A 60948-nucleotide genomic window follows, 5' to 3' on the forward strand; every position below is an offset into this window, starting at 1 on the left:
AATGCCTATGCTAATCATCAACCGTTCGGTATGTTATCTCCGTGTATCGGGAATGTCTGAGAGGGTCTCTTCGGCAAAATAAGCCTCGACCATAAATTGGCATGCATTCCACGTCATTTGGACCAAACTGATTCGCCAATTGGCCGGCCATGCGTCTTCCGTCGCTCAACTGACCGGAGTCGTACCTCCTTGCTGAGGAGTAGAGCAGGGCAAAAGTTGCAGTTGTTGCAAAATTGTTCTTTAAATGTTGCGGTTGAATGAGAAATGAACAATATATTGGTTCTTGCTGATTTCCGTAATTGAAAATTGCTCCGAAGAAGAGTGACCCTAACGGGTTAAACCCGTACCAAAAGGAGAAAATATATTGTACATTGCAAGGCCGTATTGAAGAGGAGGGGAGCAATGGAGGGCATTTGTCCCGGCCTCTGAGGGGCCTTCCGAGGAAAATTAAAATATAAACATTACTTTCATCATACTGCTTTAAGTTCTAGAAAACTTGGAAATAAAATGGAAATAATATCACGAATAGTTTTACTCTAATATAAGTTACGGGATAAGCATTGCGGATTTTTTTCCGCATTTTATGGCTGAACGAATAAGCACAAGTTTCTAAAATACCTGGCAATATCTGGGCATTTGATCTAAAACTTTTTTAAATAAAGTCCGGACAAATCTCAGCAGAATTCTTTAGGTTGCACCCGGATTTTGAGTGCTTTCACTTTGTTTGGACCAATCAAAAGTGCATATATTCATTGGAATGGAAATTGAATCTACATTCTAAAAATGTGCAAAAATTTGAACTGTGAGATTTCCCAAAAATATGAAAATTATAAACGTAAAATTATTCCTGAATGTCTAGAACCACAAGCAGAACGCACCCAGCAGAACGTGTTTGTTTGCTCTCTGAGTCCTACGGTAAATAAAAAATCCCAAATAAACATCCCTTCCTGAAACTACCGTAAGTCACATATGGTTTACTCAAAAAAACATTGCTAGAGTTCATGAAGGCTGAAGTTAAAAGCAATACGATGGAATACAATCACTCTCTCAACAAACAGTATTCATGTTCGAAGTTTAGCTCTTTCCCCCCACAAAACCACCCATCGTTCTCAAAGAGCAAACAAACGAACAAACACACGCGTTCTGCCGACGATACTAAAAATTGTGGAATAATTTTTGCATATTTTGGTGACACATCACAGGGCCCCCTGAATAAATTGTTTTGTTTTGATGCGCCTGAAAAAAGTTACAAACCTTAAAGCTTACAATAGTGTGATATTGACACTCAAGAGCGATTAACCCTAATCCTTATCTATCATAAAATTCTTGTAATCCAGAGAACTTTGGGTGTCAAAAGAGTTATTAAATAAATTGTAAATTGAATTTTGTATTCAATAGCTCTTATCAGTATATTCATATTCAATTAGTTGATAAATTCTTCCACAATGTTTGCACGTAATGGATTAACAATTATTGTTTGAAGATAACAAAGAAAATTGTTTTTTGGAGTTAACAAAAAGAACTCTTTACAGTTTCTTTGTATGTTTAAAATATCATGTTTTCTCTGGAACAGCATATGACAAAAAATTGATTCATGGGGGCCCCGTGGAAAATTGCCCCGGACTCCTCGATGGCTGAATCCGGCCTTGTTAAAACATATGGAAATCGATCTCAATACGCGCACTTTAATAAATAACACAATTTTTAACTGCCTACCAGTTCCCTGCTACACGAAGCAGGGTTTGATAGTTGCATTTAAGGTTTTTGTTCATTTAAATATAGAAAAAAAAACACAAAATTTTTCCAATTCTTCAATTGAAAAAAGAACTCAAGCATGTTGATCAACATCAACATCTATACAGTGAATCCCCGATTTTGTCATCCCTATGATGCATTTAAGGTGACAATTTGGGGACAGAGACAAAATCGGGTAACTTTTAAGAAGCACTGTTTTTATCCAATTTGTTGAAATTAATCAGAAAATATAATAACTGCGTCATTCCAAAAAGTGTAGGGTGTTTTTGCGTGTGCTAGGCATTAGTAAAGAAATGATGAATTATGTCTCTTTTTCATCAAAATATCATAAATTTTGCTGCTATGTTCCTTAAAGTACTCTTTTTCAACCGGTATTATCAAGTATTTCGATTTTATCACCGCGATTGTGTATACTTCGAAGTTATTGACGTTTTTCAGTTTTTCGACGTTTCTCAAGAAGAATGAATGATTCCCGTGATTAAAATCTCAATGATTAAATAAAAAAAAACAAGGTAAAAAATAAGATTTAAAAATGTATCATTCCAAACAACTTCCAAGGTAGTAGGCGATGACCGGATGACATCGCACGAGATTTTTTTGCGCGTCCCGGAAAAATAAATAAAAATTAATGTTTTATTCGTGAAATTGTTAATTTAAGTTGATAAGTGATACCAATATTAACCCGGGAAGAATGATTGTGATCTGTGCAATATTTTGATTCAGTGCTACGAATTATTCCCCATGCGTGGGTAAGCTGTTGGTTTTGGTCAATATGAGCCATCGTGGCTAGTGATTTACTCCCAGTTTCGTCACTGATTCTTTCTAAAAGTCCGCCGATAGTTGGCCAAAAAGAAAATTGGTTGAAAAAGGTATGGGAAAGTGCAGGAGTTCAAACAGGAAGGACATAGTACTAAGATTAGAAAGTGTAGTCGAGAATTGATTTTATGGTGAAATTGGAAGTGTTTTTTTCGTTTTCTACCCACCCAAAGTTATTTCCCCCGATTGTATTCGCTTGCCAACGACATTTGTTTTCTGGATTGCTATGATGTTTCCACGTATTTTAACGTTACTTGGTGTTTAGAGCTTATTTAAGGGAATGGTAAAATTAACTGTATTTTAAGCAGTTCCATTTATCAAGCCAACCGGAGTACCTCGATAAGTGTAATGCATGTGTCCGAGACAAACATTTCGTTTACAAGACCTTACGTATTCGAACAACCAACGCTTAATAGAGACAAGCTGCGCAACGATAAGTATCCTTCATATTTTTACTCGTGCAATGAGGTGTTTTTTTCATAAAAGGGATTTAAAATAATCCGTTATGCTTATATTTTTAATAAGTTCAATCTTGCAAACTATTTTTTGCCAAATCATATCTTTCAATTCGGGATCGAGTTTTTAATACGATCAATGCGCCAACGTCAGCTTCTCAAAGTTTGACAGCTCCATTAGGTCTCAGCAAAAATATAATTATGTTTTTCTTATTTCTCTAAAACAAAATATCCTTTAGATAACTTTGTAGCACCAAAATGTAGGTCTACGAACGGAACTCTTTACCCATCTCCTAACTCCATATGTTGACATTTGGCGCATTCACCTTTTTCGAAATACAATAACGATTTGCTTTTGGAATAAATTTAATAAAAATCGAATCTATATTAAATGCATGAGGGAAGCCATACATTGCAGATTACGATGTTTTTTGTTAAACATTTGAATTAAATGTAATTTAATTAAGAACTGAAAAATTATGGCTTGTGTAAAGCTTTCGGGGTTATTCAATAAGTAAAATTCTATTCTACGATTAGGATAAATTTTTTGAAATAAAAAACTTTTCAAGCTCTAAACAGACCTAGAAGGGTTTTGTTCTACTAATATTTTCCGTTTCTCTTTTTTTTATTTTCAAGAGCGAGTGAAGGCGCTTTATCCTTGGTCAATGACCAGAAATGATTGTATTCTGAAATCCAAAACAGTTAAAAAATAAACCTAAGATTTTAAAAAATCCTTATGTTTATCAAATTCTTCAAAATGAATCTATTCTAAAGTTTTGTGATTTCGGTGTACCAAATAAATCATTTCCAGCCGCTGAAGAATTGTCCTAGTGATTGGTGAAGATACTTCACATCTCCCATAGTTTGTTCATCAAAGAGCATTTTTCTTAGCATGCTTCCAACGATACTGCCCATTTGAAACGTATGGTACTGGTGGTCCACGTTTCTTCTGTTCCTTTGTTCCAGATGTCTCTGCGTTCTCTGCTCCAGAGTGGGCCCGGCCATTTTATGTTTTCTATTATTTCAATGTTTTTATGTTAACATAATAGAAAACATGAATAAAGACAAAAAGAATGATAATAATCTTTTATTACTCTCCGGGATCGGACATAAGTGTAGGGAATAAAGGCAGGTATAAATAAATAAAATATAATAATAAAACATAAAATTAGAAATAGGAGATTATGCAGATTTTGAATAAAATATAATGGTCACAGTGTCTTGGTTTAAGAAAATATAAAAATCCTTCAGCAATTACTATTGTAAGGCCCCCCGGAACGACTAAAAAGAGCGTTCCGGTTATTGGTATGAAGGGAGAGAGAATAATGATATCCTCTCGCCCTATTGAATGGGGAAGGAGAATTTGTAGGTATTGTGTAGAGTATGTGTGTAGAGTTTCTCTTGAGCGAGAAAAAAACGGCCAGGCAGGAAATAAGGCAGGAAAAAGCAATTCAGTTTACAGACGAAGTTCTTAGAGTGAGTGAGAAACTCTACACATAGATGTCCTGCGTCCTCCGATTCCATTTTCGAAGAAGTTGCACAGCACCGCGGAGAGGTTAGTTTTAGTTTCACTTTCTGTTGGAGGCTCTTGTGATTCATGCAGTGTTCGTTTGTTGTTATTGCCGAATATTAGTTTGACATCGCCAAGTAGGCAATCTAGTTGACGATGGTCACGTCCGAGGGGGAGAAAAATCACCGGGAAATTGGCCTTCACGTCAGAATGGCCCCAGTCTTTCCATTAAGAGAGTCCTCATTGAGCACTCGATTATCCTCTGATCCGTAGGAATTCTGCAGCCAAACCTGTATTGCAAAATGTTGCGGCATGGTGAATACGAAAACTATATTCTGGATCGACGAGCAAAATCGGCAAATGCCAACATCAACGGAACACCAGTCGATGCATCGGTATAAACTGTTTCCGCGGCTCTACAAAATTAAAAAAAAAATATATATTACTCGTTATAACCAAATTTCCACAAAAAAAAGCATAACTCACCGATAGGAGACGGAAATGGCAAGCGGCTAGGCTCAGTTGATCCGATGCGCGAGGCTCGCAATATTTCGTACACATCATGTCCAGTAAATACTTTACACCCGCCCAGCGGATAGATGAATGTGAAATTGTGCGTGTGGGAGTCCAGCCCGATCTTTCGCATCTGGAAGGAACAGCGGAGCGTAGAGAATGCCCTTCCGGTGGGTTCCCATTCTCGGTTCAGCTCGGCAGCATACGTCTTTGTCAGCGTTACCGTTACCGATCTGAGCGCCGAGAAAACCAGTCCGGGAGCTGAGTTTTTTTTTCGAAAACACCTACCAATGTTTAAAATTATTGTATGCAGATGCGAGAAGCATGTTGTTACCGAAAATTGGTTTGACGCCGTAAAGTTGGTTGAAGAGGGTCGCCTCCGAAGATGAAATGTGGTCGTCAGGGCTTTTGCAGGAACTGGCCCGGCCGAGCGAAACAGAAACGGCTATCAGAGCAACGAGGGGCATGGCGAGTTTTTGTGAAATGAGGAACTAACAATTCATTTGCACTTTGCGATTAGAAGTAAATTTCGGGATTTTCGCCACTTGGTTGCCACTTTTTCAAACCTCAGCGGTGCAAGTCACGTTGCAGTAACGTAACGTGTAGCGGTGACAGTGACAGATAAAGCCGAAAGGGAAAATGAAAGCGGCCACATGTTCAGCAACTGTCAGCAAAGGGAAAGCAGAAGGAACAAATAGACGGGCTGCCAGAAGAACATTTTGGGATTAAAGAACAGGTTAATCTATGGATGAATTCATGCTTTTTCTTGCACTAAAAAAAAAAAATTATTATTATTATCCGTTTCAAAATGTCTTTTAAATAACCTTGTTCCGAAGCTAATGCGAAAAACCGATTCACATTCCCCAATAATTAAAATTATGATATCGAAAGAAATATATTGATGATTATTTTTGGTTCGCTAAAACTCATTTCCGTTCATTGCCGTGAGATTAGCAAAATGATAACTATTATAACCTGATATTTATATTAACTGTGAATGCAAAGGCTAAATATTGAAAATCATGTGGTAGGATAGAGGTGGAGGCGAATGTAGGGAATAAAGGCAGGTATAAATAAATAAAATATAATAATAAAACATAAAATTAGAAATAGGAGATTATGCAGATTTTGAATAAAATATAATGGTCACAGTGTCTTGGTTTAAGAAAATATAAAAATCCTTCAGCAATTACTATTGTAAGGCCCCCCGGAACGACTAAAAAGAGCGTTCCGGTTATTGGTATGAAGGGAGAGAGAATAATGATATCCTCTCGCCCTATTGAATGGGGAAGGAGAATTTGTAGGTATTGTGTAGAGTATGTGTGTAGAGTTTCTCTTGAGCGAGAAAAAAACGGCCAGGCAGGAAATAAGGCAGGAAAAAGCAATTCAGTTTACAGACGAAGTTCTTAGAGTGAGTGTCGGGCGTTATACTTTAAAAAAAAAAAAGAAGTGAAGTGTAGTGTTGAAAGAAAGATGGCGGAAAAAGCGGTCAATCTCGACAATAAGTTCTGGCTGTGGAAGTATGATTAGTGGTTAGTGATTAGTATCATTCCAAACAACTTCCAATAAAAAAAAATATCCATACTGGCAACTGAGGGAACATTCCTTCTGCTGATTTCAAATAAAGCTGTACGGATATAGGACAATATAGTGGGTTAGACTGATGTTTTAGATATCTCGATAAAAGACGTCATCTTCTTGCGACGGATTAGGGAAATTTCTTGAAGAACAATCAAATGAGGCTCTCAGAGCCAAAGGGGTATTCTAGCAAAAAGGATCAATTTAAAGAATATAATGCCAGCCGATTTTTCATTTTTCAAACTTTTTTTTTTGGTGATTTTTCAGATTGTTAGAATTTTTTCACATACTTTTGCGTTCGAAAGAAACAAACAAGTTTTCGATAAATATATGGAAATTGGAATTACAAAACCACTTGAAAGCGTGTTTTCTCGAAATAAGCTATTACGCACTTATAACCCTTTGGATCCAAGGTATAAGACCAAGCGTTTTTTATCATATTAATGACTTGTTGTGTCGTTGTATTTATTATCCTTTCTTTGTGTCATTCATAAGTGTTGATACTTACGGTTTCGGTTGCCTGCAGAAGAACCGCTTTTCCGGATCGGGCCGATCCATTCTTATTTAACCGCGCGGCACAGAATCACATTTCTGTTACGAGCAGAACCAAAACATAGTTTATTTTGGTTCCTCTTGCTATTTCCAATTCGCAATCGAGAACAATAGATCAATGATTGCTGATGACACGTGATGATGATAAACGCGGCACAAATGTTTACATCATCACACGGTTAGGCGGGAATTCTCGAGTTGGGTTTATGGTGACACAACAGTGTTGCCAGATATTCTGGGTAAGAATACCAAAGTACTCATTGAGAAATGAGTACTTTCCCGGTTAGGGAATATATGAAGTGGAAAGTGACAATTAGCTATCGCTAATTAATATAGTTGTATTCTAATAACCTAACAGACGAAACATGAATCAAGATAACTCTATTCCACCACTGAAACCTGCGTTTTTCATCAATAAGCCCCTATCGATGTTATCATGTTGTATATAAATGTTGTCAATTGACGCGATATCAATTAATAATAATCCCGAAAGGAGAAGGTTTTAATCTGAGTATTTTTACATTAAACAAAAAAATAGTGACAAAATCTGGTCAAAAAAGGTGACAAAGTTGGGGGTAAATAAAGTCGGGGCAGACATAATCGGTGCGTGACAATATCGGGGATTCAATGTATATATAAAAATGAATTTCTGTCTGTCTGTCTGTCTGTCTGTTCCCTATAAACTCGGAAACTACTGAACCGATTTGAGGCCGGGGAAGGTTCCTACAATAGTTTGAGACCCCTCTCACTCTCTGGAAGGGTGAGGGGGCCTCTTAAACAAAAGAAACATGTTTGAATAACTCGAGAACCGATCATGCAAATGGAAACAAACTTTTTTTTTTTTAATATATCTTTATTCGTACCAATTCATCATTACATTTATATTACATTAATACATTAAATTAGGTGTTCAGTTCAATAATGAACTTTCAGAGCCCTATAGTTAAATAATCACTAACATTTATTTATTTGACTTAAATTTGCTGAGCGCAATCAAGCATTTTTATAAAGGAGAACATCCTGTCGTGTAAAAAATATTTTAAACTTAAAACTAAAAACTAAAGCTTTCCTAAAATTAAACTAATTGTAGAGAGAGCGAATCTCTGCGATGGAAGACTGCATCGATTTGCCTCTGAAGTTGGAGATTATTTTGTTGGCCATTTCTTCGATAGTTTCAATGCCTGCAATCCGATGAAGATCTTCGGTGCTGTGCCAAGGTGGAAGCCGCAAAATCATTTTCAGAACCTTGTTCTGAATCCTCTGGATGGCCTTCTTCCTCGTCGCGCAGCAGCTAGACCAAATCGGAACTGCATACATTATCGCTGGTCGGAAGACTTGCTTGTAAATGAGCATCTTATTCTTCAGGCACAGTCGGGATTTCCTGTTGATGAGAGAATAAAGAGATTTAGTGTATTTATTACATTTTGATTGAATATCTTCAATGTGATTTTTAAAAGTAAGATTCCGATCAAGTGTAAGTCCCAAGTACTTCACGTTATCAGACCATTCTAATGAAACCCCATTAAAAGTTATGGAATGATTTTCATTAGGTTTTAAAAAATTTGCTCTTGGCTTATGGGGAAATAAAATAAGTTGAGTTTTGGAAGCGTTAGGAGAAATTTTCCACATTTTCAAGTAATTCAAAAAGGAATTTAAATTTTGTTGCAATCTACTGCGTACCACCCGTAAATTTCGACCTTTGGCTGAAAGCAAAGTATCATCAGCAAATAGTCTTCTACCTTTTCCTTCTGGTACATCAGGAAGATCAGAAGTAAAAATATTGTATAAAATTGGCCCAAGTATACTGCCCTGAGGGACACCAGCTCTAATGGGTGTCCTTTCAGAGCATGCATTTTGATAGCTTACTTGTAAGGTTCGGCTAGTCAAATAAGTTTGAATTATTTTGGTGAGATATACAGGAAAATCAAATCGAGCTAATTTAGCTACTAAACCTTTGTGCCAAACACTGTCAAAAGCTTTTTCAATATCAAGAAGAGCAACACCAGTTGAATAACCTTCAGATTTGCTAGCGTTAATCATATTAGTTACACTCAAAAGTTGATGTGTAGTAGAATGTCCATGACGAAAACCAAATTGTTCATCAGGGAAAATAGAATTCTGATTAATGTGAATCATCATTCTATTCAAAATAACTCTCTCAAATAGTTTATTTAAAGAAGGAAGCAAACTAATTGGTCGATAACTTGAAGGCTCTGAAGCACTTTTTCCAGGTTTCAAAATTGGAGTTACTTTGGCATTTTTCCATTTATTGGGAAAATAAGCCAAATGAAAACATTTATTGAAGATTTTAACTAAAAAATTTAAAGTGCTTTCAGGCAACTTTTTAATAAGAATATAGAAAATCCCATCTTCCCCTGGAGCTTTCATATTTTTAAATTTTTTGAAAATCAATTTAAGTTCATCAATATTTGTCTCACAAGAACTTTCAAATACATTTTGTTTAGAAAGAATATCATCAAATTCAAGGGAAATTTGAGCATCAATTGGACTTACAACGTTTAAATTAAAATCATGAGCAGACTCAAATTGTTGGGCTAATTTTCGAGCTTTTTCTGCATTAGTTAAAAGAAGTCTATCCCCATCTTTCAAAGTAGGAATTGGCTTCTGGGGCTTTTTCAGAATTTTAGTTAATTTCCAAAATGGCTTTGAGTAGGGTTTTATGTCCTCTACTGCTTTAGCAAAATTTTCATTACGAATGAAATTTAAACGACGTTTGATCTCTTTTTGAAGGTCGCAATAAATTAATTTCAAATAAGGATCCCTAGTACGTTGATATTGGCGTCGACGAATGTTTTTCGGTCGTATCAAAAACTGAAGATCATCATCAATTAAAGGTTGATTAAATTTATGTTTAACTTTAGGTATTGAAGCGGCTTTAGCATTGACTATTGAAGTTGTCAAATTTTCTACAGCCAAATCAATATCTTCTATTGAATTCAGTGGAACGTTTACATCTAAATTACGTTCAATAAAATTCATATATCGCTCCCAGTTAGCCTTTTGAAAATTAAAAGTTGATTTTAAAGGGTTTTCAATGGGACTTTGGGATAAAGAAAATGTTACTGGAAGGTGGTCTGAATCGAGGTCCGCATGAGTAGCTAATTCACTACAATGCTCGCCTAAATCCGTTAGAACCAAATCAATTGTGGAGGGATTTCTAATTGAAGAAAAACAAGTATGCCCATTAGGATATTCAACAGTATAATAACCTGCAGAGCAGTCGTTAAATAAAATATTCCCATTTGAATTTGATGAAATATTATTCCAAGATCGGTGTTTTGCATTAAAGTCACCAATAATAAAAAATTTAGATTTATTTCTGGTGAGTTTTTGTAAATCTCCCTTCAAAAAATTTTTCTGTTCACCGCTGCATTGGAAAGGCAAATATGCGGCAACAATTATAATTTTCCCCATAGAAGTTTCTAATTCAATTCCAATTGTTTCTAAGACTTTTGTATTGAAAGAAGGAAGAAGTCTAAATTTGAGACGACTATTGATGACAATAGCTACACCCCCACCTTGTCGATCTAGATATCATTTCGTAAAATTTTAAAGAAAGCATTGCTTTTCAAGTTATTGTCTGGCTTTAAAAAAGTTTCAGTGATGGCAGCAATATGTATGTTTTGAGTTTTCAAAAATAAAAAGAATTCATCTTGGTTAGCCAGCAAAGATCTAGCGTTCCAATTCATAATATTTAAACATCTATTTGGATCCATGAGGGAATCGCAAAGTCATAATAATTTTGTTAGCATAATTAAAAGAAGTTTGGAAAGCTTCAAACATTGAATTTACTTTCATCATAAGTTGCATCATTTCCATTAAATTTTGATGCAAAAATTTTAATTTTTCCTCAGTAATCTCACCCAAATCAACAAAATTGTTAGGATCAGAAAAGGAAGGAGAAGAGAAAGTATTTGAATTTCGGGGATTTTCCCAAGCCTTCGCATGAACGTTGAGACTTGGTTTTTTCCCATTTTTATTAGTTAAACCTGAAGAAGGCAACCCATTTTCAACCACCTCTGAGAACGATAAACAACGAGTCTGGGGCGCAGAATCAGCCCAGGTAACATTAAAATCACTTCGGGTATTACCCAGCCGTGATTCCAATGTAGGCCGAGGCTGACCGCGAACAGGCAGGTTGTTTGCCGGTCTGACGTGTGAAGACGAAAAAGAGGAAGGAGGAGAAGAAACTTTTCTGGAAACTTTGGGATTTTTCCTAGATGCAACAATTTTTGCCCTAACGGGACAGTCTAGAGAATTCGAGGAATGATTACCTGCGCAATTCGCACACTTAAAAAAATCTGTTTTTGGCTTATCACCACCAAAAAGGCATTTAGATTTTTCATGATCGAATGAGCCGCAAAACATGCATCTGGCATTCATTCTACAATTTTTAGTGCCATGACAAAAAGCTTGACAACGACGACATTGCGTAATATTTTGTAAAAAATTGGTATGGGATTTACGAAAAGGTTCAAATTTTATTCGACAATGAAACATAAGACGAGCCTTTTCAAGAATTTGCAAATTATTAACCTGATCCTTTTTAAAATGGATCAAATAAAGTTCAGGAGCAAAACCAACACTACTGGTATAATTCGTGTTGGTTCTTTTCCTCATTTGAATTACTTGAATTGGAGAAAAACCTAACAAAGAATTTAATTCAGCTGTGATCTCATCCGGTGTCTGATCGCCAGTGAGACCACGAAGTACAACTTTAAATGGACGATCACTTCTAGTGTCGTACGTAAAAAATTGGTGTTTTTTATTATTCAAATAATTTAAAACCTTTTGAAAATCATTAAAAGATTCCGCCAATATACGAGCAGTTCCTCTTCGACCGATCTGAAAAGAAATCTTCACATCCTTGACGGAAGTGACGATTTCTTTTCGAAAGGCATTGAAGTCAGGAATCGTGACCGTTATTGGTGGAATCTTTTCGTTTTTAAGAGTATAAGAAGAAGAAGGTTTCTTAGTACTCTTATCAGAATTAAATATGAATATTTCCTCATCACCGATGTTATGAAGGACATCGAATGAATTGGAAATTTCAACTTTTTTGGGCGATGGACCTGAATTAGGTTCGGCAATCCGTTTTCTCCCGGCCCTTGAGCCGGCCGATGACTTCCCCATGCTGGAAAGAAAAGAGAAAATATGAATAAAAGAAAATGAAAATAATTTAATTTTAGCACTGAAAAGTGCTGTTTGAAAAACAGGTAAGGAAAAAATAAATAATGAAAAATGTTCCTGCAGGTACACAGCAACGATACGATGCTCCGGCGTACGTGCTGACGGCTCAACGGTACAGATGGAAGTGATGGAAACAAACTTGATATGGGAGTGTGTTTGGTTACGAGAAACGTTCCTAAAATAGGTTGGTACCCCTCCCTTCTTCCAATGGGGAATAAGGAAGCGGGGAGAGAAGCTCTCATACAATTTATCGCACAATTCGCGAACTAATCAAGCAAACGGAACCGAAGGTAAATGGGTAGGGAAAATATTTGAAGGATGGTTTGAGACTCTTCCCTCCTTCCTGTGCGGAGATAGAAAAGGGAGAGGGGCCTCTCATACAATTTTTTGCAATATTCGAGGACTAATCAAGCAAATGGAACCAAATTTCACATGGGGTGTTATTTGGGTACGAAAAACGTTGCTATGGTTATTTTGGACTCCACTCTCTCCGATTGATGAGATACAAAGGGGGAGGGGGTCTCCCATACAAATCTGAATTTTTCGATTGCTTATCATGCAAATGAATCAAAATTTCACATAGAAAGGTATAAGGCTACGAGTCAAATTTCTACGCTGGTTGAGACTAGAGTGTCCATTTCCCGGCCATTTTAGCGTTCCCGGGAATCGGGAAATCTGACGATCCTTTTCCCGGGAATTCCCGGGATCCCGGGAAAATTGAAAATGAACATGGAGATCTTAATCCTCTACTGCGTATGAATCCTTATTAATTTGGTATTACAGACCTCGTTCGATTTGAGCAACATTCGATTTTGGCAACATAAAATTTACGGGCGGGTTGCCAAAACGAACGGGGTCTGTATTAATTTTAAAGTAGTACCTAGTATTGCAAAATATTAAAAACTTTTTTAATGCGTCAAAAATTCAATAAGCAAACCAAAGACCCAAAAACAAAGTACTTAAGCCCAAAACCGGTCTGATTCTAGTTGCAAAAATTTGGAATAATTGAGAAAGATTTCTCACTATCCGTAGAAGTTAGTAAGCTAGACTGTTATTCATCGAACATCGTAAATTTTCAGATAACTATCCATTTGTTAAACAATATGTCATTTCTTTGCTGATGATTTTGCTACTGTAAACAAGAGATTTCATTATTGGTTTTATAGATTCTTTGGTGTTTTTCACTATTACACAAGTTTTCGATAGAAAAAACATGTTTTTATCAAATTTCTTGTGTTAACCAGATTAAGAAAAAAAAATTAAGACTGACATGACTGACACTGACATGACACTTAAAGCACAAATTTAACCATTTTCAGGCTATTTTATTTTGTCAAAGTTTGTAGGTTTGCAAAACCGACGAAAAAATTAACCAGTTTAGCCCGATTTTATCGTAGAAATTGCCTTTTTTTGAAAGTTGGATGGCACTTTCTAACTGGGATAGCATTTCTCAAATCGATCGATGCGCACTCTGGAATCGATATTGCGTACTGTTGGAAAAATTATCTAACCAACGAAATCGAGTGTTAAAGTCAGTCAGTATGGTCAGTGGTAGAACTCTCATTTTTCTTGCTCATGTGATTCATTTTTCCAATTTAGATCGCGTAAATTTGTAGTAATCTAGAACATTTTACTGGCTTCGGGAATTCCCGGGATATTTGAGGCGTTTCCCGGGATTCGGGAATTGCCGAATTTTTCAAATTCCCGGGAATACCCGACCGGGAAATCCCGGGTAGGACACTCTAGTTGAGACCCATCTGTCCTTCAACTGGGGTATAAGAAAGGGGGAGGGGGTCTCCCTTTTATGCATAACTGGAGAAAAATCGAACAAAAAAACCAAATTTATCATGGAAGTATATTCGATTGTTTTTTTAATGTTTCGAGACACCTCCCTCTCTCCAACAGGAAGGTTTTTAGGCAATATTTTTGAATCACTCGAGAACTTATTATTCATATAAAATAGCAGAGGGTATTTGAATAGAATTTTTTTGAATGATTGTTTAAGGCTTCTTCCTCCTTTCACTGGAAGGAAGGAAAGAAGAAAGAAGAGCTCCTATACATTTTTTAACAACACAAGTGCTAATCTGGCAGATGGTAACAAATTGGGAGAAGTATTCAAACAGATGATTTGTTTCCCCTCACGGGATAGGAAAGGGAAGAGAGGTGCCATGGTTTGTTTTGATAAATTCAATAGCTCATCAAATAAATCAAACCAAATTTTACAGGGGAGAGTATGAAGGTACGAGAAATGATTCAATGGTCATTCTTTAAATCCTTTTCACCTTCCAGTGGGGTACAAGAAAGGGGAAAAGGAGTTTCGCACAATTTTTGTATAACTTGAGAATTTATCCATCAAATGGAACCAAATTTGAAAAAAATGTATTCAAGTACCTACGAAAAAAAATTTAGGGAGAGAATCCATACAGTGAAGAATCGAGAATGGGAAAGGTTTTATCGCAAAGTTTTTAAAACTTTTCAAGCTAAAGAAACCGTATTTTACATAAGAGGTTTTTTTAAGATTCAAGACTTCTTCTTCTTTCAGAGGAGAAACGGAAAGAAGGAAAGTATGTATAGCTCGAAAACTTATCAAGCAAATGGAGCCATATGTGAAATGTGATGTTATTTGGTTACGAAAAATGTTTTTATGACAGTTCGTGGACTTAAAACGAGTTCTTAATATCAAATTAAAAATCATTATTGAAAAACAATTTCAGATCAAGTTTTATAAAACATTTCACAGAATCTAATCTTCTATGTATTCCAATAAAAATATGATGTGAAAGATCTTAAAGATTCTTGAAGATATCGAAAATTTATTTAAAATGAAATGTACACACAATTTTTTGAGATTAAGAATATGTGGCAAAGCACACTGGGTCACAAATTTTGCAACTTATGAGTAACAAAAAAAAATTACCGTTTGTGGAAGTATTAACAAAACTTACACAAGTAAATAAAAGTATTTTCAAGTTTATGGTTGACAATTGCTTTGGCATCAACCATTATAAAATTTTCATACTTTTAACATTAATTTATCAAAATATATATGCTTGACAATAAAACACAAAAAATCACTTAAAATCATGACAGTGTTATGTAGCTTTGAAATACGGTTTACTCTGTTGTGGTATGAGCCTACTTGGTTGAATGATTCGACTGAATCAAAGCAATCGAAAGATTCCTTTTAATTCAACCACGGTACCGTGGTTGAATTAAAAGGAATCTTTCGATTGCTTTGATTCAGTCAAATACGGTTTAATTTAACTTACAAAAAAAATATATCCAAATCTAAATCAAAAAATAAAAACTGTAGAAATCTCAAAAAAGACATGTTTTTTTAAACGTTAAACTTAACCAAATTTTAGATTTTGGAGAATATCTGAAGACCCTCGGCGCAAAGCGTCAGATAATAAAAAGAATCCCCAAATCGCATGTTGGAGATTTTAACTCCAACTCCGCCATTCAATTTTTATGGATTTGGTTTATTTAGATTGAGGATTTCAATAACGTTCGAAAAACTTCCAAATCCCTAAAATAAAAATAACCGAATCATATTTGGAAAGCACCTTGTGCTCACAGCAGTCTCAGGAAGAGTGAAGACGCTCTCTCTTTTCAAAAAGTTAGGCTCCTATTAAAACTTCAATATAAAATATGAAAACAGAATTCGAGGATGTTCAAGACAATACTTAATTTGGGTACACATGTAAGTTTAGAGGTAATGCGATTAGGTATTTATTGTACTGATGATTCGGTTCATTCGTAGAAAAAGTTTCGTCTATTTAAGGTGAGATTCGACCAAAAGGTTTAGTGTTAGGGTATTCAATAAACTACTTCAAAGTTATGTTATAGAACTTTTTACCCCACAGTACCCGCTGGTTACGATTACTTGCACATCAGTTACAAAAGGGGAATCAAAACTGGATCCCACCATGATGGCCCGCCAGGCAGGATTGATTCCGATTGATTGTTTTTTTTTATTCATTTCGAATTCACCAAACACAGCTTGTACTTTTCAAGTCAATTGATTTTGGCAGGTTTTTTTTCTCTCTTAGTCAACTTTACGTTTATTTCGAACAACTTAACTTTACATTTTGATACATCACTTGTTATGAATCTTTTGTTTTTCTCATGTTTTTTTTCAATTTTATTTAGGGTTATTGATAAACACATGCTTAACAATTTCTGATACAATCAATTGACATTTGAAATGAAAAAATAATATGAGAAAGTACAAACATTTATTTTACACAATAAAACTGTGTAGAAATTAAAGAAAAGAATTTTTTTTTTATGATTTTAAACTTTTCCTTTTGGCGGCAAATATGAATCACCTAAAATTTTTGACATTCAGATGGCATCCTTCCAAATTGAGGAGTATTCCTTTAAAGGTCCTGAATTGGCGAAATCGGCTAAACATCGTGCGTTGTCGTGCACTATCCCGGTGGTATTTTCGAGCAGCATTTTTTCCAGCTTTTTTGCCTGTTACCTACCTTTCCTTCGAACCAGTTTTCCGGTTTCCCAACGGCCAAACGACCTGAGAGACCAACAGAGAGACAGACCGCGATAGCGTGAGTGCTGGTTCAGAGAAGAACTTTTGTCGGTCAGTCAGCCGGCCTCCAACTGTGCGGAATTTCAGGTTGATGATAACATTAAGCCCAAACCTTACATGGCTGGGGACTACCAATTCGACCAACATTCATCTACCTACAGCATCCAGCAGCATCTTCTGGGGAGACCTCAAGTGTTTATCTCTCTTTCTGGTTGTATTTCGCTCACTTCGAACTTCAATCAGACATTAAAAAGTAACGAAAAAGGAATATCGAAATTGGTAGTTGCCTGATCAGGTTTTTCCTCCGTTCGTGGCCAGTCCTTTGAAATAAATGCTGATGCTGTGGAGTGAATAAATCGCCTGTTGATCGTCCGTCGTCTGTCTATTCGTTTCCGCAGGAATTGATTAGATTATATCGATACTGTCATTCGTTTAGCGGAGTATGTTTATTCGTAGACAGAATCATGTCAGCTTTGAAGACATAATTTGCAATGATCTGGGCTGTTAACTTAATTTGAATAATCGAGCCAGGTTTCAATGGGAATCAACGAAAAAGGAGTACCGAAGGCAATGAGATTGAGGAATTAGTAATTTTGTAACCCAAACTTAGAATTTCAAGACACTTTTTACTCAGAAATCAATAATTCAAATCCAGATTTCTTAATTTGCTACGTAAAGTTATTTATTGAGTATTGTAAAGATTGTAAATCAAGAATCCGAAGATCAAAGCATCGCATCCATAGCATGAAAATTTATATTAATAGACTTTATTCTGATATGGAAATCTGTAACCTATAAGAACTGCATTTTCAGACTTAGACAGGAACAAATATCAAATTGTTCATTTATCACCCAACTTTGATTTTCCAGAAAATTAAGAAGGGTGGAGTAAAATATGTTTTCAAAAAAGGTATTTGATTCAATAGTTAAAGCAAAACACAAACTAAGAAGATCAGCTTTTGTATTCCATAATTTTCAAATTTTCAATCTAAAAATACAAGATTTTTCGTTTTTGTACATCAACTAAAGAAAGAATTCATCTGTTTTGGCAAAGCTCAAAGCTTTTGTAATTTTTTTTTTGTTATTTTTTTTTTTAATGTCTTTTTTTTAAATAAATTTCAAACCATCAAAATTTCAATTCATCATGGGAATGACCAGAAAAAACTACTGTTAAATTTACAGTCATCAATACAAAATTTAAAAAAATGCTGAACTTCAAGGCAAAAAATTTAAATATTCAAGATTTTAATTTAAAAGCTTCAAAATATCAAAATCTTGAGTCTAAAATTTTAAGATAATTAATAGGTAAAATTTTATAAAAAATCAATTGAATTTTTACAATTTTTTTTTCTCTTTATCTCTTCGTTCTCACAAATAAATTAAAAATCTGTAAAATAATCCAAAACAAAACCTCCTTTCAACTATCCAAAAATTTTAAAAATAAATGAAACCAGGAGTTCCCAAGAGAATTCGATTCTAGAAAGTGTAATTGAAAAAAGACAATCTGAAATCTAATTAAGCACATTAATAATTAAAAATCGAAATAAGCAATTTGTGCACAGAGAATTGGTGATTAAGAATTAAGAATTGAGAACTGAGAATTGAGAATTTAGAATTGAGAATTGAGAATTGAAGATTTAGAATTGAGGATTAAGAATTGAGGATTGAGAATTGAGGAATCAAGAATTGAGAATTGAGAAATGAGAATTGAAAATTGAGATTTGAAAGTTGAGATTTGAGAATTGAGAATTAAGAATTGAGAATTGAGAATTGATGATAGAGAATTGAGGAACAAGAATTGAGAATTGAGGAACACGAATTGAGAATTGAGAATTGAGAATTGAGAATTGAGAATTGAGAATTGAGAATTGAGAATTGAGAATTGAGAATTGAGAATTGAGAATTGAAAATTGAAAATTGAAAATTGATAATTGAGAATTGAAAATTGAGAATTGAGAATTGAGAATTGAGAATTGAGAATTGAGAATTGAGAATTGAGAGTTGAGAATTGAGAATTGAGAATTGAGAAATGAGAATTGAGAATTGAGAATTGAGAATTAAGAATTGAGAATTGAGAATTGAGAATTGAGAATTGAGAATTGAGAATTGAGAATTGAGAATTGAGAATTGAGAATTGAGAATTGAGAATTGGGAATTGAGAATTGAGAATTGAGAATTGAGAATTGAGAATTGAGAATTGAGAATTGAGAATTGAGAATTGAGAATTGAGAATTGAGAATTGAGAATCGAGAATTGAGAATTGAGAATTGAGCAGTAAGAATTGAGAATTGAGAATTGAAAATTGAGAACTGGAAATTGAGATTTGGAAATTAGTAATTGAGAATTGAGAATGAAGAATTGAGAATTGAGAATGTAAAATTGAGATTTGAGAATTAAAATTTGATAATTTAGAATTGAGATTTGGGAATTGAGAACTGAGAATTGAGAATTGAGATTTGAGGATTGAGAATTGAGAATTGAGAATTGAGAATTGAGAATTGAGAATTGAGCATTGAGAATTGAGAATTGAGAATTGAGAACTGACAGTTGAGAATTGATAATTGAGAGTCTAGAATTGAGAATTGAGAATTGAGAATGGAGAATTTAGATTTGAGAATTGAGAATTGAGAATTGAGCATTGATAATTGAGAATTGAGTATTGAGAATTGAGAATTGAGAATTGAGAATTGAAAATTGAAAATTGAGAATTTAGAATTGAAAATTGACAATTGAGAACTGAGAATTGAGAATTGAGAATCGAGAGTTTAGAATTGATAATTGAGAATTGAGAATTGAGAATTGAGAATTGAGGATTGAGAATTGAGAATTGAAAATTGAGAATTGAGAATTGAGAATTGTGAATTGAGAATTGAGAATTGAGAATTGAGAATTGAGAATTGAGAATTGAGAATTGAGAACTAAGAATTGAGAACTGAGAATTGAGAATTGAGAATTGAGAATTGACAGTTGAGAATTGATAATTGAGAGTCGAGAATTGAGAATTGAGAATGGAGAATTTAGATTTGAGAATTGAGAATTGAGAATTGAACATTGATAATTGAGAATTGAGTATTGAGAATTGAAAATTGAGAATTGAGAATTGAAAATTGACAATTGAGAACTGAGAATTGAGAATTGAGAATCGAGAGTTTAGAATTGATAATTGAGAATTGAGAATTGAGAATTGAGGATTGAGAATTGAGAATTGAAGATTGAGAATTGAGAATTGAGAACTGTGAATTGAGAATTGAGAATTGAGAATTGAGAATTGAGAATTGAGAATTGAGAATTGAGAACTAAGAATTGAGAATTGAGAATTGAGAATTGAGAATTGAGAATTGAGAATTGACAGTTGAGAATTGATAATTGAGAGTCGAGAATTGAGAATTGAGAATTGAGAATGGAGAATTTAGATTTGAGAATTGAGAATTGAGAATTGAACATTGATAATTGAGAATTGAGAATTGAGAATTGAGAATTGAAAATTGAAAATTGAGAATTGGGAATTGAAAATTGACAATTGAGAACTGAGAATTGAGAATTGAGAATCGAGAGTTTAGAATTGATAATTGAGAATTGAGAATTGAGAATTGAGAATTGAGAATTGAGAATTGAGGATTGAGAATTGAGAAGTGAAAATTGAGAATTGAGAATTGAGAATTGTGAATTGAGAATTGAGAATTGAGAATTGAGAATTGAGAATTGAGAATTGAGAATCGAGAATCGAGAATTGAGAATTGAGAATTGAGAATAGAGAATTGAGATTTGAGAAATGAGAATCGAGAATTGAGATTTGAGAATCGAAAATTGAGAATTGAAAATTAAGAATTGAGAATTGGGAATTGAGAATTATGATCAGAAGATGGGAAATCAAGAATTGCAAATTGAGAATTGAAAATTAAAAATATTGATTTGAGCATTGAGAATTGAGAATCAAGAATTGAGAATTAAGAATTGAGAATTGAAAATTGAAAATTGAAAATTGAAAATTGAAAATTGAAAATTGAAAATTGAAAATTGAAAATTGAAAATTGAAAATTGAAAATTGAAAATTGAAAATTGAAAATTGAAAATTGAAAATTGAAAATTGAAAATTGAAAATTGAAAATTGAAAATTGAAAATTGAAAATTGAAAATTGAAAATTGAAAATTGAAAATTGAAAATTGAAAATTGAAAATTGAAAATTGAAAATTGAAAATTGAAAATTGAAAATTGAAAATTGAAAATTGAAAATTGAAAATTGAAAATTGAAAATTGAAAATTGAAAATTGAAAATTGAAAATTGAAAATTGAAAATTGAAAATTGAAAATTGAAAATTGAAAATTGAAAATTGAGAATTCAGAAGTGAGAATTGAAAATTGAAAATTGAGAATTGATTGAGAACTGAGAACTGAGAATTCAGAATTGGAAATTCAAAAATGAGAATTAAAATTGAGAATTGAGAATTGAGAATTGAGAATTGAGAATTAAGAATTGAGAATTGAGAATTGAGAATTGAGAATGGAGAATGGAGAATTGAGAATTGAGAATTGAGAATTGAGAATTGAGAATTGAGAATTGAGAATTGAGAATGGAGAATGGAGAATTGAGAATTGAGAATTGAGAATTGAGAATTGAGAATTGAGGATTGAGAATTGAGAATTGAGAATTCAGAATTGAGAATTGAGAATTGAGAATTGAGAATTGAGCATTGACTATTGAGAATTGAGAATTGAGAATTGAGAATTGAGCATTGAGAATTGAGAATTGAGAATTGAGAATAGAGAATTGAGAATTGAGAATCTAGAATTGAGAATTGAGAATTGAGAATTGAGAATTGAGAATTGAGAATTGAGAATTGAGAATTGAGAATTGAGAATTGAGAATTGAGAATTGAGAATTGAGAATTGAGAATTGAGAATTGAGAATTGAGAATTGAGAATTTAGAAATGAGAATTGAGAACTAAGATCTTAGAATTGGGAATGGAGAATTGAAAATTGAGAATTGAGAATTTAGAGTTGAGAATTGAGAATTGAGAATAAGGAACTGAAAGTTTAGAATTCCAGGACGAGAATTGAGATTTGAGATTAAAGGCTAGAATTGAGAATTGAAAATGTTTAAATGAGAGAGAGAATTAAAAATTGAGAACTGAGAATTGAGAATTGAGAATTGAGAATTAATAATTGACAGTTGAGAATTGATAATTTAGATTCGAGAATTGAGAATTGAGATTTGAGAATTGAGAATTGAGAATTGAGCATTGATAATTAAGAATTGAGTATTGAGTATTGAGAATTGAGAATTGAGAATTGAGAATTAAGAATTGAGAATTGAGAATTGAGAATAGAGAATTGAGAATTGAGAATTGAGAATTAAGAATTGAGAATTGAGAATTAAGAATTGAGAATTGAGAATTGAGAATTGAGAATTGAGAATTGAGAATGGAGAATTGAGAATTGAGAATTGAGAATTGAGAATTGAGAATTGAGATTTGAGAATTTAGAATTGAGAATTGAGAATTGAGAATTGAGAATTGGGAATTGAGAATTGGTAATTGAGAATTGAGAATTGAGAATTGAGAATTGAGAATTGAGAATTGAGAATTGAGAATTGAGAATTGAGGATCGAAAATTGAGAATTGTGCATTGAGAATTGAGAATTGAGAATTGAGAATTGAGAATTGGGAATTGAGAATTAAGATCAGAAGATGGGAAATCAAGAATTGCAAATTGAGTATTGAAAATTGAAAATATTGATTTGAACTTTGAGCATTGAGAATTTAGAATCAAGAATTGAGAATTGAGAATTAAGAATTGAGAATTCAGAATTGAGAATTGAAAATTGAGATTTGAAAATTGAGAATTCAGAATTGAGAATTGAGAATTGAGAATTGAGAATTGAGAATTGAGAATTGAGAATTTAGAATTGAGAATTGAGAATTGAGAATTGAGAATTGAGAATTGAGAATTGAGAATTGAGAATTGAGAATTGCGAATTGAGAATTGAGAATTGAGAATTGAGAATTGAGAATTGAGAATTGAGAATTGAGAATTGAGAATTGAGAATTGAGAATTGAGAATTGAGAATTGAGAATTGAGAATTGAGAATTGAGAATTGAGAATTGAGAATTGAGAATTGAGAATTAAGAATTGAGAATGGAGAATGGAGAATTGAGAATTAAGAATTGTGCATTGAGAATTGAGAATTGAGAATTGAGAATTGAGAATTGAGAATTGAGAATTGAGAATTTAGAATTGAGAATTGAGAATTGAGAATTGAGAATTGAGAATTGAGAATTGAGAATTGAGAATTGAGAATTGAGAATTGAGAATTGAGAATTGCGAATTGAGAATTGAGAATTGAGAATTGAGAATTGAGAATTGAGAATTGAGAATTGAGAATTGAGAATTGAGATTTGAGAATCGAGAATTGAGAATTGAGAATTGAGAATTTTGATTTAAAAATTGAGAATTTTGAGTTGAGAGTTGAGAATTGAGAATTGAGAATTGAGAATTGAGAATTGAGAATTGAGAATTGAGAATTTAGAATTGAGAATCGAGAATTGAGAATTGAGAATTGAGAATTGAGAATTGAGAATTGAGAATTGAGAATTGAGAATTGAGAATTGAGAATTGAGAATTGAGAATCGAGAATTTAGAATTGAGAATTGAGAATTGAGAATTGAAAATTGAGAATTGAGAATTGAGAATTGAGAATTGAAAATTGAGAATTTAGAATTGAGAATTGAGAATTGAGAATTGAGAATTGAGAATTGAGAATTGAGAATTGAGAATTGAGAATTGAGAATTGAGAATTGAGAATTGAGAATTGAGAATTGAGAATTGAGAATTGAGAATTGAGAATTGAGAATTGAGAATTGAGAATTGAGAATTGAGCATTGAGAATTGAGAATTGAGAATTGAGAATTGAGAATTGAGAATTGAGAATGGAGAATTGAGAATTGAGAATTGGAAATTGGGGATTGAGATTTGAGAATTGAGAATTGAGAATTGAAAATATAGAATTGAGGATAATGAATTGAGAGAAGAATTCAGAAGCTGAGAATTGAGAATGGAGATCAGAATATTGAAAATCAAGAATTGAGAATTGAGAATTTAAAACATAGATCTCAACCTTAAATTGGGAATTAGGAATTGAGAATTGAGAATTGAGAATTGAGAATTGAGAATTCAGAATAGAGAATTGAGAATTGAGATTTGAAAATTGAGTATTCCGAATTTTGAAATAAGAATTCAGAACTGAAAATTCGCTCAACTCATGAAATTAACATAGTTAGGGGGTTCACAATATTCAATGGATTTTTGATATGAGAATTTTGAAATTGATAATATTACTGACTTTCGGTGGAACAAAATTAAATGTTAAAAAAAGGTATTATTGTTCAACCATTGTTTGATATTTGATGTTTTTTTTTTTCATGTTGAATATTTCATAAATTTATTCTTCTTTAATTTCATTGTTTGAACGGTTAAGCTCAACCGTTTTAGCATCGTTAACAACATTTTTGCTTCCACCGCTTCCGAACTCGTCCTCTGTAATTCATTCCTCATAAAAAATGTAAATGTCCGAATCGCAATAAAATCATATCCATCTGGCCATTTGAATGAGAAATTTTTCCAGGCCGGTATATTCTATATTTACCCACGTGAAGCAAATACTGTGACAATGTTTTCTAGAGACCATCGATAGAGAGGAAAATAAAAGAAGATAAAAAAAACAGCCCTCGCTCCACGACGGACAAAATTGACTCGCCGGTAACAAGACATAGACAAAATAAAAACTGACCAGTGCGGTTCCGCAAAATCCATTCGTTAATTATTCATTGCAAATTGGCAAATTTTGCACCCCCGTTTCTTATTGACTAACCAACCTGTTCAAATAAATCCAACCACCGATCGGCCAGCCGGCTTGCCTGCCAACGAAAGATGGGTAGGTCAATTCAATCACATGGGACCTAAGTCGATCACAGCTTTGAAAATGTTAGCAAGTACCTATATTGCAACTAAAGCTGCGCAACATAAATGTTTACGAGGGAACATTTACTATGAATGGTTGACGGAGGAATAAAAACTAAAAGTTGCTAAAAATAAATAAATTAGAACAATGGATTTCTTCCATTTCTAAAAGAATTTTTTTTTCCAAAAACACATAGGTAGTATGTCAGTTCTCATAATGTAGCTCTTTAGCATGCAGCTGGTGCTGCGGCGTAGCATAACAAAGGTTTCACTAATGACATCTAGATGGCGTTTTCATTAATGTCACGCAACATATTTATGTTGCACGTGAACAAGCGTGTGTCACTGAAAGACATTCAAACCGACAAAGATATTTCATAGGTGATTCTCCAATCGTAGTTCTCTGCCACATCGTTTCTCCTGAATAGAGTTAACAATATTTTAGAAGTCTTTCATTTTTTTCCAAAAATTACACTGAATCAAGATAATTACAATGTTTAGTGGGGGAATAAGGATTTTAGGGAAATTTTCTGCTGCACGACAGATTTACCTTTTCATGTTTTTTTTCTCGCGGTTTTTGTGCTGATTGTTAACCAATACCTCAGGAATCCTTCATCGGCAAATAAGGTTTTAGGTCAGAGCAAAACATGTTGTGTATCGGTTTTCTTTATGAACCGCCTGTAGGACAATTTTAACACCATGAATTTAGATAATAATTAAGATTCATACAGAACTAGATAAATTACTTAAATAACTACGTTCAACTAGTAATTTAAGTAATTTCTGTCTCTATTTAATTGTTTTTCACTCAGAATTTCTGTAGTTTTGGCACTCCATGTAGATTTTCAATAATTTAACGGTAATTGAAAACACTTTAAATGTCATTAAAAAATCGAATTTGATCATATTTGATGCTCTTAGAGTCTTCCTTTTTATGGCCTTCCTTTTTAATTTTGATAATTTGAAGTTTATAATGTCCAAAAAATATTCATATTCTAAAAAATAAATTTTTATATCGTAATATCTTTAAATTGCAGTTTTCAGTTAATTAAAATCGTTTAAATAGTATTTACATATGTACCTATACAAAACAGCGTATCTTGAGTGAAAAGATCTGAAACGTTGGGCGTTTTTAAGTGCATTCTTAACCTTCAAATTGATTTTCATAAAGTGAAAATTTATCAATATCCAAGTGAGGAATAGAGCAATTAGTTAATGAAATAACCCCCATACCCCTGTGGAAAAGATAAAGGGGTATAGAGGAGCAAAACTGATCGCGTCGTTTTATCTTTTCATCTGTAAATAGGCCCTTTTAAGTGTTAAAGAACCTGTTAGTTCGTTTTATGGAATTTCAATGACCTAAAACTTCAAGTTGCTAGGACATATAATGAAAACAGTTCGTTTCAAGGTAATTAGGGACAAATAAATCTCCACTCAGAAGCCTCCTCTCAAATCCGATGGCAGATTTCAATTTCTGAGAAAATATCACGTAAGAAAAGTACCGCCAACTGGGGCATCATGCAAGACTTTTCAACTTCAATGTTTTCTCAAAACTTAATCTCCTCAGATAATCATACCGCTTGTATCGCTGGGACATCAAATCGACGAAGTAAAGAAAAATATTTGTTTCTTCAGTTATATTTAAATTTAAAAAACATGCGATTTACACCTTACTAAGAAAAAGGGTTAAAATGCAACAAACTTTGTTTTTAATGAAAAATCAATTGAAAACGTTCGAAATTTTTTGGTTTTTTATATATTTGTGGAGCCATAACGCATAAAATACCAATTGCAGTAATTTTTTATTTTGTTCGAATTAAATTTGACACTTTTTCAGTCAAAAGTCTTCTTAACGAAAAGCATAAGGGTGCTGCATACATTCAGAGGTAAAAAAATACTACAAAAAATCTACTTGCTGAAATCATCAAAATGCTTGGATGGATGAAATTTTGAAATTTACAAACGCGGGAAGCAAAACAATCATATTTCAGTATATAGAAACGAGATTTAAAAGTTTATCCTGAATTATTATAATACTTATTTTATTTTTCAGTTTATTTTTTTATTGTTTATTGTTTATTGTTTATTGTATAAAAATCAACGGATCAAATTTAGATCCTAATGATATTTAAATATTGGTAATTGTCCGAATAATATTTTAACACCCACAATGTTAATGTAGGATAATAAAGGCAATATAAAGTTTGTAGGTGATATCATTTAGCCAATTCGTCATACTGGGTAAACATTTTTAAAGGCATCTTAAAATGTGAAAATTTGTCTATTGCTCGATTTTTTTAAAATTTTCTATGCGTATCAGAAATTTTAAAAAACTATCTCACGTTGTGAGAAACTTTGTCATCATCCCTTTGTTATCATAAAATGATACCTAAAGATTTTTTTTTAAATTATGATGAAACTTTTTTTGAACCTTAAATTTTTGGATTTTGTTGAAATAGCCTATATGAGTACAATAGACAGAAAAAATCGAGCGAATTCGATCGAAACGACTAAAATACTGTATTAAAACCAACATCATGTGCTTAGCTGTGCAACTTTTGGCAAATCACCCACACAAAAAAAGCAATTTATAAATTAATTCATAGAAAGCTGTCATTTTAGAGAAATTTCAGTTGCGAAAAATTCTTGTGCATAAAACCTAGTTCAGGATGCCATTTTATGATAAAATTTCATCCGCCTGATGTTTTTTTATAAAATCAGTATTAAGTAAAATAAAGGAGCTATTTTCACTGCATAAATATGATGAGAGCTAAGATTTAATCTTTCATTGATGGAAAGCATAGTCTTAATATTAGAGGAATTCACCCTGCCTTATAAGGACATTCGAAAACGGTTTCCTATTCCGATATAAAATCATTTATAACTTTACCAAAAACTTTAGTTTGTTAAGTTTCATCTCAACTGAATTAGAAAGAAAACCCACAAACAATTTTGTTTAGAGACTGTGTAAATTTTGTTAAACCCTTTAATGCATGACTTTTTTAAAATGAGAATTTCAGCTGATGTTATCATTTTAATTCGCATAACACAACACAACTGAACATGTTTGAAGCCGTTTTTTTGAATCTTAGAAAACTTATGGCCCATCCTACCTAAGGGTCCAGCGTCGATTGACCGGCGCATAGGGCTGAGATAAAAGATCTCCACTGCTGGCGATCCGGAGCCAGCGTCTTCACTTGCTGCCAGCCGAGGTTCTCGTCAACTGTGCGGATTTCAGCGGCTAGACTTCGCCGCCACGAGCTTTTGGGCCTGCCTCTTCTTCGATGCCCTTCTGGATTCCAGTCAAGCGCCTCTCTGCAAATCTCGTTTTCATCTCTTCGCAGCGTGTGCCCAATCCATCTCCACTTACGTTCCCGAATCTCGATTTCTAGCGCCTTTTGATGACACCGGCGATGAAGTTCAACGTTTGAGATCCAGTTGCCAGGCCACCAAGCGCGGATGATGTTCCGCAGGCAGCGATTCACAAAAACTTGCAGTTTTCGCGTCGTCACTGCATATGTGCACCAAGTTTCACACCCGTACAGCAATACGGATTTGACGTTTGAGTTGAAGATTCGGATCTTAGTTCGTAGAGAGATCTGGCGTGACCGCCAGATGTTTCGGAGACTCGCAAACGCAAATCGGGCTTTTCTGATCCGGGTTTCGATGTCCTTCTTGGTACCACCATCAGGCGTAATCTGACTACCAAGATACTGGAAGCACTCCACTGTCTCAACCTGTTGTCCAGCTACCACGAAATTGGAACGATTTTCTGTATTGATTTCCATCGACTTGGTCTTTCCGACATTGATTTTGAGACCTGCTGCCTTGGAGCTTTCGGTGAGGTCGTCGAGTTTGCTCTGCATGTCTTGTTGTGTTTGAATCCCATGGCCCATCAAACTTAAAAAATATTTTTTTAAATTGTTTATTTATGTTACTTGATTTTTGGCCTTGTTGATGAAAAGTTATGTCCTTTTCAGCAAGAACATCTTAAGAATTTGAAATTTCAAAGACGAAAAAGAAGTTAGAAGAAATGAAAGACGGTGGAAATGAGCGATATGAATTTGATTTATAAAATCCTCTATAAATAAACCTGCTGCTTATGATGTAGATAAAAAGATAGGGGAGAATGAGAATACTTGATCCCTGGGGATACTTGATTCCTTATCTATATCTCGAAACTGGAATGTCTTACAAAGATCAAATGTTCTAGAAAAATGTGCCAAAATGAGCAAAATAACAATGCTTGTAGTTTAAAATATTTTAACAAAATAATTGTTTGAGTAATTGAACTTTGTTTGAAAAATTTCACAAAATGTAACTTGAAGATCTTTTTTCATCACTTTAAAATGTTCCTTACATGGGGAAATTATGAAAAAAATTTTTGTGCCAATGTATCAATCGTTCGAGCGTAAAATGAACTTCATAATGCCATATTTTCAAAGCAATGGAAAACTCTCAACTTTTTTCAGAAAAAGTATTCTAAAATGTTGATTATGGGTACAATTAATCCCCTAGAGTTGGGTACAATTGATCCCCCTTCCAAACGGCATATTCTTCTTCTGAATTGATCATTGTGATTGCTGATTACGAAATTTCTAATATTTATCCAAAAAGTTATATTTATCAAACAATTGTCTGAAGAAAAGAGCCAAAATAACCCATTTTCTCTACATATGTAAATCTTCAATGCAAATCACCACATACCAGACACCAAGTATTCAACCAACTTCTATCGTTAACGAAAAATCTCTCTAAATTTTGTCAATGTTTGCGGCAAGAAACAGTCCGATTTGTAGGTTGATTTACTTAAACATTTTGTTTTTTTGTATTCTTTTTTTTTAGTACACCGATTAACGAACTCGACGTTTTTCGAATAAGGAGCTTGTAACTAAACCATTATTGGTTTAATTGGTAAAGCAGGGATGAGCAAAGCGCGGCCCGCAATTTTTTTTTTTATTTCTTGTTTTTTGACTTTTTCTTTGATAGATTGTAAATTGTCATAAAATATGAGTTCATATTAAACCAAAATAAACGATATGACAATAACTTGACAAAATATGCATTTGCCTCACAGTCATTCAGACGATTATTTTTTCTGGCGAATCAAGCATTTATGCAACATTATTAATTGGTAGAACACAATGTTGGAGTTTTTTTTAATGCAGATTACATTTTTTTCTGTTATGCAACTATCACTTTAAAAATTAACACTTTAAAACAAAAAAAATCGGAAGGCTACAGCTGATCACAGGCATTTCTAAGTACGTTACTTAAACACTGGAAAAAAATAAAACCATTAACAAGAGCACTATTCGTGTTCTTATCAACATGAATCATAATCAAAACCATCGACTCAATTTTGAGTTTTTGACAAAACAATTTCTAAAGAATTGTGGGACGAGTATTTTCCGAAATTTCATAGAGAAATCATGCCAAACATTGATAAATTGTGTCATTTTACTTGAAAATTGGCAATCCACCCACATTTTTCAAGTTAGATCAGCATTAGAAACCCTATCCCAGTGATATTTTTAACATGAAAATATAGAAAATCTGCGAAATCTGTAAAATTTATCTAGAATCCAGAGTGTTCTTTTGTTTTTGGTGAAATGTGTTTTAAAAACTGTAAAGTTATGATTTTTTTTTTATATACAACAATTTTGCTCAAAATCTCAATGCAATGATCTTATACGGAATTTCTAATTCAAAATCAGTTTTTTCACCGTTTCTAAGAAAAAAAATAGTGGCTTCGAGGACGGAAGAAAATTGTGGAAAAAATACTCGGAGACACGCACAAAAATGGAATTTAAGTAAAAAAATTTCAACAAAATTGAAACTTTTACATGAGCCAAAATTCAGAATTTGCATTTTAAAAATTAAAATAAAAACAAATGAAGGCAATCCAGAGAGGGAAAATGTGGAAAAGCTTTTGTTACAATGGAAAATCTTTCCAAATGCGATAATATAACTTATCGTTATTTAGTCAGCCACTCAGGCTACTAATGGTAGATTTTCTAATGGAAAATGTCAGGGAAGTTTACCCGGGATTCAAGAAATAAATATTGTGAAATGGAACTGGGACGAAATTTGTTAAAAAATCTGTAAATTTGTGGATTTTTTTGTCATTTCGTCAACTTTGCTAAAAGCCTTATTTGATACGGAATTTGGATTTTAGTAGTTGGGTTTTCGTTGTTTCTAGCGGAAAATGGAATTATGGAAAATAATGTTTAATACGAACAGATAAAAAGTAATTTTAGTCTGTAAGTTTTGATAAATTCCTCGTTCAACACTTAAAAGAGAATGATTTCCAAAAAAACCAGAAGGCTTGAAAGTGATGAGAAGTAGTACAATTGGGTTTTTTTTTTTCAAATTGGTCAAAAGCCTTGACAAATTTTCATTTTTGATAAAAATAAAATAAAAAGCAAATAAAACAGGAAAATTCTGTTTGGAAAAACATATGTTTTCAAAAAAGCTTAAATCGATTTAGAAATTGCTGTAAAAACTAACTACAATTTCGGCTTGTATTGTGCGCTTTGCATAAGAAAAATCGTGATAAATTTCCCTTAAAAATTTTCAAATAAATAATACTGTGCTTTCCTTTTCCAGTTTCTATTCGTCAAAAATTTGTTATCATATGAGAATGACATTTCATTTTGCACTGCTCTATAACCACTATAACTGTCCATGAAGCTCCAATTTGATAGCAAGTGATATTTTGAATGCGGCACGCCGAAAAGATTTTAAATTTAAAAAGGCCTGTTGCACAGTGGTCAAAAATGGGAAAAACGTGATCGTTGCTTAGAACTTTTTTAGTTCTCATTTCAGACTATTGGTGTCTTTGGAGAAGTTTATCAATAAAATCAGCTCTATGCTTATGCTTATGCTTATGCTTATGCTTATGATACATACACAGCCAGATCTTGTCAGCATCCCGGTGAGTAGTAAAAGTACATTTACTACCCATCTTTACTTGGCCGGGCCCACTGTGCAGTATTGGACGCAGAGACAACTGGAACACAGGGCGGAAGAAACGTGGACAACAGTACCATACGTTTCCATGACTATAAGTGAGATTTTTACGTTGGGAGCACATATGCTAAATTTCTGTGCTCCTTAATGGTGGTCCGTGTGACTTCGTCCTTCTGTGGATGGAAATGATATATTTCTGTACAGAAATCCAAAACCCTTTGGTATAATTAATAATCTTACAAATTTCCTTATCTTCATTATTTAAAAATGTACGATTTCAGATGTCAGATTGCATTTGCTTCAATGTTAATAAAAATTTAGAGTTTCGGATTTCGATGCACTATCATTTCTGGTCTTTGACCTTGGATATAGCGCCTTTGCTCGCTCTTGAAAAGAAACATTGAAAGAACAAAAAAATATAATTAGTGTAATCATCCCCCCTCCCCTCTAAAAAATGGGACACCAATGTGTCTCAATGGTACTGAATGAAAAAATGAACACAGCTCCAGTCCCACAATGAAGAGAGTTAAACTTAAAACTCCATGATAGCTGAGTGAATATGAATATGATTCGAAACGTTGCTTTTTCTTGATCTTATGATTTGAAGAAAAAAATATTTTTTTTTTCTATCAATTTTCGTATCTCAATCAAAAACAAAAATACGCTATTACCAAATACCAAATAAAACGCTCCATCCGACCAAGCGCAACAGAGGTTAGCAAAATCCATCCAAGTACCCATTGAATAATTTCGCAGTAAACTCGAGCATGCACCCACCACACTAACAAGAATTTTCTACATTCACACCACACTTTCCTGTGCTTTCATCCCGCTTGCCAATGCCACCGTTCTGCAAATTCATATCTTAGGCGTCACTAGACTATGCCAAAAGAAAAAAAATACAAATAATGTTTCACATTTTTTAAGTTTAACCAATATCTGAAAAAAATAGTTTCACTCCTAACATATTTCAACTAAATAACTGATCGAAGTAGTGGTCCTTAATGTCTTGAGATGAAAGAAATAGAATATATAACTGCATGTACAGGCAAAATAGTTTCCACCTTGATTACTTTAAATTGAACATACATAATGATAAATTCTAAATTGTGCAAAACTGAACCATGCTCACAAAATCTGGGGTGGGATTATGGAACTCGAAACAATCGAGTTTCGTTCGATTCGACCAACTTTGGCATTACCGATCTCGATTCGGATGGAACGTTTCGAGATGATCTACTACCCGATTTACTCGAAATATAATACGTTAAAATTTAGAACTCGAACGAGATTCGTAATACTGATTCTAATTCGATTCGAGTTCAACTCGAAACGGGTAACTCGAATCGAAGAGGATTCATAATTTCACCCCTGATTTGTGCTTTTCCTGTTTCAACGTCATCAACCATCGTCATCATTCAATCGACGTAAAATTGTGTTGTGTGTGTTGGCACCGAGAGGTTTAATGATGACAACTGAAAACCTCCATCATGAAATTAAATGAATAGTTTTCAATACATATCCGCTACGGTGAAAAATGGAAATATCAAAAATAATACTTAGCTGTGGTGTTATTCGTGATATGTATGCTGCAGATATACGTGTTAGTACTTCCTCCATTTGATGATGATGATTGTCATATAGGGTCTAGTTAAGCTTTCTTCATATGTGTGTTCCAAGTAAGCTATCACATGAAAATTATAATTTTTGTGAACAGAGCAAAAAAAAACGCGTGCGACGCCAAAGAATCACCGCCTACCTTCATCAGCTCTATAATAAAAAAAACTTTTTTTCTCGAATTAATCCCCCTATAAATGAGTTACAATTTCTAGCTTCTCTATTATAGGTTCATGGACAAAAATGTGAAAAAATCTTTGTTAATTAAACTTTAGCAACTGTTGTACAAAAAAAGTCCCCGGCTCCGTTAAACTAAATGGTTAGAGCCGTTTAAAATAAACGAATTGTAAAAAAATATTATAGGTTTTATCTCTTTGATGTCTTCGACAATCTTGTTTAATATCAAATTTTTTACAACTTTGACTCAGATGTCAAGTTTCTAAAATAATTATTCTCCAAGCTATAGTCTAAATAAGAAACTTATCCTCTAAAAATCAGTTTATTAGTAATAACTTTTTTCAGTTAATTTAAAGTAAAATAATATGTTCCTCAAAGTTGTTTGTCTTATTTAAATACACCACTTTGTAGAACATTTCAAGTTTGTAAAATGTGATACTGCAGAGCTATGTTATAAAGATTACCGAAAATAGTGCTTTTTCACGCCTAATTTTACAAACACCGAGCAACATCGGGCAACCCGCTTTAGATGCAAAATGAAGTCAAAGATTTTGTCTACATGGTGCAGGTACATCCGTCTGTATCCACTTGTATCTAAGCGCAATACATCAATTCCACTTTCATCAATGTTTGCAATAAAAAAAGATTTTCATTTTCATCTAGCTTTTCCCTGCGCGATGTCAGAAGTTTTATAACAAGAGTTTGGAAGCGCAAGATTGTCGAAAACATCAAAGAGCTATAATGGAGAAGTTAGAAATTTTATCTAGCTTGTAGGGGGATTAATCCAAAAAAAAATGTTTTTAATTATAGAGCTGATTTTACTGATAAACTTCTCCCAAGACATCAATAAGCTAAAATGTGAAATAAAAAAGTTATAAGCAACGATCACGTTTTTCGCATTTTTTACCACTGCGCGTTGGTTTAAAAGGTTACTCACCCACCAATCACCACTGGGTTACAGCATGAATTATCCAAGAAGTTAAAAATTGTTCAGTAAATATTTCTTTTCCCTTTTAGAAGTTTATGTAAAAAAAACTAAATCATAATCAATAGTTTTGATATTTGTATGGTGTAAAAATACAGTAAAATTTTAATAATACTGAGTCAGGATAAAACATGTAAAATACTATTAACACATATGTTTGTTTACAATTGTTTACTAAGAGGATTAAAATATCCTTTTTTCAATTTTTCCCGGGAACGCAAAAATGGCCGGAAAATTGACACTCTAGTTCAAAATATCCGCGTTTCCGTGATATTTAGGTTGCAGTTAGTGTTGTTTTAAACCCACACTATGCAATAAAGGGTTAAAGTGTAATGTGTATTACTATTAACAACAAAATGTTGTAATACCTTGTTTGACATCTTCTTATATATAAAAATGGAGGCGTTTTCTTTGTAACACCATCACGTATAAACGGCCGGTTGAATGCAGTAAAATTTGGTACCCGAGGGTTTTTCGGGTCAGAGATGGTTTGTATAATAGTTTCAAGAATCTCACTTTTTATGGAAAGGGGGTCTTCATAGTTACGAAATCAACTTTAAATGGGACACAAGCCGTACAATTTTGTTACGATTTTCAAAAAAAGAAACGATTCGCGAGCACGATGAAATTAAGGACGTACCTATAGATGAAATAAAACATTTTTTACGATTTATTTAGTAAAAGGTAAAACAAAGATTACCGGGTCAGCTAGTTTTAAATATTTTTCACATCAAACTGGACTCATCTTATATTTTGGTTTATCAGCCATGTCGTGAAACTTCAATATTAAATTTGGGAAAAGTCCGGTCCGGCCCGGGTGCCCAGATTTCATTGAAAAAGCTCGGTTTTTTTAAACAAGATTCATAAAAATAATCATGAAAGGTGTTTTGAAAACCTTAAATACGATTCAAAATCTGCTGAAAAATTGAAAAAAAAATCTTTTTCAACTTGTTTTTCTTGATTTTTGATGAGAAATTTCTAGGTGTTGACCAAATTTTCTTCGGTTATTGCCCGGATTTTGGTCGGCAATTTTGAAATCAAATGTCCGGATTTCACCAGGTTTTTAGATAAAATAGCCCAGATTTGTCCGGCCCGGATAAGTGCTGGAAAAAATCTGGCAACATTACTGTAGACGCATTTAACCCGATAGGCGCATATATGATCACTTCTCAATAAATCTTCTAACTATGAGTTTTCAGAGTCTTTATTCCATTTATAATTTTAAACCACCATGCACCGATATTGCATCATAATTGATGATGGAGTCCGTTGTGAAATTCCTCCATGCAAGTTCACGTTTGGCCACCTTTTTTGACTGTTTGTTTTCCCGCCATGGTTTGTTTTACAGTTGAATCAAGGAACGATGATGATGGGTAGAAAATTTAAAAAAAAACAGAGACAGATTTTCAGCATCTGGGAGAACCGTTTATTGGTCCGAAAATAATGACGACATCCACAGAAATCAACGTTTGTTGCAGTCTGGCGCTCCCCTTTGCATCAGCTTTGATGAATAAGCGAGTCGAGAGAGTTCGTCTGCGAGAGTCATGGAACCTAATCGGAGAGGCACGCGACTTGCCGCACGAAGGTATTTCCCAAAGGCCGGACAACAACCCAGCCAGCTGCTAGCAAAGTTCGGATGAAAGGGAAATTTAGAATGAGGAAAATTTGAGTCTAGTCGAAGTTGTGGGTGGTGGGTTGTCTGGGAGTTTCCTTGGCTCTCGTTCTCTCGATTCGCTGAGAATAACAGGTTCGGTAGTAGTTTCCGCAGCAGTGTTTTCCGCTTTGAGGCCGGTTGAGCGTTATGTCGTCATGAGCCGGTGTTGTTCTCCCCTTCTCGGGGTAAAAAACGTGCTCCCCAATCCCGATACAATCGGATAAACACAATGTGCTGCAGAATGAGAAGAAGCAACGAAAAAAAAACCCCCAGCATGGAAGCATGCGACGAGAAAGGTCACCTTCAACCCTCGGAGTTACGAAAACAAATTTTTCGGATGTTCCCCCAGCAGAGGCGTAACGCCCAGTCGATACTTATTGCTGCTCTTGATGCGTATTCGCCATACGTATTCCATCGGTCGCACAGCTCACACGTAGTCGGTTGAACGTTAAAGTGTCCCCAGCACCAGGTCTCTGACTAATTCCAATCAGTTGTTCAAAGAGAGTTTAAAGGTACACCCTTTTCAAGTGATAACGGTGATTGACTTTTACTGATAAGAGGGAATCCCAGCACCTTTTGAGTGGAAAATCAGCGACATTCCTCTTCGCAGACGCCCTGCCAGTGATTTATTTTTAGAACTTTCACATTCCTTCAATAATTTCTTGATGACCTTGTGAGAAATTTGACTTTCCTTCTCGGGCAAATGTGACCTCTGTCGATTTCCAGACGCGCGGTGCTGCCGAAATCGAAAGTGACCCAATTAAAATTCATTTTTCTACTGTTTTGTGTTCCAGACAGAAAAAAGCCAAAATGTCGTTGAAATCGAAATTGATGCAGGAAATTGCTGAGCCTTTGGCCTCTTCGGGTAACAAGGTCACCATCGTCGGAATCGGCCAGGTCGGTATGGCCTGCGCCTTCAGCGTTCTGACTCAGGTAAGCTAAAGCAATTGAAAAAAAATCTTTCCTAGATACTAAAAGGACAATTTTCCCCTTCATCCAGAGCGTTTCCAGCGAGGTGGCCCTCATCGACGTCAACCCGGACAAACTGCAGGGAGAGATGTTGGATCTGCAGCATGGTTCGTCCTTCATGAAGAACGCCCAAATTCAGGCTAGCACAGGTAGGTTCGCTTGAACTTTTTTCTACTTGACACACTTCAATTCCTACTCAGGTTAATTGAAGTGTTGCGAAACATCCTTGAGGAAGGTTAACGCTCCGAATGACATATAAAGAAAAGTGAAACCTCAGCCCTTGCAATCGAAAAGAGCGACAGGTTGGATGCAAATTTTTTGGCTTCGCGGTGCGAGCAAATGGTGCTCCCAGACAAAGTGGAATCGATGGAAAGTGAAAGTATATTCGTTCTATATGGCTATAGACAGTTCTTACCTATCATTGGGGGTGAGCGCCCTCCTCGTGCAGACGGCGACCCTTTGTTCGCGATGATGGTTTATTAATATATTAGGAAAAAAAATCTATCAATATCAAGACAAAATTGAGTTATATATTCAGAGGAGGTATTCATTGAAAACATATGAGTATGAATAAGGCGTTCAATTAAAAAAAAGGGACATATCTTGTTTTTTCCTCAAAATACCCTGCCTTTTTTAACAAAGTTCACCGACTTACTTAGCCTTAATTTGAATTTATTGGTTCAACACAGAAAACTTTCAAATACGTGTTCTTTTTTTTCAAATTAAGCAGTATTTTTCATAGTTTATATAGATAATACAAAACAAAATAACTCAAAAGTGTTCAGCATTACAGTACGTTGAACCAATACAATCTAAATAACATTGGTATGTAGAAAATATTGTATATGATGCTTCCAAATGATTATAAATATTCTTATTTTTCCGCTGGAATCTTTATTAAACTTTCTTATTTTACACACCACTCAATTGAGTTTTCAAATTTTTAGCACAAATTTTGAAAAGAATCTAAATAGAGCTTTAAAGCCGTAGTTAAGATTGCCAGATTGCTCGGTTTTATTCGAGTTTGCACGGATATTTAATCCACGTTTATTTAGTCTGTTAGGCCAGAATCGACTAAAGCGGTGCACGATACTGTATTTAGAAAAAAAAATGTAGTATCAAGTACCTATTTTCCCTTAATTCAAAAAGACGTTCTCACTAGAGTTTTCATGAAGGTTATGGTAAGCTTATATTCCTGCAAGTAAGGAAAATTAGTCGTTATATAAAGTAACACAAATCAACTAAAGCAGAAAAAATTTAAAATTATTAATTTTGAAAAAAAAAATCAACATCTATTTGTCAAATTAATCCTTATTAGGATATCATGGTTTCTATTTTAACAATCAAATAATAATCTTATGTGCAAAAATGGAGGCGATTTCTCTGTGACACCATCACGAACAATTGAATGGTCAGAATGAAGTTGAATTATGCATCTGATGGTTTTTTAGGCTATGGATGGTTTTTATAATAGTGTCAAGATCCGCCGTCTTTAACAAAGGGGGGCTCCCATACAAAATTTTGCAAAAATATGTCAAATTTCGGACAATGTTCAGGTGATTTTAATAAGAATTGGCTCTGACCATGATTCGACAAAAAAAAATCATTTATTATTCTTTAAACGAGGAGCCTTCATACAAAATTTTCAAAAAAAAAAAATCGACAGGCGAACAAATTCTTATGTATGGAAATGAAAGCGATTTTTGTGTGAAATTATCACGTATAAACCGGTGATCGGAATACCGTAAAATTTTGTGTCCGAGAATTTTCTGGGCCTCAGCTTATTTATGTAATAGTCTTAAAAATTTTCAAGAATCATAAAAATGGGTTTTCAGCCTATTTTGACATTAAAACTATATGTTTTTAACTGAATGACCCTTCCCATTTTGAAAACGGGACTCCATACGAAATGAAGCGACAAAAAACCGTTACAAAATATCCGTAAATGCTCGAATTTCTATAAAAACTTTGAACTTCCATTAGTAGATGGGCTTTTGAATTTTCAAAAATTTTCCACTCCGTGGGGGTGTTTAATCAACGAAAATGTTTGTTTATCCCTTAAAGGCTCAAGATTGAATAAAATTTGGTCTTCCAAACTTAAGCAGCTGTAACCTGCAATTTATTGGACCTAATTATACCAATCAACTTCTGTTGATTTACTTAGAGAGTTGACTTTGAATTTGCTAACCATTTATCTTCTTAACATTTGAGCTAGGTAATGAAATGTAGGGACATTTTTTTTAAATTGTCACTTATATCCCTCATATGCCTAAATTTACAAGAACAAATAGTGATAAATTTTTTTCGAAAACGCTCACTGAAGAAGGTAGTAAGTTGCTATCAAAATACCGGTATATGAACTTTTCATTTACCGTGGTTGAATTAAAAGGAATTTTTCGATTGCTTTGATTCAAGGAATTGGTATTTTGGGAAAGAGATTTAAATTCATCTTCAAAACTTAAAATCTGCATTCATAAATTTAACACAAGGAAACAAAATTCACATTTTCTGAGGTGCAAAAATTTGAAAACTGACTTTGACTTATTTAGGAGTACTGAATGCAAATTTGCATTTTTTCTATATGCTCTGTTTTTCAGTATAACTTTTGAAAATACAAGGGTAAAATTCACTGAAAAAAATTGTGCACTTTTTAGCAAAAGTGTACAGGATCAAAAAAAAAATAGAAAAAAGGTTCTAACATCATGATAAATTTTTCTGAAGACTGTGAGTTATTTACCGTGACTTCTGGACAACAAAATTATGGAATTTAAAAAAAAAAGTTAAATTTATATTTTTCAATCGTCGTTTTTAGGAACAACATTGTCGTGATTTTACGAATCTCAATTCAGAAATTCACTTAAACACGTCTGTCGCTCACAAGAATAGATCAATGACTGACTTTGTTTTGTTTGTTTGCCAAAATAGCAAACCTTGCCAATGAAATTTATTTTATTTTATTTATCTTCAGTGTTGCCGAATACAACTATTATTTTAATTTATTTTTGATTAAATTTGATTTCTTTTCTTCATATCCTTCATCACATACCTACAAACATCTGTATCGTTTTTTCGAGAATTTGCCAGTTAGTGGCATTTTTCCCTAAAATCTGCATCGATGAATGTATAAAAGATAATTTAAAAATTCAAAATAATTATTTGTTGTTCATATAGGTCAGTTGCTTCATCTGTTATCATTGATCGATTAAACTCTAAATCAATTAGTTTTCTGCCAAAAATTCTGACAAAAAAATCGAGTTAAGGACGCAAATTTGTTTCCAAAATAAGACTTCCTATGTTTTATTATTTTCCTTGTGGAAAAATTGTGTTCCCCCAACAGGGCAATCCATCTTGAAAATATTCGAAAGAGCTTTTTGTGAATTTTGACTTATACTGCTGGATTTCAAGATCTATACCAAATTTATCGCCGAAACTTTGATTTGCTGGCGGCCTCATCAGTGATTCTAGGTGCGTTACTAAAATCAGTATTTGCTTGTTTTAAACTAATTATAATATTTCTGAATTCATGGCGTCCCTAAATAGTTGAAGATAAATCATCTTTAGCTAATGAATTTTCAAGGTGAATTCAAAACATCTGAAATATATTTTCATGTAGGGGAAAGTGGGGTATCGTGGGCCATGGGGAAACGTGGGCAACTTCTAATATCTCAGTTGAGATAAAAATCTCGAACCAACTGTCATCGTCGTCGCTTTGCGTGAGCATATATTTTTTTATGTTGTTGACTTAAATACGCATCATATGCTTCTTTTATTTATCAAGCTAAAAGAAGTTAGAAAAATTAACTTCCATAATTAAAAATACACCCGCATATTGCATCGATGGGGAACCTAAAATTCATAACAAAAATATGCTCATACGCTTATGATCTTAGTTTTGTCATGATCTTTCACGTGGAAAAGGAATTTTGGATGAAACATCAACAAGTCACATAACGCAACCAATTTGCAAATCATAGCTTGTGGGGAATCGTGGGCCACACATCTTGAATCACCTATATTATTAAGTTTTTATACACATTCAGAACTGAAAATACGTTATAACTATGTGTAAAGTTTTCTTATGCCAAATGAAGAGTTATGAAAAATATTTTGTCCATCCTATATAAGGAATTTTGTCAAAACGTTCGCGAGCCAGGTTTTGGAATCTATTCGATCATACACAGCTCTCTTTTATATTTCATCATCTGAATTTGCTTTGAAATAACGAAATGAATTATGAAATCACAGTTTTGGGTCAACTAATAAATTTTGTTTGTTATTTGGTTAATTGGGATTTAGTGGCCCACGATTCCCCACCAATTTTCAAAATCCAAAAAATATTGCTTTTTTTAAAACAGTCAGAATTTGGGGAAAATAACTTATTGAATTAAAAAAAAACCTTGAAAATGTAGAAAACCATATCATTTTTTATTTTCATTTTATCTTTTATAATATAGAAGTTATGGAACAACGATAAAAAGTGGCCCATGATTCCCCACTCTCCCATACTGTTTGGTAGATTAAAAAATAATAGTTTCTAACATCTAAACGAATGCAAAATCATTCACTGCTACAAACAAGTAAATTAATTAAAGCCCCATCTATGTTGACTTTGAAAATAATCGCCTACATGCTTTGGTTATTTCAAGGGGAGAGTAGGGTCAAACGGGTAAAAAAAACACAATTTTCACCAATTTTTATTTGAGCTATCGTTCAAACAAATGTATTCAAATTTTTTGCATTATACAAAGCATTGTTAAAAGAACATTTAGTAATTTTTTAGTAGAAAAATATTGAAAAATGAGCCGGTGACGGAGCACTTTCGAGGATGCCTTTTAGAAAACAGGATTTGCGGTGGACACTGTATCTCAGCACAGATTCATATGAAGTCATAAAATCAGAGCAAAATATTTTTAATAGATATTTTTTTGGACCCCAACGATTTTATTTAACTTTAAAAAAATTTGTTATGAAATTTTTGTGGCTGTTTGAAGTAAAAACTACGATTTTCACGAAAAAAATCCTAAATTTTGTATCTGTAAAGTCTTCCCAAAGTAAAAAAAAAGAAAATCGTTGGGGTTTGGTATTTTATATGTAGAAAATATGTTTCTAATTTGAAAAGAAGTAGTTTTCAAATGACGATGTCCACTGACTTTAAAAATGTGCTTTCGAGAAAAACGCGTTTGAAGTTTCTGCTCTAAAAATGATGCAGTATTAGATAAGAGGAGATAAAAACCTATAATTTCTACAGTTTTGCTTCGATTGACTTGAAAATTTGACACAACATTCTTGAAATGTTTTACAATAATGATGATGATATTTATTTAAGACCTTTTAACCTCAGAGGTCATTCGGGTCATTTTACAATAAGAAAATAAAAAAAAATCGATTTTTTAAAAGTGTTAGACCCTAATCACCCCTTAAACATATTCACATAATTCGCTACATCGTTAAGTGTGCGATACACGATAAGTTGTTATTTCGTTCAGATAAATGATGCGTTTCACTTTCGAATAGAAATCTACGGGAAAGTTGCAAATTCTCAGTAGGTACTCATGAAAAGGGTTTTCAATAACAATGCAATTAAAAAAATATCTTTTTCAAAATATCAATGCACTTGGCACCTCTGATCACCCAAAAAAATAAAATCACGAACACGTGTGTATAGCTTTTTCACAGGGCGAATTTGTAGGGGAGAATGAGGATACTTGATCCCTGGGGATACTTGATTCCTTAGCTATATCTTGAAACTGGAATGTCTTACAAAGATCAAATGTTCTAGAAAAATGTGCCAAAATGAGCAAAATAACAAAGCTTGTAGTTTAAAAAATTTTAACAAAATAATTGTTTGAGTAATTGAACTTTGTTTGAAAAATTTCACAAAATGACACTTGAAGATCTTTTTTCATCACTTTAAAATGTTCCTTACATGAGAAAATTATGAAAAAAATATTTGTTCCAATGTATCAATCGTTCGAGCGTAGAAAGAACTTCATAATGCCATATTTTCAAAGTAATGGAAAACTCTCAACTTTTTTCAGAAAAAGTTTTCTAAAATGTTGATTATGGGTACAATTGATCCCCTAGAGTTGGGTACAATTGATCCTCCTTCCAAACGGCCTATTCCTCTTCTGAATTGATCGTTATGATTGCTGATTACGAAATTACTAATATTTATCAAAAAACTAATATTTATCAAACAATTGTCTGAAGAAAAGAACAAAAATAATTAATTTTCTCTTAATTATAAAAAATAGCGCCATTAAGTATGCAATGTTTTTAGCGTTGGGACAAAGTTATAGAATTTTCTTCTTATGTCTGCTATAAATTGTGAAATGAGAACAAACATGACCAAAATAGTTAATTAACATTCTATCTTGGGGTTTTGTTCGATTTTTAAACAAGGATTAGGGCTTCCTGAATAAAAGATCAAGTCTCCTTCAATAGGGGATCAAGTCTCCCCTAACTTCAGAAAAATCGCAATTTTTGTACTCCCACGAAAATGCTTCTAGTTCATCAACAGGATCAAGTATCGTTCTAATTTTTGGAGCATGGAAACTTGAAGTTACAAGCTGTCAGAAAATGTCAAAGACGACGAGTTGCTAAATTTTTCCAAAAAGATATGGTGAAAATAAGAAAAGGGGATCAAGTATCCCCACTCTCCCCTATATATTAGTACCGGAAATCGCGTTTATCGTGCGCCCTTCTCAAAAATCGATTATTTTCTCCCATGGTTTGAGGTTATATCCTAATAGGCTTCGGAGAACTGTTAAATGAAATAACGTAAAACGAAATGAATATGGATAAAATGTGATAATTGACGTTCAGCTATATTTCTGAATACTGTGGCATTCCTTGAATACTTGTCCTTGAAAATGATGAGAATGATGAAAATTTCCAAACAATTCATATTTGGAGCAGTAATAAGAAAAATATTGTTCAACGGGGTTTTATTCGAATTTCATTTTTGGATTCATCATCATTTCCGATTTCACATCAAACGTGATCTTTGATTAACTTAGTTAAGAAATATTGTAAACTAGTGTATTCATTTGAAGAATTTTCCTAGTGATACGAATGAAGAATGAGAACATAATGCCTGCTGTATAAATGAAACAAGCCCAAATGTTTTAAATAACTTAAAATAAAAACCAATATATTTCTAGACTTGCTCAAAAGTCTAATGTAAAATTTGAAATCACGTATGAAGTAGATTTATTAGATGTAACCAAAATTTATTTCAATTAATTTGCAAAAAATTGCACTTCCAGAAAACTTTTTAGTTTTAATAGCGAAAATCGAAAAAAATTATTACGGAACCAACGAAAGTCATTCCACGACTGAAACATAGAATCTCATGAAACAAAAACTCACGCATGTACGCATCACGACCTTAAGTTAATTCAATCAAGCCAATCAGCCAGCATACTCAAATAGATTTCCTCCAAAAGTGCCATCTAACGCATGCATGCTCCAAATCAACTTCATTTCAAGTTCATTGGCAATAATCGCTATTCTGCTGGGGTTGGAACGAACCGAGAACGACAGGTTCATATGTAATTTGTTTGTCAACAATCTGGATGTGTCGAACAGCAGCTGATGATAAGGTCGTTGTATAACCGAAATCTGTTACAGTAGGTTCTCACCATTCCTGCCAAAATTGTTTTATGATTATTACATGTTGCTGATAAGCGATACTTTCATACATGAGTAACCCATTAACCTGCTTTCGTCAATTAAAAGCGTGTAAAATAGGTTAGGCCAAAAATAGAACATTATGATGGGTAGTGTATTATTTTTATTTCCATTGAAATTCCAGAATCATGTGTTCAAATCGTCCCCCTGTATAAATGTTTTTAGGGAAAAATCGCGACCGGCTCCTCAATCTGAATTGAGTCGAAATTTTTTGCCTTTTGCGTTATGTAAACTAAGTAATCAAAACTAATAAAAGTTTTTTTTCACCACTTTTGGCGCTTACGAAAATCAATTTGATGCTTATACCAAACCCTTTCACGTTTCGGTAATGCTCTGATGAAACGCAACATAAAGTCATGCGACATAAAGTGGTGCAACATAATCAAGCAAAGTAGCGCACTCTTAATCTCAGCGCTTGAAACATCTCCAACAGTACAACACAAAACTGTAGCTACCATATTTGACCGTTTTTTTTTTTTTCTATTTTTTACAGATGTTGCCGTTTCGGCCGGATCCCGCCTGATTGTCATCACTGCCGGTGTCCGCCAGAAGGAAGGCGAAAGCCGTCTGAACCTGGTCCAGCGTAACTGCGACATTCTGAAGGGAATCATTCCGAAGCTGGTCGAACAGAGCCCGGACTGTATCCTGTTGGTCGTGTCCAATCCCGTTGACATTCTCACCTATGTGGCCTGGAAGCTTTCCGGTCTGCCCAAGAACCGTGTCATCGGTTCCGGTACCAATTTGGATTCCTCCCGTTTCCGTTTCCTCATGTCCCAGCGTCTGGGAGTTGCCCCGACCTCCTGCCACGGATGGATTATTGGTGAGCACGGAGACAGCTCGGTCCCAGTCTGGTCCGGAGTCAACGTGGCTGGTGTCCGATTGGCTGAAATTAACCCAGCTATCGGAACCGCTCAGGATGACGAAAAATGGGGAGATCTGCATCATGAGGTCGTCAACAGCGCCTACGAGGTCATCCGGCTGAAGGGCTACACTTCCTGGGCCATCGGTCTGAGCGTGGCTTCGCTGGCTTCGGCTCTGCTCCGAAACACCTACAACGTTCATGCCGTTTCGACTCTGGTCTCGGTAAGCATATTGTTGGTTTGGAAATAATTACATAACACTTAGTTCTTATTTTGACTAAAAAACCAACTACCGTGAACATTTTCACCACTACCATTGCACAATAAGGCTCAAAGTGTATACAACTAGGGTGTCCCAAAATTGCATAACTTCTGGGAATCTGGGGGCTCACCCTCTAAATGGTAGATAAGGATGTGCAGAACAAACTTTTGTATGGGGCCGACTAAAAAAATCATGTTTAGAGGTTCCGCAAGCGCGATCTTTGAAAAAAGTTCACTTTCAAAAGATTTGATTTTAAATAAATTCTGGGTCCAAAAATTTTCATAAAACTTATTTATTTTATATTTTTTTTAATTTTGTTTGAGTTAAATACTACACGTTTAAAATGAAAAATGATCCAAATTTGTATCAAAATGTAAAACAAGCAAGCTATTTCGAAGAAAAAAAAATTTTTGGTCCAAAAATTTTGAATTCAATTGACCAAAATGTGTACCAAGCGTTACATATTTGTAATACCAATTCCATCAAAAGATGCGGATTTTTGTGCACTTAAACTTTGCTGAACAAAACATGTTGTTTGTATCATAGTGTGAAGAGCTATTCACGGTTGAATCCTTAATAAAAATTACAATTTGGAATATTTTTTATTTAATTTATCTAATTTGTCTTAATAAATACCTACTTTAAAATCAAAATACTTGCAAAAAATGACTTGAATGGTTTAAGAGAGTCATCAGAAGGCCATATGCCAAATTTGAGCGGAATCGGACAACAGGAAGGGGTTGCACTGAATCTCAAGTGTGAAAAGGATTCTGAGACATAGTGTTCCAAAGAAGCATAAAAAACTGGTTTTTTATCATACATTTTTTTCTTTACCAATCGATTGCTTAATTATGAAGATTTTACAACGCGAAGAAATTCAATATCTTCCCTCCTACATGAACCAAATCTATAAAAAAAAATACTTTCCTTACATTTTCACTTATGGAAAATGTTCGTAAAATCGATTGGACATAGTTTCAGACGCCGCACGAGCTTACGAACGGATATTTAGTGCTTTTTTTTAACCCCTAATACCCCTATATTTTGTGAACAATCCGGAAAAATACTGATTTGGACTGCGAAATTTTGAACGAAATTTGACCTATTCATCTCGTGTTATTTTTGCGAGGAATCATATGAAGGCTATTTGAGCTACCACAAGTCACAAGCTTTGAAAAATGGAGTTATGGCTGATTTTACCCACAACTCCCCTATATTTTTAAAATTAATTATGAAAAAAGTAAGTTCGGACTTGAACATTTTTAACCAAATGAGACCTATGTGTGATTGTGACAAGTTATGACTAGAAAATGTTGAACCAAACGAGATTCAATTCTATTTTCCGAAGCGTGCGGTGGCTCAAACAACCTCCATTTGATTCTTAGCAATAAATCACAGAAGATTGGCCTATTTATGTTCAAAATTTTCTAGTCCAAATCAGTTTTTTCTGGATTGTTTACAAAATATAGGGAAACTAGGGGTTACAAAAGCCGTATATCTCCGTTCGTAAGCTCGTGCGGCGTCTTAAACTATGTCCAATCGATTCTCCGGAGATTTTTACTATAGGAAAGTATATCTTCATAGATTTGGTTCATATGAATTTCGTGGCGGTTTATGCACTTTTTCCCCATTGTGCATGACCAGAAAAATTTATCTGCGCAACCTGTTTGGTCCCATTTGCTCTAGAGCCAATTTAACTCGAATTTTAGGTGTAATTTTCGTACAGAGATAGTACTTCTCCACCACCGATCCAAATGAACTGTGGCATCGAAATTATTTATCACTCCTCATCATCCTGAACTTCGCTACGATTTTCCAGAATTTTGTGTATTTTGTGAATGACGATCGCCTAAATGTAATGTTTTGTTTTATTACTCCAACGCTTCAATCCGTTCTGAATCTTCTTCAGGAACTAAAAAAAATTGTTTTATTGTTGAGTCGAGTCGACATCAACAAGAAAAAAAAATCTCAGAAATAAATTCAAAGCGCATTCAAACGATGGATTTATTAAAACAAAATAGGTTTTTGTTTTTAAAAGACTGCAAGTTGAAATTCACCCCGGCAAGAAAGAGAAGTACTCAACATTACAAATAATGGTTGATCCTAGTTCCGGATCTTGATCCTGATCTTGGAACCTTATTCTATATTCTGATCCTGGATCCTAATCCCAAATGCGATAAAAGATTTTTTCTCTTATCTCAAGTCCTTGCTGTTACAGGATCCAGATCCTGGACATTTTATCCAGATTTTGGATCTTGGGTACTATTCTGATTCCAAATTCCAAATGTGTTATTCAGAATTTGTAGATCAGGTTATAGAAATTGATTCCTGATCTCGCATTCTTTTAGCAGAATTCTAATGCTGGATTTTAATCTTGAATCCTGACCATATTTAGACTCTGATCCCGATTCCTAATGCTCATTTTAGATGCTGATCTCAGATTCTTATCTTGATTCTAATGCTAAATTCGGATCTGAAGTAATAGACCTGAATCCTGATTTTGGACCCTGATCTCGGATCCTGATCCTCAACTTGAATCGTGATTCCGATTTTTGACACTGGATTCATTTTTTTTCACAAGAATAATTTGTGCTTTCAAATAGGAATCCGTATTTGGAAAAACCATTTGATGTCTCCTGCAAAATTTATGATTTTTTTTTCAATTTGATTCTTTTTTTTATACTTTTTATTTTGAGAGAGATTAACCTTTAGCTTTCATCCTCTTCGTTTTAAAGAATTTACATGATACTTATCTTAGATTTCGTCGTACAATGCACATCTTTTTAGGAATGTCACTAGTTTTTCTACACTTTGTTTTTCGTTTTGAAGTATGGTTGTCAGTTGTGTTGATTTTAATCTTGAAACTTGATCCCAATATTATTATCTGAAAATTCCTGATTCGAAATTCTTGATTTTGATTCTTGCTGACAGAAAGACAGACGGAAAGACATTTTATACAAATCTGAAACAAAACATACCCATTGATATAGTTTTCATCATTTCTAGCAAGGAATGACAAGTTTTTCGTTGATCAGGTGTTTTTGTTTTGTTTATGTTTTTTAAATCATTTTAGACATCCATAAACAAATCCAAACGCAAATGCAATTTGAAAACAATCCTTAAGGCCTTTCCATGAATTTATTTATATTAAGATGTTCTTTCTTCTCGAACCAGTCTTCAATTTTAAAAACCTGATTTATAAACTGAACCTAAGCTTTCGGATGAGCGTTTTTGTGCAAGAAACTGCTGATAGCATATTCTGATTCCGGAATCCCATTGTGGATCCTGATCATAGAACCTGATCCCGGTTCTTGATGCGCATTTTGAATCCTGATCAAAGATTCTTCTCTCGATTCTGATCCTGGATCTCAAGTCCTGATCCCGATTCATGTTCCTAGTTTCTGTTCCAAGATAATGATGCTGCATCCCGACTGTGAACCCTGATATCGCATCATGACCGTAGGCACGGGGAGGGGTCCCCCCCTCCATGAGAGTCCAAAAAATGTCAAGCAAAATGTTCAATTTTTGATGAATGACTAAAGTGAATCAAGAGTAACAATCTCGACTCAGAATGTTGGCCAAAACCTCAAAATTTTATCCTCAAAATTTTCACAATTCTACTTCAGATTTTCTTAAAATTTCTCGCTTGTTGTTAGCAATTGAAAAATCGTGCTCGAAAAATACTATCAAAAGTTATTTACAAATGAAGTTGGTGCATGAATGTTGGGCATAGTCCTGTCTCAAATATCGAATTTTCTATGAGATTAGACTCACTAAGGTTGCCCGAATCGAATGCTCGGATTTGCCCGAAAATTTTTACTTGATTGGCAAAATCAATAAAATAAACAAAATAAACACGATAAAAATGATATTTTGCATCCACATCCGTTTTTTTTAAACAAAGTTTAACCAAATTAACTGATCGAAAAAAAAACCTAACTTCTCGAGTTTTTTTTTATCTTTTTGATTTTAATTGAAGCATTCTCAAATTTGCCTACATATTACCAGATTTTGGATTGTGAACTTTGAAATCGAATTCCCGGATATTGCAAGGTTTTTGAATAAAAATAACCCGGATTCACCCTGCCCGGATAATTGCAGAAAAATATCTGGTTAGTTTAGGTTTGAATAATTTTCTATGTTCTGGTTTAAAATTTCTTTTTATAAAAATCTAAATTTATTGCTTATTTATTTGCTTATTTACCGGATTGTGGAATCAGTATACAGATTATAATTCTTAATTTTCAGTTCAGTTCAACGTTGGAACAACATCCTGATTCGAATTTTTGCATTTAAAACTAAAATTAGATTCATGTTCCATGTTCGAAACTCTTCATTCTGGAATATTTAAAGAAAATATTTTAAATTACAAACCATTTTTAAGACTTGGATTTGAAATTTTTCTCTAAACTCTTATGCAGACTTGAAACATAAAAAAAGTTCCATAATGGTGATCCAGAATTAAATTATCAGAGTTTCAATCGGAATTTCCATTCGAATTCACTGTTGCATTCCGAATAAATGATTGAAGAAAAAAATTCATATAGATCAAAGATTCAAAATTCAAACAAGAGATATCTAGTTAAGGATTCTGTTATAAAATTACCTTTATAGTTTAACAGGTTCAAAATGACGAATTCAGATTCGGAATTTAAATTCAATATTGCCCAAAACAAAAAACAAAACAGGTGAAAACAACTCTAATAAAATAAGATCTGAGTTCATTTTCAAAATAACGATCTTTGATAAATCTAACCTTTAATTTAGGTTTTTTTCACAGAATTTTAATGATGAAATAAACTTATAATAGTAATTTATTGTTGATAAAATAACTTGTTTTGTAGAAACTTCAAAAACAAAGATTTGATCTAAAATCTGAATTTGTACAAGTTTACAAGAGTTGAAAATAAATCTGATTTGAACCTCAAACAAGGTTTTCTTTCAAATGACGCCTTTAATCCATCATGTATTTTTTCATGTATTTTTTTAGCTTTAAAAAACTGAACATTTTAGGGCTTATTTTCGAAAGCGATGATTTTCAATTATGAAACTATTGATATAAAATTACTTAAACCCAAATTATGAGATACTCCAAGTATCACTTTTTTTTACTGTTTTTTGTGTATGCATTTTTCAACCAAAATGTATAGAAAAAATTTTGACACCAAACCCCACCAATTTAATGTTAAAAACTTAAATTTCTCTCCCCTACAGGGTGAACACGGTATTTCCGAGGAAGTTTACCTCTCGCTCCCGTGCGTTCTGGGTCGCAACGGAGTCTCGCACGTCGTCAAGCAAATCCTCACCCCCGAGGAAACCAAGAAACTGCAGGACTCTGCCCGCATCATGGCCGAAGTTCAGGCCGGAATTAAGTTTTAAAATAAATAGCAAAACAACAACAACAAAAACTAGCCGCTAAGCATTAACCCTCCTCTCTTATTTAACGTCTAGCTCACTAAACATGTTATGAAAAAAAAAATATTATTATAAAAATAGTCAAACAATGCCTCACACTTTATGAAGGAACTCACAAAACGCCATGCACGCCCCAAAATGTCTTTGATGTTTACTCCTCCAGGCGCAAGGAAATTTAAAATCTTTGTGCAATCTAATGATAGAAAGTATTAAGGTTAGCTAATGTTATAATAAATAAAAACAAAAAAATCTCTTTTGTTTTATTTTCCTGGAACTCGATTTTCCAATTTTGTTAGAAAAAATCAAATAAGCAAATGAATGAACAAAAACAAAATTTGGAAATTAGACAGCTACAAACACGCCCTACCTCAAAAACGCATTTGCAAAAGACGATTCGGCTCCTGGGAAGAATTGGAACAAAATGTCGTTTATTATTGATAAACTTTTTTCAACATTTCACACCAAATTCAAAACTGTCGTAAGTAGTCAAAACTAATCAAACAGGCCGGAGAAACATTGTCGTTGGAGTAGAACATTGTCACGTAAAGTACACGGAAAGTAAAATTGCACTGAAATATCTAGTTTAGCATTTGGGAGAAGTATGACAAACCACAATCTCGTAGTTCGAAGCAAATTCGATAGCGTTTGATCTGGTATTTGTGTCTGAAACTGAAAGAAAGAAATTAAACTGTTTAAATTAGGAATTTTGTTGTTATTTTGTATCCGAAATTCCCATATTTTTTTCGTCACTTTTATCACACAAAAAATTGCAGTTTATTTTACCCAACAAAAGAAGGAATAAATATCTTCAACAGTATACCGTCATAGTAATTCTATTGCATGAACAATATCTTCGTGACTACAGTATCAGCTTATAAATTGTTTTCTTATTGTTTTCTTACTGTCTGTAAGTCCCTAAAAATATACTTAAATAAAATGTAGAAATCTCAAGATTCTACAAGGATTCATCAAGAATTGAATAGAATATTACACGTGATGGTTATTTTTTCTTTATTAAACAAATCTGTTGATGTTCATTGAAACTAAATTTAAATTTCTCACATCCTCACAAATCACTTGAAGAAAATTGTTAAAAGATATATGCATGATGAAAATAATGGATGATGAAAGTTTTGCTTTAAAAAAAAACAGTTAGAAGTATTTTATGTAAATTGATCTTATTTAGTTTTTTGCGATCCCAATTTGGAACAAAATTCGACTCTGAATCAATTTTCAGTGATAGAATTTTTATTTCACAATCACTAAGTGATATTGATTAAAATTCCTTATAAACGTTTATTTATTATTTTGATTATAAATTTGAACAAAAAATCAAACTTTTTATTTCTGATTTCTCGCATTTACTTTTTATTCCGAATGCTGAAATTTGCATTATGTATGATCAGTTCTAGTCAGTATCTAATTACGTATAAATTCCGTTTCTGAATCCTGAATAACATTCTGTAACGTAATTATAAATTGAATATCATTAAGCAGAAACTAGAAATTCAGAATTTAGAAAGTTGCTTTTGATTTCAACTTATGTAAAAATCTTAGTTCAATTTAAACAATGGAAATTTTAATTCAGTATCAAAATTATGAAACTGGTTTGTGTTTTGAATTTGAAGTTTGAATTAAAATAAAACTTTAAATTCCCACACACATAAACATAACCACAAACGAGTTTTTATAGTGATAGGGAAGATGAAGAAGCTCCACTACCGATCGACCCACGAATGTGCCGATTGAGAATCAAGGGCCGGTGCTTAAACATCAGCATCATCAACGTGCACAGCCGTCACCTCGGAAGTACCGGTCGGATTCTACGCGCAGCTAGATCGTGAACACGACCGCTGCCCAAAACATGATATCAAGATCGTCATCGGGGATTCAAGGAGAAATTCAAACTGACAATTGGAAGGTTCAGCGCGCATAAGCTAACCAACGAAAACGGCCTCAAGCTAATAGATTTCGCCGCCTCCAAACGAATGGCCGTACGTAGTATCTTTTTCAAGCACCGCCTCCCACACAAGTACACCTGGAGATCACCGTACCAAACGTGATCACAGATCAACCACGTTTTGGTAGACAGCAACTTCTCGGACAACATCGACGTCAGATCCTATCGAGGCGCCAACATCTGGTGATGGTGAAGATGCGTCCAAAACCCTCCGTAGTGACAGCATACTAACCCAACGCCCACCTTTGTTAAATATCGCACGACTGAAACAACCTGAGGTCGCCACAAGCAAACAGATAAGTGAGTTGTCATCAGGCCGGCATCATGGTGGTACAGTCTACGACCGACCAAATCTTCACATAACGGCAAATCTTCCAAAAATGCCGTGAACACCAAGTCCCTACGCACCATCTCGACATCAAAGCCGCTTACGACACAATCGACCATGGCGTGCTACAGAAATAATAGACGAGTACGGCTTTTCCAAAAAGCTGACCAGACTTATCAAGGCGACGATGGATGGAATGCAGTGCTGTGTGTGGATTTCGGCTGAATTGTCGAGTTCATTCCAATCGCACAGGGGGCTTCGACAAGGTGATGGTTTATCTTTCGAGGAAGAATGACGTTAATGGGTTAAATTTCTATAAAACAAGAAGAATAGGTGATGGTTTATCCTGCATGATGTTCAACATGGCGCTAGAAGGTGTTGTTCGACGAGTGGTGGGCGAAATGCGGGGCACGATTTTCAACAGATCCCGACAGCTATTCTGGTTTGCCGACGACATAAATATGTTAAGAACATGCCCTTCGCGTATCCTGTTTCCACTTTACCACAAATGCACTCCGTAAAATCTCCGGAACTTCGTAAATCCTATGACTTCTTCTGGGCCTCCAGCAGAGTGACGAAACGAACTAGGAACTACGGACAACCCTGAGCCCTTCGACTCAGTCGCACTATTTCCTGCCAGCTTCATCAGTCGTCTCGGCCCTGAGTTCGTCTGTGGTGAAGTGATTTTCTAGCCTGCGTTATCTGTCAAGTCTTAAATCACCGACAGTTCTACTCCACCTGATGGAATTCGCCTTTCCAGTGGTCGTCGTTTCTGTTCTGCTTCTGAATCAGCCGACTCGATTAACATTTACTATCAGAATGTTGGTTGATTGACTATTTCCTCGCCACTTCGTGTTCCTGCTACAACATTATCGCCTTCACTGAAACATGGACCAACGAGCGCACTATATTCAGTCAGATTATCGGCTCTGCTGTTAAATCTAAACTCCCCGCCATGTTTAATGAAGACCACTCTTGAAAAAATCTCGAACTTCTTTGGACCCACAACGATCTTGGTGATCGGAAACTCAAGGAGTGTGTAGTGTACGAGCCTCCTGATCGTTCCAGTGATCGTTTCACGGCACCCTAAAAACTGTCCTACATCACCCAGCCCGAGTGGTCTCACTCGGTGCCGCTAGGTGAAATTAGGAATCTTTATAGTAAGACCTTTTCTCCCATTGAGAAAACGTCTTACTATAAAGAATATGAATTTCGAAGCTATCTTGCGCGTTCTATAATCCATGGAATGGGAATTTGAGCTCGATCTATGTGATCCCAACGAGGCTTCCGAGACGTTTACTAAAATCCTTAACTACACCATCGGTCGCCATGTGTCGAAACGCAGCGTAGGTGCTAATTTACGGGCTCCGTGAATCACTAATGAACTGCGGCAACTGAAGACAGCTATAAAACGCGCCCATCGAAACTTCAACAAGCACAGGTTGCTCTACGCTCAGAACGAATACTGCAAACTAAATTCAACATATAAAAAGATCAGTAAGCGCTCTCAAGCGTCTTTACAAATGGGGTAATTTCTTCAGAGCAACCAGCCAGAGCTGTTCGGAATATTCAACCTCTAGGTTTATCTTTAAATGGTTTCCTTATTGAAGATGCAGCCATCTTGAAAACGACAGCAAGGTTGAAAAATTGTACCTCTAAAGGCCCGGACGATATACCAGCAACTTTTTTGAAGCGTTTTATGCCAGTTTGCGAACTCCCATCTGTAGTGACCGGACTATATATATTCTGCTTCGTTTCAAACGATTACGGAGATAAAACCAAAAACCGATATCCGCTTTGGTTAGTCCTCAACCGAAAAACGCATGTTTTCGTTACAAACATCGTTTCTTAACTGACTTTTTCTTCCAACATTCACACTGACATAACATTTCATTCTACTAGAGATATCATCAACACATCCGTAGTCCAACTCTCGTTTCTCTCTTTTTTTGTCACTCAAGCTCAAGAATTCGATGGAGCGCGTTCACAGAATCGTTGGAATTCATCGTTACGCGCAATCTCTTTGACACATACATTCACACCGTTCCTTATTTTATATTCAAACCGCATTCACTGAATTTATATTCACCTATCAGTCCTAATCCCTACACCATCAAATATATTTTTCAATCATCACTGGACAACACTTTTTTCCCTCACTGTGGAAGGAAGCTCACATGTTTGCTGTCCACAAAAAAAGAACAAGAGATATGTTAGCAACTACCGTGGGATATCAGCTCTATGCGCGTTGTCCAAACTCTTTGAACTGGTCGTTATGGATCCTGTTTTCTCGTTTTGCAAGATTCACATTTCCAACGACCAGCATGGTTACATGCCTAAACGATCCAAAACTACCAGTTTACTGAGCTTCACATCTTTCGTTCAAGACTGCTTTGCCAGAAAGACCCAAACTGACGTTGATAACACTAGGGTTAAGGGAAGAATGCCACAGTGTGGTAAATTCCTGGAAAAAAAGTGTATAACACTACTGCTTTCGACAAGATGAACCATAATATTGCTATCGCAAAACTCGGACGCTTAGAATCCATTGTTTCTATACAGTAGTTTCTCGATTTTATCACTATTCAATTTTATCAATGCTCGCAAAATTCACGCTCGATTTTATCACGGTTATTGTTTCGATTTTATCACGCTTTTTAAGAATTCATTCAGAAACCATTTCCAGGTCCTTAATTTTCATTCAAAAGCATAGAGCGTCTTTGTTTATGATATGTTTTTATGGTTTATGTTATAGTATATAGGTATCCAATAATATGAAAATGCCATTGAACTGTTAATTTTATCTGTATAGTGTTTAAAATCGTCATTTGGATTTTAAAAACGCTTGTTATAATCGACACAAGTATTTTAACGTCACGCTGATGCTCGTGTTGTTATTTGTGTTGGTTAGTCGCTTTAAAAAATTTAACTTTTTTGGTTATGCAAATCATATAAAAATGTGGGTGAATTTAAGCGTTTTTGAAAAGAGATAAATGTCTCTGATTTCTTTGTTAAATTTGTTTATTTTTAAGGGTGGCGTGCGTAATCCTTATTGGATAGCCTTTAGTAATGGATAATTTTGGAAGACCAAAATGAAATTCTGCTAGCTTTGTCTGAAAATATGACTAAGTTTTCTGTTTTTCTACATACAAAGACAAAAGATTATCTGTCCACAAAGAAAATTTCGAAAAACACACTGTAAAAGTCTAAGTTGAGCAAACTTTAGAATATTTTTCGAATAAACATACTTTTTAGTTCATCAAAGGTGTTAAGATTTAAATATTGAAATTTGAAATTAGCAGAAAAAAAAATTTTGATGCTTTTTTTTTTTTTTTTTTCAAAGTCGAAATAAGAGATAACGACTGTTAAATTTCCATCAAAACAAAATAATTCACTTTAATTAGATGTAGACTATCAAATGGATATACAACATGGTTTTATTTCAAGAAAAAAACCTAAAACTTTGCTTTAAAAAAGAATAATTTGAACTGAAAACGATACTTTTTGTTTAGTAATCTTTGATATTTACGCCTTATGATCAAAATTTATTGATACCAAACGTTTCCATTACTGAAAACATTATAAATTATTGATTACAGTAAAAATACTTTTTTCTACTTCAATTTTAAGTTTCGCCAAATTCACGGTTTCGCCATATTCACGGTGAAATTTTTTTTGACCGTGATAAAATCGAAAAACTACTGTACTAGATTGGTTCCGGAGTTATCTAACGGCACGGAAGTTATCTTTCGTTTTCGTAATCTTCTTCAATGACGCATTCTCGTTTCTTGACGGCACAAAACTCGCATATGCTGATGACCTGAAAATTTTTCACGCCATAAACACGCCATTTTTTTTTCGAAATCGACTTTTTTCGGCACAATTTTCCGTATTTGCTCACTGGTGCGACATTAACTGCCTGCCGTTGAACCGCAGCAAATATTCAATTATATCATTATCCCGTAAGCAACACACTCTTCATGCGGAGTACATCCTTGAAGACGAAAACATCGCCCGAGTGGACCACATTTACAATTTAGGCGTTATCCTAGATCAACGGCAGGAGATCAAGACTCACATGAACTATGTTGTAGACAAAGCTTCTAGAAACCTTGGATTCCTGTTTCGCATGGCCAAAGACTTCAAAGACGTGTACTGCCTTAAAGGTCTATATATATTGCTACATAGTTCGTTCCATTCTCGAGTACGCATTAGCTGACATCGAGAATAGACTCTCCGGCGCTGCTGGAGGCTGTCCCTCTCAGTGCACGACCCCGAGGATTACGAAACCAGCATTTGCAGCTCTACGTTTACATTCGCGTGAACAACTATATGGGGCCAACAGCGCATTTGTCGGAACCTTAAAAACTTTTAATCGTTTTTCTGAGCATTTCGACTTTGACGTTTCGAGAAATATGTTCCAAAGGGAAATTTTAGACGTGTCCAGAACTGTGTCGACTGGATTTCAATTTTAATCAGTTATTTATGATAAAGTTATCATTTGGATCAACATGTGAACAGTTCAAGAGTTTTTTTTTTTTGACTTAGTCGTATGAACCACCTGGCATGTTTTGAGAAAATCGATGTTAAAATTCCAAAACACCTTTTTAATCCTCACTTTGTTATTGCTGGTCAAATTCGTCTACAAATTCGAAATTTAATGTAAAACTGAACGCAGAACATGAGATGTACTTGAAACTTGCATTAATTCAGTTCTTATCAATGAAGATGTACTTACGACATAGGGGAACATGCCCTATTTTGCGCCACCTAAGCGAATCGCTGATTTTCTGTGTATTCCACGTACAAATTGTGTTAAAAATGGGTGCAATCGTTGAAGAAAATTGTTTTCTACAAATGCCTATGACTTTTTATTACTCAAATTGCTATAGTTGCTTCAAAAACTTGATTTTTAAAAACCTTATTCAAAGCCACAGAACAAAACTGTGTTGCAAATACGCGCCACCGTGTATTCAATACGCGCCTAGCAGCCGAACACACCCGAAAGCAGCCGAAGACCGAAAACACACCCATACTTACAGACACTTTGAATGAAAATAAAATCAAAATGGACTAATCAAAATTTAAAAAAAAATAAAAGTAGATTTTTTTCGGCTGAATTAACGCTAAAAATAAGGTTTTAGACTTTTTGTTCATTTTCAATGAAAATTGGCCTTTTTGAAAAATTAATGCCATTTTCAGCCTACTACGATTGGCGCATTATAACGAGCGCATGGGCCGTGATAAAACATACCCATAAAAAGCATACCATAGCGAGTTCGGTATAATTTTTTAGCATTAAATCGTAGTTTGGATTCTCCTCTATCGATGTGTCAGAAAATATTGTCTTATTCGTTTTTTTCTGCTTGGTGACACCTTATTGAAAGTGTTTTAAAATTTAGATCGAAATGAAGAAAAACCTAAATTGTGAAATTATCACGACACAGGAGCATTTTAAGGAAAAATTCATACTTGCCATGACCAATCACAGCATTTAGAACAAATTGGTAATATTTTGCAGGCTTAAAATGCTGCAGATTCTTCAAAACAAGGGTGGCGCGTATTAGCCACATGGGGCGTTATATGAACTTTTCCCCTACTGCATTTCTCTTCTGGCGCAAACGTCCTTTTGATCAATTGATAATTCTGGTTACAAAAACTGATTTGATTGACCTATTCATTCGGAATTGTTTGATGAAAGGTTTTAAATGTTAATCCTATCCAAATAGTACGCGGAAATCATTGAGCATTGTCATTATTGCATTATGGAACTTGTCGTTGGGAGTCCACCCGGACATTTCCGACTACTACGATTGGCGCTACTGGCCGTTAGAGAAGTGTAAAAAAGCATCGCATATCTGTTTTGATTATTTCGTTTGCCACTGTAATGAAAAAATAGTATCTACTATATCACACCATATCACCATATCACACAGTGAAAAGTGAAGCTGATGGCATGGTTGTCCATTCCTCCCTGAGCGGCTAGAAAAGTGCAACTCTGTTAACTTTTCGTTCTGAAACACTTGCCCTGCTCTGTTAAGCCGCCAGGCGCACACCCAATCTAGGAGCAGAGAAGGCTTCGCCAGGGTGGGAGCAAGAGAAAAAATCATATTAAGTGTAGGGCAGCAGCGCTAAAGCAACTCAATAGGTTTGGTTCGTTCCCAACAAGAAAGGGAAGAAGAAGAAGCAATATCGTTTCGTACTGTTTGTTTGCCTACTGTGGTGGTAGGAAGAGAAGGAAAAAATTGCACTTCAGTTGTGTGTTTCGGGATTTCTCCTTCTAACACAGTAGCGTTGCTATTGGGGCACCGGTTTTGCTCGACACTCGGCTTCGGTTGTACTCGGAAACGAGTGTAGAGCATTTCGGAAGGAAGTGTGGTGCTCTACAAATCGTAGAAGATAACGGTGCGATTTACACAGCGCACTGTCTGATTTGAGAAGTGCGGACCAACCATGGCTAATGGTATTCACCCAACAAAAATTTGGAACCATTTATTTTATTAGGACAGCTAAGATCACTCATGGACACAGTTTTCGTTTAAATTTACACGAATTTTCATAACTTGACAAAGAACTTTACGCGACGAAGCATTACGTCGTCAAAACCAACCTGACGAATTGTTTTTAGCGACAAATACGCGGCAACGCACAATGACGCAAAAACAAATTGCACTGAAAAATGAGAAAGTCATCATCAGTTATTTGATGATAAAATGAAACCATTTTTTACCAAAGATAAAATACATGCAATCGTTTGCAGCACATAACTCAGTTTTGTTTATATTGGCTCATACGCCCTAATCAAAACAAATTCTAGAGTTGATTTTTATACTAATAAACAAATAAACAAAAACAAGGGTACGGGAACTTTACGAACGGATTCCGGCCAACAGCAACAGGTGCATCTTAATGAACGACGAAACCAACGTCAAACGGGATTCAGGAAAGCTTCTCGGGCCACAATTCTACACAAAATCGAGGTTTATTTTGTTTTTTGTTTTATTTCTGGGATTTTAACGCTAAGGAAGAGGAGGTAGATGATGCCGACTGCACGATTGCGATGGAAAAATTTGGGCTATCATTCTTCAGAACATAAATTTTGACTTATTTTAACCATGATATTGTATCTAATAATATTGACCTTCAATCACGGAGAAAAA

At 34.3% G+C, this 60948-nt stretch overlaps 1 protein-coding gene across 3 annotated transcripts; it reads left to right on the forward strand.

Moving 5' to 3' along the window:
* The first annotated feature begins 36676 nt into the window (after positions 1-36676).
* LOC129754993 (L-lactate dehydrogenase) lies at positions 36677-52161 on the forward strand. Of its 3 annotated transcripts, none has more exons than XM_055751277.1 (5): positions 36677-36814; positions 37097-37235; positions 37303-37420; positions 45457-46046; positions 51300-52160. In XM_055751277.1, exons 2-5 carry the CDS (start codon positions 37113-37115, stop codon positions 51462-51464), a joined length of 996 nt encoding a protein of 331 aa, XP_055607252.1. In that variant the 5' UTR covers positions 36677-36814; positions 37097-37112; the 3' UTR covers positions 51465-52160. The 3 variants fall into 3 exon arrangements, with proteins under 3 accessions (XP_055607252.1, XP_055607253.1, XP_055607254.1); XM_055751278.1 differs by having other exon boundaries at positions 36708-36814; positions 37101-37235; positions 51300-52161; XM_055751279.1 differs by having other exon boundaries at positions 36720-36771; positions 51300-52161.
* The last annotated feature ends 8787 nt before the right edge of the window (positions 52162-60948 follow it).

The sequence above is a fragment of the Uranotaenia lowii genome, chromosome 3 (assembly GCF_029784155.1).
Source record: "Uranotaenia lowii strain MFRU-FL chromosome 3, ASM2978415v1, whole genome shotgun sequence".
NCBI classification, from domain to species: domain Eukaryota; kingdom Metazoa; phylum Arthropoda; class Insecta; order Diptera; family Culicidae; genus Uranotaenia; species Uranotaenia lowii.

Coding starts and splice junctions, on each gene's coding strand:
- LOC129754993 (XM_055751277.1), top strand. CDS start 37,113: ATGTCGTTGAAATCGAAATTGATGCAGGAAATTGCTGAGCCTTTGGCC. Junction 37,236..37,302: donor CCTTCAGCGTTCTGACTCAG/GTAAGCTAAAGC, acceptor CCCTTCATCCAG/AGCGTTTCCAGCGAGGTGGC. Junction 37,421..45,456: donor CCAAATTCAGGCTAGCACAG/GTAGGTTCGCTT, acceptor TATTTTTTACAG/ATGTTGCCGTTTCGGCCGGA.